Here is a 72089-nt window from a genome sequence, read left to right as displayed (position 1 = left end):
GTACATACCAAAATAGTTATGGACTTAGACACTAATCCAACAGTCTCCCACTTGGATAAGTCTAATAACTATTACGCGTATGACTTCAGATCCTGATCTGCAATCGTATCTTTCCAAAGCCGCTGTCAACTCTGATCCTATCAGATACGCATGTCCTTAGATAAGGGATCATATATTCCTCCATTCTAGATATCATATGAGATATGATTTCAAACCATTCTCTTTGTACTATTTCTCGATTTCTGATTTATGACGACTGACTAATTGAACAAATCAAATTAGCCCTAGCCCGGCCGAGCATTTACGTTTGTCATCACTAAACCATCGAGGGGCCCAAAGATATCGCTTTTATCCTAATTTGGATAAAAGGAACGGATAAACTTTGATACAATGCTCGCTTGCACTTACTCACCAAATTAAACACAACAATATGTTTTATAACACCAAGTTACTAGTGCGTTTACATATGATCAATGTGCAACCGATTAGCAAGATACAACTCACACATCTCGGTTTCAAGAATATAAGATATTATCGTCTCACTAATCACTTGTAATACAATTCATGGAGTGATCCAAGTGAGCGTGGGTTTAATCCAATGCTCAAATTCATATTCATAAGCACTCATGAACGTTGCAACAAACATTTGCTTATGTCTAATACTCTTTTAGACAATCCACACACCAATTCACGACAGTCTTCATTCATATCTACTTCCAACATATGAACGACTGTGGCCCGTTTGAATAATTCGATTATTCTTAATAAACTCAATTATTCTGGAAGTCAAAACATGCAAGGTGAAACACAAGAATAATACTAATCCCATATGGCCTCAAACCTTTGAGTATAAATAAAACTCCTTTTATTTATCACCATACCGATTACTCATTATTTGTCGTTTCGAGTAATCAACTTCTTACTTGAATTATTACACTTATCCCATGCTCTTAGCATGCACACAATGTTTACCTATGGTTCTTACTTTTGTGAAATAGACAAATTGAACACATTTCCAATCATTCTCATTTTACAACTCCAAATCCTTTTTCATAAGTGTAAGAATATCAAATTCTTGCTACTTATAGAATATGCTAGATTCTAACATTTTATGCAATGATTCTTTCGTAATGTCACTGCACCAAAGTCACAAAGACTATTGCCAATGATATTACAAAGTCCTCTAACGGAAATTGTTACAAGACAATTCCTTAGATATGATGTCTCTCACTCAAAGTACATTCCTTTGAACATCCTTTTGCATAAAAGTTTCTAATCTAGTCATAATTTTTCAATATTTACTTCCCAGTTATGGACATGCTTCCATATGTTCCATATGTGTAACAACCCGAAATTTGTTCGTCGCCAAAACCCGTTCTACCCGGAAAAAGTCGCCGTTATCGAATTCGTTCCGATTTCTCTTTGGAAATTATTTGTATAAATTCTATGTTTATTTTATCCTAATGAGTGTCTAAATCACTCAAGAACTTGTGTTAGTTGCCCAAAAACAATTAATTCACAAGTTTTAAAAATGTTCCCGTCGGGTGACGAAAACTCAATCGGGTGCGACCAAAAGTCGCGGTTAGCGTCGGTATCGGGTAGAATTCCACCGCGTGCAAATTTTGGAAACTATATAAACAAGTTTCAGCTTTCATTTGAAGCTTTTTCCCTCTCTCACTACTCTCTCTCTAACCTCTCTCCAAAATCCAAAGATTAAGTGTCCAAAACTCAATTTTAAGGCCTCAAATCCTTAAGGTACCTTCCTAGCCTTAATCTATAGCATGTTTAGCTTCCAAATTAGACACTTAAACATGAAATTGGGCAAAACATTAGAGTTTACGGCCTAAGGAGGTGCTTAGGCTGTGAACACCCAAAATGATGGGTTTTGAGCCTTTAAACCCTTCCTTGACTAGTTTGGACCTTGGATATGGCTATGAGACTTTAAAATATGGATTCTAAACATGTAAAACTTGCATTTTGTGATGTTTGGAGGAGTTTACGGCCAAGGAATATTCTTGGGCCGTAAACTCATATAATGAGGGTTTTTAAGCCCTTAAACCCTTCCAAATCACCCCTATAGCTTAGATATGAATTATGGGACTTTGATTCTTGCATTTGGACACTTGAAACATTAACTTTGGGGGACTTAGATGAGTTTACGGCCAAGGAGAGTTCTTGGGCCGTAAACTCCCCAAAACTTGGCATAAATCCCATTCTAAGGTGTTAGAAAGCCATCCAACACCACCAAAAGCCTTGGAATAAATCAAGGGACCAACCAAAAATACTTTGAGGGCCAAAAACACAACATTTATGGGGTTTCTAAGGGTTTACGGCCAAGACATGTTCTTGGGCCGTAAACTCCAATATTTTTGGTGTTAAAATGCAAACTACACACCCCTAAGGCCCTTAGATGAATTTTAGAAGTCCATTCATGCATGTTCTAGACCTTGAAACACCTTGGAACATCACACACTAGAGTTTACGGCCATGAAGGGGGTTTCATGGGCCGTAAACTCCATAAATCATTCATATGTCACATGCAAACTCATGTTAGGCCTTGGATTAATTTTACCAATCACATGTGATTTGTTCTAGCATCATTAAACATCATTTTCTTGGACAAATAAGGGTTTACGGCCTTGGAGCCATGCTAGGCCATAAACTCCCTTAAAGGGGGTCAAATTGATGTTGTGAATCATTCCAAGTCCTTAAACCAAGTCTAGAAATCATTCCCTAAGTGTTGGAAGTCCAAAAGGCACCATAAAACACCCATCATGAGTTTACGGCCGTAAACTCATGGGGAAGGGTGTTTTGGCCGTAAACTCCCTTAAAGGGAGTGTTCCTTTGATGTCCCAACTCATTTCCCAAGTCCCTTGTGCCATTCATGTCCCTAAACGCCACCCGGGTCCCACCAAACACTTGTATCGGAGTGTTATCGCAACCTGAAGCAATTGTCCCTATCCGACAATCAATCTAAGTCCTAATTAGATACAAATGTGTATCTTTACTTCATAATTAGGAACCTCGTGCGTTTACAAGTCCCGGCTCAACTCTTAGCATCCAAACCGTCTCGTACCTCGTTCGGTGAGTTCATACCCCTACGGCTTTTCCACTGTTTTCAATGTTTTCAGGGGGGGAATACAAGTAAACCATAATTGTTTTCCAAACATAACATTGATGTGTTTCAAACAATCTTTGATAAACCTATAAACTCTTTTACTCCTTATGTACTATGCTGAGCATAAGGAATGACTACTCGATTTCAACTAAATGGATTTTAGTTAAGAAACAATCAAACTAATCAAATTATTATGGGAATAATTTGGGGGTCTTTACTGTTCTTTCTATCGTATACTAAATTATTAGATAAACTATGTCTGTTCAGTTTATCTCCGTATCATTTGAATATGTTATTCGATGATTTCATGTATGCATCTATACTTTACGTACTATGTTTCATAACTTTCTGTATGTCAATATCTTACAAGAACCCTGTGAATAGTTTAGTACTAGCTTGTGAGATAGTCACTACCCTTTATGGATGATCAGTAAATCCTCTCCGAAAGTGTAACCAGAGTCTCCTGGAGGGAGAGCGCGGAATTTGTGAATAGATCTATTCGGGACTGACAATCCCACACCTTAACTGCTAGCTACAGTTAGGCGGGCACGCCTAGGGTGACAAATTTCAGGATATCGTTCGACGTCTGACAAACGTCAAGGAGGTCACGTTGTCGTATCAGTATGGTTACCTGACTCACAAGATGTATTAATACAGCTTATTCACAGTTTGGGTTCAGGATCTTTATTTCGTTCGGGATAGTGATCCCATGGTTTTGAATCTATATTCTATGTCTCTTTCGGGATTGTGATCCCATGGTATTGTTTCTATGTCTCTTTCGGGATAGTGATCCCATGGTATTATCAAACTATTCTATATCTATGTCCTATACGGGATGATGATCCCATGGTTTACTCTTATATCTCTTTCGGGATAGTGATCCCATGGTATTAACTAAACTATTTGGTATCTAGTTCGGGATAGTAATCCCATGGTTTTCTGTCTACTATCTGTACGGGATGTCTTTCCTCATGATCTTTAACTATATCTTATACGGGATAGTGGTCCCATGGTTTTCTAAATCTATATACGGGATAGTGATCCCATGGTTTCTAAATCTATGAACTATTCGGGAAAGTGATCCCAAGGCTTTTCTAAATTTGTATCTTATACGGGATAGTGATCCCATGGTTTCTAAATCTGTATCTTATTCGGGATAGTGATCCCATGGTTTCAAATCTATATTTACATACATACATTAACTTATCTCATGTTAGTTCGGGATGATAGTCCCATGATCTTGAACAGTACTTTCGAATATCTCAACCTAACTTATATGTCTTTCGGGATAGTGATCCCAAGATTTTCATCATATAGTTTTGTATGCTAAACTATACCTTGTGATATACTATCGATCTTATAATTAGGAAAATATGGGATTTTCCTGGGGTAAATACAATACATAATCGAATTGGTAACAAACGATAACTTAACCAACTTCACATAAGAAAATATGGGATTTTCTTGGATAACAATTCTTTTCGGAAACTAAAGGAAACCGATACATTTTCACAAAACAAAACCGCCTATGAACTCACCAGCTTTATGCTGATTTTCAAACCGCTTGTATTCTCAGGTCCAAGTTAGACAGGTACCCGGTGATCTCTTTTGGTGAAGACGGAGTGCGTAGAAGACTCGTCTCAACTTTTGTTAATATGATGCATATGTATAATTGTATAACTTTACTTTTGAAACACATGTAAACTTTCATATATATGTAATGTAATGTTTGTTTACTGTGAATACTATGTACATTGGATTTGATACACAACGTGGTAGTCAACCCCGGAGACGTTTCCGCCTCTGGTTTTCGGGGTGTGACAGATTGGTATCAGAGCCCTTGTTTATAGTGAACAGAGTATACCAAACCTTACATGGTATAAAACTATAAACACTAAAAGGCCTCAGTGCTCTGAATTTAAAAGTATCTTCAAAACTACAAGTATTTTCAAAAGTATACAAGTATACCGAACCGTCAAAATCCGTAACTACAAGTAGAACAAAGCATAAGTATATGGGTGTTGTACACTGCGGTTAAACCTGGGCAGTTATGTAGTTGTGTCTAGGGTCAATATAGCCTGGCCAACTATATTCATTCGAGACACGACCAACATGTGCTTAGGAGTGACTGTGGTACGCAGCATGCCTAAAACTTACCTAATATCTCAAACAACGAATAGCCGCTGCAGCGAACCATGAAATACTATGGGAGTATTTCTCGAGCCAATCCTTCGTAGAAAACCCTCGTATACGCGATGATTACCTGATCATTCCGCTAGCGATAAAATGCTCTGTCTTGATAACTCCTTCCTGCTTTATCGTTTAGTATGATGCTATATCTGTCTTGATGAGATATCCCCTGTTCAATATCTCTTGATTCAATTCAGAGGGCTTATAATCCTCTCTTTCCTGATCTTTTTAGATCAAGATGCCTCCGAGAAAGAGACCCAGCTCGAAGAACAACGATAATCCTCCTCCGCCACCACCTTCTCCTCAATTTGATCTCGCATCACTTCAAACAGTTCTGACTGTTGCAATGGTGGCAGCTATGTCTCAAATGAATTCCGGTGGCTCCGGAGGTAGTCCCCAACCTCAAAACCCAGAAGGCAGCCAGGAACACCGAAGAGGGGGTTCCTACAAAGACTTCATGAATGCGAAACCCACAACCTTTGATGGCACTGGAGGTGTCATTTCTCTGACTCGATGGTTTGAGAAAATCGAGTCAATCTTCGAAATATGCGCCTGTTCGGAGTCTGATAAAGTCAAGTTTGCTGCCTGTACTTTCCTCGATAAAGCCTTGACTTGGTGGAACGGCCGAGTCAAATCCTTAACCTTACCTGTAGCGAATGCCATGGGTTGGGAAGCTATGAAGGAGCTTCTTCTCGCAGAATATTGCCCTCGGGGCGAAATTCAGAAACTAGAACACGAACTCTGGAACCTTAAGATGAAGGGTTCCAACATAGCTGCTTATACTTCAAGATTCGATGACCTGGATTTACTCTGTCCGGGAATGGTTACCCCGGAGAGTAAAAAGATCGAAAGATTCATCTGGGGATTGACCCAGCCAACCAAGGGGAATGTCTTGGCTGCAAAGCCAGACATGTACGACAGTGCTAAATGCCTTGCGAAAATCTTGATCGATCACGAAGACAATTATGATGAAGAAACTACCACTCCTGAGTTAGACACAAGTGGAGGGGAAAGTAGAAAGAAATCTCGGAGCAAGCGAAAGGCCCAGAGTACGAGAGGGTCTTCGAAGAAACAGCAAACGGTAGCAGTCCATGCTGCTACTACTCCTATTGCTGTCTCAGCTGTTGGTTCTACAGCCCAAACTCCCACCAGTGGATACACTGGCAATCTTCCTTGGTGTGGTAAGTGCAACTACCATCACCGCATCCCTGGTCCGTGTCGCGAAAAGAGCTGCGACAACTGTGGCAGGAAGGGCCATCTGTCTCGAACCTGCAGGAAACCGGCCAAGTCAACGAACCAATCAGCGGGAGCAGGAATCAGTCCAGCCTGCTACAATTGTGGTGAAGCAGGGCACTTCAAGAGGAATTTCCCCGAGACAACTACCACCACTGATCCCTCTGTCGCCGCAGGTATACTTCTCTTTGATAACTCTTATACCTGCAACTCTTTTCGATTCCCATGATTGGAGGGAAACCTGTTATCCATCTATTCGAATGTTTTCTAAGCCCGATTCCTCGTGTGTGATCGAGATGTGCATCATCGAGACGACTAACCAATGAGATGGAGAACGCTAACTTCGTACCTATAGATTGAATCCTCGGTCCGGAGGACTATTCTATTCCGTTTGGTTAATTGAGAAACCTTTTGCAATAATACCTTGATGCTACGTTTAACATGGAATGACGGAGTTCCATTCATGTTGTTATCTTGGTTTCGAGAGGGTCGCCTGTCTATATCTTTTCCTCGACCTAACTCTCATGATCTTCGGCATCAAGCTTTCGTATTGTGTCATGCTTTACAACTCCAGAGTTTTCCTGGTACGAATTACCGCATTCCTCGTTTCTGTGGTCATTTAGAAACGAGAAGTTAGTAGCTCTTTCTACTAAATGTCTGTCCCGAAGTGTTTCCGGGAATTTCATTCGAACATCTAAAGTTTAATTCCATATCGTATGGTTCGAAACCTTCGTAGAGACCCGATTCCACTTGAAGAAAGTGATGATCCAAAATATTGAATCCATTCGAGTTTCATTACAAACTCATGATCTATATCCTATTCCTTGAATTTCGGGACGAAATTCCCTCTAACGGGGGGATAATGTAACAACCCGAAATTTGTTCGTCGCCAAAACCCGTTCTACCCGGAAAAAGTCGCCGTTATCGGATTCGTTCCGATTTCTCTTTGGAAATTATTTGTATAAATTATATGTTTATTTTATCCTAATGAGTGTCTAAATCACTCAGGAACTTGTGTTAGTTGCCCAAAAACAATTAATTCACAAGTTTTAAAAATGTTCCCGTCGGGTGACGAAAACTCAATCGGGTGCGACCAAAAGCCGCGGTTAGCATCGGTATCGGGTAGAATTCCACCGCGTGCAAATTTTGGGAACTATATAAACAAGTTTCAGCTTTAATTTGAAGCTTTTTCCCTCTCTCACTACTCTCTCTCTCTAACCTCTCTCCAAAATCCAAAGATTAAGTGTCCAAAACTCAATTTTAAGGCCTCAAATCCTTAAGGTACCTTCCTAGCCTTAATCTATAGCATGTTTAGCTTCCAAATTAGACACTTAAACATGAAATTGGGCAAAACATTAGAGTTTACGGCCTAAGGAGGTGCTTAGGCCGTGAACACCCAAAATGATGGGTTTTGAGCCTTTAAACCCTTCCTTGACTAGTTTGGACCTTGGATATGGCTATGAGACTTTAAAATATGGATTCTAAACATGTAAAACTTGCATTTTGTGATGTTTGGAGGAGTTTACGGCCAAGGAATATTCTTGGGCCGTAAACTCATATAATGAGGGTTTTTAAGCCCTTAAACCCTTCCAAATCACCCCTATAGCTTAGATATGAATTATGGGACTTTGATTCTTGCATTTGGACACTTGAAACATTAACTTTGGGGGACTTAGATGAGTTTACGGCCAAGGAGAGTTCTTGGGCCGTAAACTCCCCAAAACTTGGCATAAATCCCATTCTAAGGTGTTAGAAAGCCATCCAACACCACCAAAAGCCTTGGAATAAATCAAGGGACCAACCAAAAATACTTTGAGGGCCAAAAACACAACATTTATGGGGTTTCTAAGGGTTTACAGCCAAGACATGTTCTTGGGCCGTAAACTCCAATATTTTTGGTGTTAAAATGCAAACTACACACCCCTAAGGCCCTTAGATGAATTTTAGAAGTCCATTCATGCATGTTCTAGACCTTGAAACACCTTGGAACATCACACACTAGAGTTTACGGCCATGAAGGGGGTTTCATGGGCCGTAAACTCCATAAATCATTCATATGTCACATGCAAACTCATGTTAGGCCTTGGATTAATTTTACCAATCACATGTGATTTGTTCTAGCATCATTAAACATCATTTTCTTGGACAAATAAGGGTTTACGGCCTTGGAGCCATGCTAGGCCGTAAACTCCCTTAAAGGGGGTCAAATTGATGTTTTGAATCATTCCAAGTCCTTAAACCAAGTCTAGAAATCATTCCCTAAGTGTTGGAAGTCCAAAAGGCACCATAAAACACCCATCATGAGTTTACGGCCGTAAACTCATGGGGAAGGGTGTTTTGGCCATAAACTCCCTTAAGGGGAGTGTTCCTTTGATTTCCCAACTCATTTCCTAAGTCCCTTGTGCCATTCATGTCCCTAAACGCCACCCGGGTCCCACCAAACACTTGTATCGGAGTGTTATCGCGACCTGAAGCAATTGTCCCTATCAAACAATCAATCTAAGTCCTAATTAGATACAAATGTGTATCTTTACTTCATAATTAGGAACCTCGTGCGTTTACAAGTCCCGGCTCAACTCTTAGCATCCAAACCGTCTCGTACCTCGTTCGGTGAGTTCATACCCCTACGGCTTTTCCACTGTTTTCAATGTTTTCAGGGGGGGAATACAAGCAAACCATAACTGTTTTCCAAACATAACATTGATGTGTTTCAAACAATCTTTGATAAACCTATAAACTCTTTTACTTCTTATGTACTATGCTGAGCATAAGGAATGACTACTCGATTTCAACTAAATGGATTTTAGTTAAGAAACAATCAAACTAATCAAATTATTATGGGAATAATTTGGGGGTCTTTACTATTCTTTCTATCGTATACTAAATTATTAGATAAACTATGTCTGTTCAGTTTATCTCCGTATCATTTGAATATGTTATTCGATGATTTCATGTATGCATCTATACTTTACGTACTATGTTTCATAACTTTCTGTATGTCAATATCTTACAAGAACCCTGTGAATAGTTTAGTACTAGCTTGTGAGATAGTCACTACCCTTTATGGATGATCAGTAAATCCTCTCCGGAAGTGTAACCAGAGTCTCCTGGAGGGAGAGTGCGGAATTTGTGAATAGATCTATTCGGGACTGACAATCCCACACCTTAACTGCTAGCTACAGTTAGGCGGGCACGCCTAGGGTGACAAATTTCAGGATATCGTTCGACGTCTGACAAACGTCAAGGAGGTCACATTGTCGTATCAGTATGGTTACCCGACTCACAATATGTATTAATACAGCTTATTCACAGTTTGGGTTCAGGATCTTTATTTCGTTCGGGATAGTGATCCCATGGTATTGTTTCTATGTCTCTTTCGGGATAGTGATCCCATGGTATTATCAAACTATTCTATATCTATGTCCTATATGGGATGATGATCCCATGGTTTACTCTTATATCTCTTTCGGGATAGTGATCCCATGGTATTAACTAAACTATTTGTTATCTAGTTCGGGATAGTAATCCCATGGTTTTCTGTCTACTATCTGTACGGGATGTCTTTCCCCATGATCTTTAACTATATCTTATACGGGATAGTGATCCCATGGTTTTCTAAATCTATATACGGGATAGTGATCCCATGGTTTCTAAATCTATGAACTATTCGGGAAAGTGATCCCAAGGCTTTTCTAAATCTGTATCTTATACGGGATAGTGATCCCATGGTTTCTAAATCTGTATCTTATTCGGGATAGTGATCCCTTGGTTTCAAATCTATATTTACATACATACATTAACTTATCTCGTGTTAGTTCGGGATGATAGTCCCATGATCTTGAACAGTACTTTCGAATATCTCAACCTAACTTATATGTCTTTCGGGATAGTGATCCCAAGATTTTCATCATATAGTTTTGTATGCTAAACTATACCTTGTGATATACTATCGATCTTATAATTAGGAAAATATGGGATTTTCCTGGGGTAAATACAATACATAATCGAATTGGTAATAAACGATAACTTAACCAACTTCACATAAGAAAATATGGGATTTTCTTGGATAACAATTCTTTTCGGAAACTAAATACATTTTCACAAAACAAAACCGCCTATGAACTCACCAGCTTTATGCTGATTTTCAAACCGCTTGTATTCTCAGGTCCAAGTTAGACAGGTACCCGGTGATCTCTTTTGGCGAAGACGGAGTGCGTAGAAGACTCGTCTCAACTTTTGTTAATATGATGCATATGTATAATTGTATAACTTTACTTTTGAAACACATGTAAACTTTCATATATATATATATATATATATATATATATATATATATATATATATATATATATATATATATATATATATATATATATATGTAATGTAATGTTTGTTTACTGTGAATACTATGTACATTGGATTTGATACACAACGTGGTAGTGAACCCCGGAGACGTTTCCGCCTCTGGTTTTCGGGGTGTGACAATATGACAACTCATTTCTTAATAGAATCTTTTCTATTCATCATAATGTCAATATGGTCCATTAATACCATGCTTCCAACTACTCACAAGCAACCAATCCTCGTCGAAGATTGGATTGTCCTTTGATAGTTGTTTAATTATTTTAGTCAAAACCGATTCTAGTCCCTTTTTCTCTAAATGCGCTAGACATTTGGAAAATTTTAGAATGGTCAAACATTAAAGCATTTGCAATCGATCCTATACCCGAAGCGTATGGGACACGATGCACAATGTTTTGTTTGCTATGTTCTCAAAATTCGAATTGTGAAAAGGAATTCCGTAATCAGAATCGAAATTTTAAGAACACACTATATACCTTCGACTAAATTTATTAACATTTCTCAACCTAAGCCTTTAGATTTGAAATGAAGCATAATATTCTCTCCCTTAATTATAGCAAAACAACTTTACAACCCTTACGACTTTGCAAGGTATAACTCTTGTTTTCTATAATTAATATTGCCAACTTGCAATACGTGCCTTAATAATCATACAATCATAACATTTATGATCCCACTATCATGATGATTATTATAAAACATACCACTTATGCTCCCACTAGCTTTGACATGTACTCATAAACATCTTAACTTTCAGAAAGACAATACCTATTGAATTTCTTAAGTCCATGTTTCTAATACTTAGTGCTTTGATAATCTTTTATCAAGGCTTCTTGAACTTATACACTTTTGCCTTAGATAGTGCATATGTGTGTCTTAAACAATTAAGACTAATTGCCAAACCTCACAATTCAAATCATGGAAAGGGATACCATAACCATAATTGAATTCGAGAATGCAACTTTACAATCACTATCTTCTTAAAATCTTTCTTAGTGAAAGCATTTCCTCACAATCATTTTCATGAAGGAGGAAATCTTATGACACTTAGATTTTAAACGGTGTATGTGTTTCTATCCATGTGAATTTGTTAAAACCAAAGTTTATGACAAATTCAAATTCATATGGACCAAACTTTCTTAATCTTGATTTTTTTTGCCTTATGGTAGTACAGCTGCCCACCACGTCTTCCAAGTAGTTAAGCATCTCACCTTTTTCCTATCAATGTACCTTTCATTGATCAAGGTGCCTTGCCTTTTATGCATTCAAAATGAGAACTCAAAGAACTCACATGCATAATTAACTTAATTGGAATAACACAGAAACAAAATAATGTCAACACGATAGGTTGTAAACCTCAACTCGTGTGCTAGTGATGATCAATAAGGTTTATTTGATTTGTTCTTGAAACCTTTCAAGACTATTAAGACTCCCACTGACTCCTTGACATATAAGATTCCCTTGTCAATAAACATTTGTTGACAACCAAATATTCAAGAGTTAGTGTATCTTTTATCAAAACACTTCATAAATTGGTCCTAGTTGGTCTTTGTCTTATCCAAGACATCACAAATTTCCACATTTGATGAATGTTATAAACCTTTAATAATTTTTACTCATTGTCACAATCTTAACTTTAAGACTTGTTATTGGAACGAAGTATGATAGACTTCTTGATTTAACCATTTCTTCAATCCTTGATTCCTCTTCTTAAACATACAATTGTACTAAGACTTACTTAGAGGATCAATTGAGACATGGTTCTTAATCATTAAGACCTATCATAAAGCATAAAAGCTACTCTCCATTCTTCTTAGAATGGAGAAACTTTTATCTTTCTGCCTACTTGATTCTTCTTATTCGTTTTACTATTGATCTAAACCCTTTAATCAATTTACTTAATCTTGTAAGTATAATCATATTTACTAAGCCTTTAGTAAATCATGACGAATATCTTTGTTACTCTTATGGTGAACTTGATCAACACACAACTTTGTGTACTCAATCTCCTAGTCCTTCACTTGACACTTTGTCAACGAATTTGTCTAATTTCCAAATATGAAATTTCTCATTCATTATGCAACCAAGTTGCGTGATTCCAAATTTCAATCCAATTGAAATTTGGGCGATGAGAAACTCTCCCTATTTGGTAAATTCTCGACATTTCCATAAATAACATAACTAAGAATCATATCCATTCGTTGTAGAAATATGCAAACATCAATTTTCATAACGATTTCATTGCAAGGAAATAAATAAATAAATAAGTCAAACAAAATTTATTTTATTTATAAAAGCAGCGGAAAAACATTTGTCCTTACAATGCAAAATCTATCGAAAACTATGTAAAAGGAAAATTTCTAACAACTCTATCATAACTATCTAAGCTCAAAATCCAATCTTCAAGTCCATGCGATCAAGATCCATCTCTTGTGATTAGATTTATCTTGCTCTCTTATCAAGCTTCCTTTCTTTTCACCGATCCTTCAAAACATTCAAATGCAATCTTATCACATCATGTATTAAGAATCAATGAATAGGAACTTAACGGAGTGGATTTTACCTGAAGCGTAGTCATACTTTTGACTCTCCCATCTCTTAGATCTCTTAGGTAAATAGGGCAACTTCGTCTCCAATGCCCCTTCTCTTGGCAATAAAAGCAAATTGACTCTTTTTGGAACAGGACATGGAACTACTCCAGACATCGCCTTTCTCTTATGATGAATCTTTTCAATCATTGCATGTCTTTCATTGCCATTGTCTATATCCATAGAGGTCTCGAAGGCAGATTCACCAATCAACTTTGCTTTTCTATTGCGCCTAACCATTGTTAATTCAGCAGCAATAAGCATATAGGTGAGATCTATAAGGGTCACGTCGCGGTTCATCATATAGTACTCTCTTACGAAATCACTATATGAGTTAGGAAGTGACTGAAGAACCCAATCAACAGCCATTTCCTCACAGACAACGGATCCCAACATTCTTAACCTATCAATGTGTGACTTCATCCCTAAGACATGTGCACACACTGACTTTCCTTCTTTATGTTTACTTGCCAAAAGGGCTTGAGTGATATTGAACCTTTCAATTTTACAATCTTGTGGGTTATGGAGGATAATTGGACGAGGAGGAGGAAGTGAAGCATGATTTCTTGTTCCTCGATCGAATCGTGGAATATCATCTTCATGTGGAATGCTTGTTCCACGGGATTCAGGGAGACCATAGTTGTCGAACTTTGACATCTACAAAACGGGAGAATAACGAATTCAAGTTAGTTGATAGATTGAGTCCTTAGTAAATCAACCAAATGAAATACTAAGGCTAGGACCCAACACAATATTCTACAACTCGGGAGAGGGATGTCGTAACCCGAATTGCAGAATATTTGAAGGTAAGTGAATGACGATTCACTAATTTCCACCACGAAAAACGGAAAAGAAATTTAAGTTTTAAATCTATGAAAACTCCTAGATCCTTTGAGATTTATTGAACTTTCAATGACATGTTTAAATCTCGATATGCCCCTCTTGTTTGTGACTGGGATGCCGAGGATCACAAAGCGGGTGTGAATAACCATGCAAACTTACATGGTGCCCTCACATGTTACAGTCACCTATTCGATGTGCTGGTAAACCACACACGCTCCACCGAACTATGACAAACATTGAGTCTCCCTTTGCTACCTTTGCTTAGAACCATTTAGTGTGCCGGTAAACCACACACGCTCCACTAACGTCTTCGCAAGGGCACAAAGTGTAATTTCATGGAATTGCATCAATTCACTTTTGCCTAAGTAACTAAGATTGGGAATTTGAAAAACATTTAGTTACTTTGTATTTCATTATACTTATAATGGAAGGTTTCGTCCTATCCTACCCGTTCGGCTAACGACCCTCCACTAGTCAAGAGTGCGGTGGGTAAGAGTGGATACCCATTCAATCGCCATATTATAGGCAATTTCCTTAAACACCCCTTATAGACCAACTTCGTGAATGAGGCCTACTAACGGTAAGACTGACTTTTACTCACATATATATATATATATATATATATATATATATATATATATATATATATATATATATATATATATATAATGTTAGACTTTTAATGTTATATATAGTATAGGGTGCATTTTACACTTTTAAAATATTAGGTGATCAAATTTAACAATTATACTTTTAATTAAATTGTAAACCTAAACTTTTATGGATTTATTAAACTTCTTTTAATTATACACCTTAATTGATTAATCAAACCATAAGGGTGTGATTTGAACTTTTCAAAACATTACTAGGGTTTTAGAATTTAACATTCCTAATTAAACTTTTAATCAACTTTTAAATTCCAAAACTTGAGGGCAAATTTTGAAACATTTCAAAACAATTTAGTTTTAATCTATCTTAAAATTTCGAATTTATGACATTTAAATTAAAATTTTAAATATTAAAACTCTTGATTTAATAATTATCTTGAATTAGACTATTAATTTAATTATTAAATCATAAGGGATTATCTAAATAATGAGGATAATTACCATTTAGTCATTTAAGTTATCCTAATCCCTTAAATATCTATATAGATTTCGAAAATATGGATGGATAATGCAAGATCTTGAATTACCATATATAACAATTAAAGGATAATTACAAGATATGGGATAATCCAAATCCCTAAAAATTAGGACCTTATCTTGGGGAGGAGGCAAATTTCGAAAATCAAGGGATTATAACAAACCCTAGATTTCGAAATTTAAGGGTTTAAGGAAAGGATTTGAAGATCTTATTCAAACTCTTGCAAATTAGGGTTTGCAAACCCTAATCTCGAAAAACCCTAGCCTCTTAGGGTTTATTGGAAATAAACCCTAATATATCAAGTTCATACAATTGAAACCAAACCAATGGCTCCGATACCACTGATGGGTTTTGGTCATAAGATATCCTATGTGCTCATACAAACCCTAATGCTTGGATCTAGGTTTCTCTATTGTACATGCTTTGAAGCCAAGACTATAAAACCTAATTCTAGCATATGGAAATCAATATTAACATATAATTAGGTTTAAGATATTACCTTGATTGTTATGTAGTAATAACAATCCCAATTCCTCCTTGAATTGACTTTAGAATGCTTAGAGTCACAAGTGTCACTCCTCTAATGGCTTACAAACGCCAAGAGAAAATGGAGAAGGTATAAGGAGAGAGGGGAGGTATCAAATTCGTCCCTAGAACCCTTAAGGAAGGTCTTACACGAAATCATGTGCCAAGGGGGTTTATATAGGTGTACATATAGGGTTTCAGTCATTATCCTTATCTAGTTGCTTATCCACAAAGCAACCCATAAGATAATCCTTGAATCCTTATCATAGTCGAATTCTAAGGCCTTACCACCTCAAATTCGTTCACCATATATTTAAGATAATCCTTACCTTATTTTGTAACTATCACATAATTACAAATCAGCCCCTCTAGTTTAATTAATTACACTTGATCACAAAATTAATTCCTAATTAATTATTGACCAATATTAATTAAACAAATATGATTTCTCCTTTAATATATTATTCTTATAACATATTCATAAATCATAATATCCTCTCTCTCTGTATTTATTTCTCCAATCAAGTTGCTTTGGTGAAGGCAACCCAAAAGGACCATGCTCCATCGGGTCAAGTACATACCAAAATAGTTATGGACTTAGACACTAATCCAACAAGTTAGTCCATGTGTCATTCTCACCTTACTTACAAATTGATTCTTACCACTTTTCTCATCTTTATAAACTTATAGCTGAAAGATGCCTCCTCGCAAATCTCCCCGGAATAACCCTACACCTACACCGCCTCCTCCACCTCCGGTCATCGATACAGCAGCCCTAAATGTTGTCGTAGCTGCAGCAGTGGTAACTGCCATGGCACAGTATCACTCAACTGATGCCAGCAGAGGTGGAACCCCTGTAAACTCTATTTCTGTTGAAACTCCTGTGCGCTCGAGAGAGTGCTCTTACAAGGATTTCACCAATTGCAAGCCGAAGTCCTTTCATGGGACCGGCGGAGTCATTGCTCTCTTGAAATGGTTCGAGAAGACTGAATCAGTCTTCGAAATTTGTTCATGCCCTGCTACGAGCAAAGTCAAATATGCCGCATGCACCTTTGAAGGAAAGGCACTGACGTGGTGGAATGGCCACGTTAAAGCTCTAACTCTCGTCGTGGCCAACGACATAGGTTGGGAAACAATGAAAGACCTCATGATTGAGGAATACTACCCGAGGGGCGAGATCCAGAAACTAGAGCAAGAGCTTTGGAGCCTGACCATGAAGGGCACCAACATTGTTGCTTATACCGCCAGATTCAGCGAACTGGTGGCCCTCTGCCCTAATATGGTTCCCACTGAAGGGAAAAAGATCGAAAGGTACATATGGGGGCTAGTGCCTCCCTATCAGGGGAATGTCCTATCATCAAACCCCGCTACCTTCGACAGTGCCAAGCGACTGGCACAATGACTCATTGACCATGGTGTCAAAACCCCTGCAACCACAACAACCCTAGCCATACTGGAACCCTCCAAACCCGCTGACACCAAGCGGAAGTTCTGGGATGACAAGAAGAAGCAGCGAGCTGCCAAAAAGCAGCAAATTGTGGCAGTGCATGCCGCAGTAACCCCTGCTGCTGCTACTGCTCCGATGAAGCAGCATGCTGGAAGTTTTCCGAAGTGCAACAAATGCAACTTCCACCACAACGACCCCTGCCGTGAAATGCAGTGCTCTAACTGCAACAGGAAAGGACACACCGTCCATTTCTGTAAATTCCCGGCACAACCGATCTCCCAAGTCCCTGGCTCCGGCGCGAGCCCAACTTGCTATGGATGTGGTGCAACAGGCCACTATAAGAGGGACTGCCCCAAAGCGAAAAATGATGGAGGAGCAGGGAGGGTACTAGCTATAGGCCATGGGGAAGTAGTTGCTGACCTGACAGTGGTGACTGGTACGTTCCTCCTTAATAACTCCTATGCATGCATTCTGTTCGATAGTGGAGCGGAGCGAAGCTTCGTGAACCATAAATTTGCTCGCATGCTTAAACAACAACCACACACACTTAAAGAACAATTCACAATAGAAATGGCTAATGGAAAAACAGAAAACACCAGTAGCATATACTTAGGATGTACCCTAACTCTAGATAACCATTCATTCCCAATCAACCTCATGCCGGTCTCAATAAAAAGCTTCGACGTTATCATCGGCATGGATTGGTTGAGTCTTCATCGCGCCGACATCATGTGCTTCGAGAAAGCAGTCCATTTAAACCTCCCATCTAACGAAACTCTTATAGTCTACGGCGACAAACCTGGTGCGAGTCTTCGCATTATATCAAGTATTCAAGCACAGAAATATATGCTTAAAGAATACGACGCATTCCTTGCTCACGTTGTCAACACGAGCCTCGAAACGAAAGAACTAAAGAACAATCCAGTAGTGAGCGACTTCCCCGACATTTTCCCAGAAGAACTACCTGGATTACCTCCGCAACGACAGGTCGAGTTCAGAATTGACTTAGTCCCAGGAGCTACCCCAATAGCCAAGTCGCCCTACCGCTTAGCACCAGCAGAGATGCAGGAATTATCTGGTCAACTTAACGAACTGCTCAGCAAGGGCTTCATAAGACCAAGCTTCTCACCTTGGGGAGCACCGGTCTTGTTCGTTAAGAAGAAAGACGGATCATTCCGTATGTGTATCGACTACAGAGAACTCAACAAACTGACAGTCAAAAATCGTTACCCTCTGCCTCGCATAGACGATCTATTTGACCAACTGCAAGGGCAGAACTATTTTTCCAAAATTGATCTGAGATCTGGATATCACCAGTTACGAGTGCTCGAGGAGGATGTGCTGAAGACAGCCTTCCAAACTCGTTACGGACACTACGAGTTCGTGGTGATGCCATTCGGATTGACCAACGCGCCCGCAGTTTTCATGGACCTGATGAACAGATTATGTCGACCTTACTTGGATCGGTTCGTCATCGTTTTCATTGACGACATCCTGATCTACTCCCGAAGTAAGGAAGAGCATGGCGATCACCTGCGACAAGTTTTAGGAACTTTACGAACGGAGAAACTTTATGCGAAATTCTCGAAATGTGAATTTTGGATCCGAAGAGTCGAATTCTTAGGACACGTGGTAAGCGAAGAGGGAATCCACGTGGACCCATCCAAAATTAAAGCCATTGAGAACTGGTCAGCACCCAAGACACCGACAGAAATTTGTCAATTTCGAGGTCTTGCTAGCTACTACCGCAGATTTATTCAGAACTTCTCCCGAATAGCAAAACCTCTTACAACCCTGACCCAGAAAGGCGTTGCCTTTGACTGGGAAGAGAAACAAGAGAGAGCGTTCCAAACGCTCAAGAGAGCCTTGTGCACCGCGCAAATACTATCCCTTCTCGAAGGAATAGAAGACTTCGTAGTCTATTGCGATGCATCGAACCAAGGGCTCGGGTGTGTTCTGATGCAGCGAGGTAAGGTCATCGCCTACGCCTCGAGACAGTTGAAGACACACGAAGTTAACTACACGACCCACGATCTTGAACTGGGAGCAGTGGTGTTTGCTCTGAAGATCTGGAGACATTACTTGTATGGAACGAAAAGCACTATCTTTATCGACCACAAAAGTTTACAACACATATTCGATCAGAAGGAGCTCAACATGAGACAATGACGGTGGGTCGAGCTACTCAGTGATTACGAATGCGATATTCGTTATCATCCGGGTAAAGCCAACGTAGTAGCAGACACCCTAAGTCGGAAGGAATATTCTGGTCGCAGGGTCAAGTCATTGTCGATAACCATCCATTCACACTTGTCTAAACAAATTCAGGCGGACCAACTTGAAGCCATGAAACCTGAAAATGTGACGAGTGAATCCCTCAGAGGAATGGACAAGAATTTAGAAGCCAAGGGTGACGGAGCCTTATATTTCATGGACCGGATCTGGACACCGAAACACGGTGGTTTCCGAGACTTGGTCATGGCTGAGGCGCACAACACTCGGTATTCTGTCCACCCAGGTTCAGATAAGATGTATCTGGATCTTAAAAAACTATACTGGTGGCCTAATATGAAAGCAAAGATTGCTACCTTCGTAAGTAAATGCCTTACTTGCGCAAAGGTTAAGGTCGAGTACCAGAAGCCCTCCGGCTTACTGCAACAACCAGAGATTCCAGAATGGAAGTGGGAGCGGATCACTATGGATTTCATAACCAAGTTGCCCAAGACAACGGGTGGACTTGATACCATATGGGTCATCGTCGATAGATTGACCAAGTCTGCACACTTCCTGCCAATCAAAGAAACCGACAAGATGGAGAAACTTACGAGAACATACATTAGGGAAATCGTACGGATACATGGTGTACCTATATCCATTATCTCCGATAGAGATAGTAGGTTCACCTCAAGATTATGGAAATCACTATAACATTCCCTGGGAACAAGAATGGACATGAGCACAGCCTACCATCCACAGACCGACGGACAGAGTGAGAGGACCATCCAAACACTGGAAGATATGTTGCGAGCCTGTGTGATTGATTTCGGGAAAGCATGGGATACTCTTTTACCCCTTGTCGAGTTTTCCTATAATAACAGTTATCACACGAGCATCAAGGCTGCTCCATTTGAAGCTCTCTACGGCCGAAAGTGCAGATCCCCTCTGTGTTGGGTTGAGGTGGGTGATACCCAGTTAGCTAGGGGGAAAGCTTCCGACAGTACTCTCACCGGTCCGGAAATCATTCGGGAAACGACAGAGAAGATCGTTCAGATCCGTGAACGATTGAAAGCCTCTAGAGACCGACAGAAGAGCTACGCGGATAAACGAAGAAAACCTTTGGAATTCCAGGTGGGAGACCGAGTCCTTCTCAAAGTCTCACCCTGGAAAGGCTTGATACGCTTCGGCAAGCGTGGGAAGCTTAACCCGAGGTACATAGGGCCTTTCGAGATTCTCGCAAGAGTTGGCCCCGTAGCTTACAAACTCGATCTACCTGACACACTTCGTAACGTACATTCTACATTCCACGTATCTAACTTGAAAAAGTGTCTGTCCGACGAGACTCTCGTAATCCCACTCGACGAGATCGAGATCAACGAGAGCCTCAAATTCATAGAAGAACCTATAGAGATCATGGACCGTAAGGTCAAGCAGACGAAACAAAGCCGTATCCCTATCGTGAGGTTCGCTGGAACGCCAAGCGAGGACCGGAATTCACTTGGCAACGCGAGGATCAGATGAAACTAAAATACCCTCATCTTTTCACTTAGTTATTTGTAACTTCTTATTTGCTTAAATTCTAATTTCGGGACGAAATTCCTTCTAATGGGGGATGATGAGACAACCCGAAATTTCCATTCTATACAAACAGTATCACTTCAATAGAAGTTATAACAGTCATAGTCAATTTTCAGACTTTTCGTATAAGTTTGCGTACATTAGGGTTTACGTTTAAGGAGATATCAGGAGAGTGGATACTCCTGGGTTTGTGAAATTCGAACATTCCAAGTTTCATAATATTATAGTCCAACTTCCGGAATAAAAATATTTTCTGTCAAAATATTTCAGGACTATAAATAGATTTCTGAATTTAATTAATTCATTATTCACAATTCCAACTAGAGAAAAGCCATTTTCTCTCTCACGGATCTTCGGGTTTTCATCCCAGATTGTGAGTCTACTTTCCTAGATGTGTTTTATTACTTGTTTTATGCTTTATAACATAGATTACATGTCTAAAGTACAAGATCCGGGAGCTTACGGCCCAAGAACGTTCTTGGGGTGTAAACTCCAAAACAAGGCCTAAAAGCTACCTAGTCTCATTTCCATGTTAGGTATCTAATTAAGGACAATATGTATGAACATTAAAGACTAGAAATCAATTAAGAACCACAAGTTATAGGAGTTTACAGCCAAGGATATGCTCTTGGGCCGTAAACCCCTTTTTCAAGGGCTAAGAGTGCCCTAAACACCCCGAAGGCTTTAAGATAATTACTCTTTGATACTTGTAACTTGAATGGGGAGTAAATTACATCAAAATCATCCCTAAAAGGGAGTTTACGGCCAAGGAACATCTCTTGGGCCGTAAACTCCAAGTAAAGGCACAAATGTGTGCCTAATGTCCCCTTTAGCCTTAAACAAAAACATAGAAGCTATCCTACATATGCAAGTGACTTAAAAGAATTAAAAGCAACACCCCATAGGAGTTTACGGCCATAAACTCTAGGGGATATGGTCTTTAGGCCGTAAACTCCTCTATGGAGCATTCTAGGGCCTTAAACTACTTCAAGAATTATTCCACAAGTACTAGGCTTATTCTAGGATTTAGATAGCACCTTAAAACACCCAAAACCACCAAGTGTGGAGTTCACGGCCGTAAAATCAAGGAGTTTATGACCGTAAACTCCAAGGGTGGGGTTTGTTGGGTGCTAAACTCTTATACAAGGTTCTTGGAAGCTTTAAACCCCTTTAGCTTGTCCCATAACAACTTAGATGCAACCATTAGGACCTATAACACTTATACAAAGTGTTTACATGTTCCTAAATGTCCCAACTTATTTCATTAAGTCATTAATTGACTAATTAGTTATATATATGCTCATTATATGATAACTAGGCTCGTGCGTGTGAACAAGTCTCCGTTTGCCACCTAGCACGGTACCCGATACATCAATCCAATCTACTCACCACAAGTGAGTTCATACCCCTTTAATTAACCTTTGAAATGCTTTTAAATGTTTTAAATACTTTATGGGGGGATACAAGTTAAATACTTATAGTTATTACATCAATCACATGTGATTACATTAATCACATGCGATTAATAACTAGAAAACCAATGATTTTATCACTGTTCAAACTGTTGATCAAACTGTTTTACTTCAAAATGTTTTACAAACTCTTTTACGTATCAAATGCTTTTATTAAACTTTGTTTTACTTATTATAAATTGCATGCCCATATATGTATAGATATATAAGTAATGTTTAAAGGGCTTAGGAAGGCCATCCGCCCTATTTCCTTTTCCTCGATTTGGATGTGGTCTGGTGGGATTTCGGGTGACCATCCGAGGGTCGTTTCAATATTAGTTATATATCCTATATACATGTATAGACATAAAAGTACTTCCATATTCATACTTATCAGTACATCAATAGTTAGTTACCATCGGGGTAACACAGAACATATACAACTATACTAGAAACAGAACATATACAACTATACTAGAAACAGAACATATACAACTATACTAGAACGAGAAACATTACATATACATGAACACGTTAACAATTGTGATCCCTGTGTCGGAGCATGCCTTAAATGTCATGGCCCGAGTTGTAGCCAGAATTCTCTTGGAGGGAGAGCGTGAGTTTGTGTATAGATATATACTGGATTGACTATCCTACACCTTGCTACTAGCTACAGCCGGACCTGCAGGTCTGCGGGTGCCAAACGTCATTCCGTTATTACGACCATTCGTATGTCGTTGTTACCAGTCGATAGTATGGTGCAATTTATCACATGATACCTTAATATAAATCTGGTTTAAGGTAGTTAGTACAGCAGTAGTTCCTATAATACAAAACTACAGTACTACAATGATTTACCCATTACATATTTTAGTGACAACCTTACTTAAACATTAATGTACAAACTATATTTTGTTAAATGATAGTTACACTTGGGAAATTACACACTTTTACAACAAACGAGCATACAAAACAGTTAAGCCTTGGTAGAAGGCTACTTTAATAGAAAATATAGGTTTTTCTGAGAGATTCAAACTTTTACAAACACTTACAAACCTTTACATACATGTTACAAACTTATACTTGATACATGTTCAAACATTTATGGATGACAAATACCGACACTAAAATACTTATGAACTCACCAGCTTAATGCTGATAAACTCTTTCAAAATAACTTGTATTCTTAGGTCATTAGTAGACAGGTACCGAGGCCAGCTTTTGAGAAGATGGAGCACATCCAAGACTCATCTTATTATTTTGATATACATTATTTTTGGTGTCTATACTGTACAGAACACGCTTGTATTAAAATTATATATTTAATTCAATGGATGATGTTGTTTGCTTATTTACATTTACTATGTTGTGATACTTTACATGACGTCCTCCGCCCCAGAACGTTTCCGCCGTTCTTGGTTTTGGGGTGTGACAATTTCCTTCAACTTCTCATCGAGGACATACTCTTGTTCCTCGTGATGAGTGACCATTCGGAATTTGCGGATCCAGTCATTGAAATTGGACATATCAAAGATCACTTTCCCATACAAGTTCATGAGTGAGAATGGGCTGGAGGAATTCGAGCCATAAGCATTGTTGTTGATGTTCGACATCTGAAAAGGAAAAAGAACAAAGGTTGATTAGAAATGAATCCCAAATTAAATACCAAAATGAGAAATTAGGGCTAGGATCCAACAACATTATTTACAAATTAGAAGAGGGATGTTGTAATCTAACAAGTAAATAATTTGAAGGTAAGTGAATGATGATTCACTAATTCTCCACCATGAAAAATGAAAAAGATATTAAGTTTTAAATGTATTGAAAACTACTAGATCATTTGAGATTCATTGAACTTTTCAACGACATGTTTAAAAGATATTAAGACATCATGACACTTTCATGGAAGGTATAGAAGGATCAAGATCACGTTTTTATGGATCCTAAAAGCTCCATAATGGATAAAGTTTCCAACTTTATCCATAACAAGGTCACAAACTTTCAAGATCTAAACTTTATGCACTAAAATGACCAAAAGCTCATAACACCCAAAAACAGCTAGATCTAACAAATACATCATCAAGATTCAAAATTTATACCTCTAGAAGATAGATCAAGGTGAACAAAGTCCAGATCTACAAGCTCCAATGCAACCAAGACTTCTCTAAGAAGTTCCTTCTTCTCCAAGGTGCACCATGCATACTCCAAAGCACTGAAAAACACATTCTTTTAGCTCACAAGGCTCAACTAGGGTTAGGGTTTCATGGAAGGGTTGTTGGAGGGGTGGAGGCTATGAATAAGATGGTTTGGAGGAGTTAAGGAGCTTAAATAGGGCTCAAACAATGAAAATAGGGTTTTGGCACTAATTGCGTACGCCCAGCATACTCAAGATTCCCTTAGTACGCCCAATGTACACCTCCTTGTACGCCCAGTGTACTCAGCTTAACCCAAAACCACCTAAACTTCAAACGATCATAACATCTTCATTCTAACTCCGATTTTGACGTTCTTTATATCAACGGAAAGGTAACAAGAATCCCTACACTTTTATCAACTTTATTTTTCCTGAAACCCACTCGAACTCAGATCCAAAATTCATGAAAGGTCCAAACCAACGCCTTTACTGATACCCATGGGCTCTAAAGCACAAACCAAACTCTTTTATCACACAACCGGCCTTACCCACATCCAAAAGGGTCTAAACATTTCTTCTTAAAAGCCTCAAAACCTTCTCATACCCGAATTACAGCTCACAAGCCTTAAATCACAGAATGACTTGAAATGGATGTTCCATAAAAAAAATTTAGTAATCGTATGAAATTGTGGTATAAGTTGTTTGTTTTTGTGTTTAGATGTTTGAAACTGAAATTTGGTATATTGCTTGATTTTGAGTGCTTCTATATTTTGATGTTGATGTGCTTGCTTGAAGTATAACTTTAATATGATATTGGAGTGATTCTATGCTTGAAATCTTATTATTTCTTGGAATATGAAAGTGGCATTGTATGTCTAAAATGAAATGGAAATTAGAATTAAATGTATTATATACGTGTATGATTATGTGATATTTAGGTTTACTAGTTTGAGTAAATTATATGTATTGGAATTGTAGTATAATTGTCTGAAATTGGAATTGTTGTATACTTGTATGGAATTGAAATTGATGTATAAAATTGGAAGTGATTGTGTTAGATAAATTGATAAATTTCTTAATTGATAAGTTAAATTGCTTGTATTTAGAAAAGTAAAGAACTAAAGAACTATGTTTTTTATACACTTGTGAATATAATATAATATAAAAAGTACTATGCTATAATAGAAAATAAATAAAAGTATGATGTTATAAATTACAAAAATATGACCAGCGGATCCTACTATAAGTGATGACGGTTTCATTAATGATGACGATAACAGTGGTGATGCATACTCTTTAGATAATGATGACGATTTCATACATGATGACGAATTCATTAATGATGGTGTTGTACATGTATATTTTTCTAGTGATGCTTATATTGATGGTATGTTACAATTATTATATATTTTGATTGCTTAAAATTTTTTATTAGTTTTTTTAAAGTATGTTTAGTATATTTTCTAATATTTGTTAAACAGATGGCTACAAAAGTTGCGAGGGGGCATGGAGCAGACGACAGGGACCGACCTCCACACGAGGGTGCAGGAAAGATACCGGCGGGTTGTCAATCTTGTAAGTTAGATGAAATTATTAAATATATTGGATATATTTTTGAAGTTTTAAATTTCTAAATTTTCAATTCTATGTGTCAATGTAGCAAACCCGACGCGTCAGTGTGGAAAGGGAAGATGCTTAAATATGCAAAAACAGCTCAAAGGCGGTGGTAATAAACCTTTACCTGTGGAAGTTGATAGAGATGGGGGACCTATAAATTCATAAATGAAAATGGAAAAATGTTAACAAGGTTTATCTCAAATTATGTGGCATATCATGTACTACTCCATTATAGGACTTGGAGGCGTGTTCCTTTCCATTGCTATGAAACTATGTATCATGAGATTGAAGTAAGTACAAAATATTTTTTATATGTGAAAATTTTTATACTTTTTAAATGTTTTTTACTAATAAATTTGTTTTTTTTATTGCAATCATTTTTTAGTCTTGATATGTATCGGGGTACATATATGTGAGAAGCCGTTCGAGCGGCTATACAGAGCGACTGCCAAAGAACTTATAAAGAACACAACCATGAAGTGAAAAAAAAAAATACTTTGATAGGGTTGACGGATATGATGATGTGGGAGGTGCAAGACAATGTCCACCAGATGATATGGACGACCAAGCTTGGGATGACATGATAGATCTTCTTTCTTTGGACGAAGGTTATAGGAATCAATGTGATAAAGGTAAAGAAAGTAGGGCCAAACTTCCATATAAGAGTTCTCATGGAAGTATATCATATACAAAGAGACGTTGCGAGGAGGTAATTAACTTTATTTGTATTATATAAAAAATTTATTAACACTTATATAAATATATTAATTATTTTAGGCTTATTATAGAGAGAAAAAGGACAAGTCCGACAACATATCGATGGTTGGAGACAAATACGATTTAAAGAAAGTCGGGGTTGGTGTTCACCACAAGCGGAAGTAACTTAAGTAAGTAATAAACAAAGGTAATACGTTATTTGATAAATATGTTATTATTATTATTATTATTATTATTATTATTATTATTATTATTATTATTATTATTATTGTTGTTGTTGTTGTTGTTATTTTAAGGTATATTATTATTAGTATTATATTAGTGTATAAAGTTAGTTATTTGTTTTAATTAATGTATGTTTATTGTTTTCTTTATTTTAGAAAAGTATTCAACGAGAGAAAATGTTGATGCAAGAAGGGTTCAGGGAAACCAAATGTTTGTTGAAAACAATGAGAACGAGAATATTGAAGATTTTGATTTATCTTTTATGTTATTTTTTTTAACAATGTTTGTTGAAGACTTGTTCCTTTTTTTTGTTATTTTGCTATGTAGTAGATTTTTTTTTTTTAAATTTTAATGGTGTTATAGTTATTAAGTGTTTGATATTATTCTGCATATATATTTTTGGATTTGTTTTAAAAAACAGGTTTAGTATGTATAACAAACCTATGAAAATGTTTAAAAAAAAAAAAGGCTATACAGATGACATGTCGTCGGTATAGCTTTGTAACTATAATTACCGTTTCACATTTGCCGACCACATGTTGTCTCTAGTACTAAAATGGAAGTTGTATGCCACCCGCTTTTCCAGATTATATGTCATTTGGATTGCTTAACCCTGTCCCGACGACATATCTTCAGAAAGGTGACCTTTATAGTGACGATAGGTCATCGGAATAGGTTAATAATAAAACTTTTTTTCCCTCAAAAATCAGTCCCAATAACCCTTTGAGGAGGACATGTCGTTTGCATTGGTGGCTCTATACCAATAATATCGATCCCGATGACATTTTCCACTTTTACTGGCGCGGCTATACATATGACAAGTCGTCTGTATAGGCTTTTCTGATGACATTTCAGTGGTATAATTGCTGAAAGTATTGTCGATATAGGCCTCGTTCCTTGTGGTGACTAAATTAATGCCTTCAATTAGTAGTCTAATGACGTCATCATAAATCGGAAAACATAATATTGGACAATGAGATTGATTAGATTTCATGTCTCGTGTCCATACGATATCATGAAGAACAAAGGGATAAATAATCACTTATCTTCGAGCCAATGTTTGATTTGAGTCAAAGTTTGGCAATTGCTTTGGAAAGCACATTTTGTTGTTTGGTTCAAGGTTATACTTGCAATTGTAGGTATAGACTTATCTAGATAGGAGACTGTTGGATTAAGGTGTCTAAGCTCATAACTAAATTGGTATATACTTGAATCGGAAACAAAGTCCTTTTTGGGTTGTCCTCATAACTAGTAACTGAATATAATGACATTTGGATAGAGAGATTGATTTATTGATTTATTATATGATTAATAAATTGTAATAAATGATTTGTTAATATATTATATTATTAATATATTAGAAATAATAATAATTAATTAAGAATTAATTAGAACTAATTTAGATTTAATTATAGGTTAATTAGAATTAATTCAAAGTGTAGATGTTGAATTGTGATTGTTCAATAGTTGAACAAGAGAGAATTCCAAAACCTCCAATAGGTTGGACGGTTTTGAAAGGGATCCAAAATGGATGTGAAATATACCTTTTAGATAATTAAGGGACTGAATAATAACTTAATTTGAGATATTATTATTATATTTAAATTAGGGTTTTCAATGATTCATTGAGCATCTATAAATAGGACCATCGGGGCTCCCATTTCCGTCCACTTGATTCCTCATAATGATAGTCGTAAATCATCCTCTCTCTCATCTTATCTTCTCTTATCTTCTAGTTGCTAGGATTTTGGTGCAAACCATTATAGACAATAAACATTTGGTGCTAAGCTTTCTGAAGTGTAAAGGAAGGATTCAAGAGATCTATTTGCTACAATAGATTTAAAGGTATGTAAATCCTAGCTTCTTATATTCGAAATTGCTATGGTTCATGTTAGATTTTATTATTTAAAGTATGTTGCCTTCAAAATGTAAGACATAGATTTTTTTTAGGTTGTATGTGTCCTTTTTAATTGTTAAGTTATTTTCCACATCCTTCCTAATAAATGAAAATAATTTTGCCACATATCGTTCTCTCATTAACTTGGACACATATCATTTTTTGTATTTTTGAATAAATGTTTTTTCTATTTGTCATTTTCTTATTTTTTTTAAATCTTTTTTTAATTAACACATCATATTTACACCTCAATTAATAATTGATTTAATTAAAAATAACAAATAAATTACAATATTACTACTCATATAATATCTAATATATTGCCATTTAAATTCAACTTTTAAATTTTAAATTTCAAATTTAAACAAATTTTTGTTTAACCCTTCATATATAATTTTTTTGTTTTGTCAAACTCATATAACATACAGATCTTACAACTAGTTATGCATATTATTATAACCTAATAAACCCATTAAATTTAACTTATCATGCGATATAGTCACAAAAGTTAAAAGTAAAAATTTAAAGGCGGTGACACGAAAATAGGTCACATTTTTAATGAAAATACAAAATTGTGGCTAAAGGTCTATGTTCATGGTTTTTTTTCGGGGTGACTAATAACGTTTAGTCTACTAGTAATTGGTGCATGTATTTAGTAACATTTCATTTTATACCTTAGGTTTATAAAAGATTATAACCAAATAATATTTTATCGTTTTTATTTTTAAAATTATATATATGAAAATTTAATATTATTTACATTTTCCCAAAACAAAAACGACATAGTTATTAAAACAAGACCCGATAAGGTTATTATAGAAGATAACTTTATAAAACATTTAGGACATGATAACTATTAAAGAATATTTTGCAAAAGAAATAGTTTTTATCAAATAAAAGTTAGCAGAAAGAACAATTGAAAAACTAATAAGTCTTTTAAAGTTTAACCATCATAAATGTCTTAAAAACATCTCCAGTTATCTACTTCATTAATAACTTTTTTTTGTTCCCCATATTGTCAATTTACTAGTTTTATTAAACAAAATATTATTAAGTTAAACATTCTCTAATTATTAAACATATTTAAAAGTATTAACTTTATATCTTCATATTTTGTATTTTTTAATCACCTTTAATCTAGATTATTATTTATTATTCTTTAAGCATATGCAATGTTTAATAATAAAAAAAAAATTAAATAACATTATATTACAATACACGGAATTAAAATACATATGTTAAACATAGAGTTTATGGTGATTTTATCTCGTCGCACAAATTTACGCATATAATTATTGAAAATAAAAACGATAAGAGTATCATATGCATATTACAATTATAATGTATAATATTTAAATGTAAAGTTAAAAGAATAAATAGTTTAAACAATAGTAATATACTTTTAAAGATTAAATATAATAAAAAATGTAATTATACAAATGTAAAACTACAAAACCAAATTTTTAATAAAAATTAATATGTTCATCATTAATGAACTACAAAACAAGTAACTTCATTAATAATAAAACAAATTTTTAGATTGATTATTAATATCTCTTAAACAACATGTCTCGGAGATGAGATAAGAGACGTGGACGTACATCCACCTCTAAAACTTTCCTTATTGAGAAGTCTAACTCTATCAGTCCTTTGAAATAGAATTTTATAAACGTCTTATCGGTGGACCTTATTTTAGCAAAGGTTAGGAACCTAAGGGGTTTGACAAACTCGAGTTCCAAAAATGGATGAAGAGTGGAACCCAAATTTTCGCCGGAGTGTGGCGAGAAGCATAGACAGGAGTTTTAGCAGTGCTGCCGGGAGTTGGCGGATGGAAGATGCATTTTCCGGCGTTGGAGGTGGTAGTCACGACGGACGGAGCAGTCGTCACTCCATGGAAGACGAAGAGGCCTTGCGATGGGCTGCTTTGGAGAAACTTCCCACTTACAGTCGACTACGAACCACCATCTTCAAGTCTTATATTCCGGCGGATCAACAGGAAATGCATTCTGATCAGATGTTGATGGATGTACGAGAGCTCGATCCAGTTGCTCGACAGAATTTCATCGACAAGGTTTTTATGCTCCCTGAAGAAGATAACGAAAGGTTCTTGAGGAAGTTCAGAGATCGCGTTCACAAGTAATTCTCCTTCTTCTCTTCGGTCTTTAATTTATCTAAGATCTTGTATTCAAATTAATGTCTACGACTACAAGTATTAATGCAGAACTTCAATTCTTCAAATAGTTCACTCACATTATAAGGCTGCAAGGTATGTTTAGGGTTGAATGTTCTAACATCAAACCTTACTCTTCACATTCCAAACATGTTATAACATGATAAGAGGAAAGAAACTATATACAGCCAATAATTTTTCCAGTTAAATGTGTTCTAACACGACATTCCTTAAAATAACATGAAGCTGGGTACCCCTTAATGGGCCCACACTTACTGGTCTAAGTCGATTTGAAATAATAAGTCTAAGACAAGTATGTAAAAAATCTAAGAATTCCGATTTTATAATATGAGAAATTAAATATCTAAATGAAAATTCCTGCTGTCCGTCGGTGGGAAAAAAAATTTATTGAAAACCCGTGGATATTTATTTATGCAGTTATTCATAAAGATATTAAATGAACTCTGCAATCTCTATTTTCATCAAGTGGATCAAAAGTTTTAAGGCTTTTTTTCGAAGGGGGCCAAAATATAACAATAATAATAATAATAATAACAAATAAATAAATAAATAAATAAAATTATGAAAATTGTTTTAGGTATGTCTACGAAAATAATCACCACTGTATTTTTTTTTACACACCAATCTAAAAAACACAAATCTATATCTAATATAGTTAGCATATGCTTTTAATTTAGACATCCTTTTTTTAGAGCATACGGTGTGGGTCATGTTGCTTCTTATTGTAGCTGAGTTGGCAGCCTATAACGCAGTTATAACATCAAAAACACCACCCCCTTTTCTTGTTGCATCTTGTTGTGGCAAGAAAAAACGTGATCACTTATTGGCTGCTAATTTATCTCTCTCTATTTTTCTCCTCTTAACATGATGTTATAACACAATGAATATCACCCCCTTATCTTGTTGCTTCTTATTATAATACCACTTCAAATTGCTCATACCATATGCTCTTAGGTAGCATATACCAACTAGATGCGTTCATCTGCCGCTTTTTTTTTTTCTTTCTTTATACTTTTTATTTTCTTTCTTGTTTCTTTTTATTTTTTTGTACATTGCCGTTTTTTTCTTTTCTTTTTATTTTTCTATATACTGCAGTTTTTTTTTCTCTTTTCTTTTTATTTTTTTTACACCCATTTACTCAATTTTTTAACAACATAACTCTCTCTCTCTCTCTCAACTTTTATAACTATTCACGTTTTATATATATATATATATATATATATATATATATATATTACTTTTTTGAGGTAATTTGATATGGAAAAAAGCTTATGGCTATATATTTTTTAGACAGTAATACATTTTTTTATAATTAATGATATTAACTTTATGAAAATAAAATAAAAAAATATAAAAAATACATTTGTAGCTACAAATAAAGATAAAAAAAAATTGATGAGAATTTATTTTAAATAAGGATAGAAAAATAGATGAGAATTTATTTTTTGAGTTTACGGCTACAAACAAGGATAGAAAAATTGATTTTACTAAAAGATAAATTTAAAATAAATATTAACAAAGTTAGTAATAAAAATATAATTAATAAATAATAAAGTAAATAATAACGATGTTATAATGAAGTAAGAGAATAAAAGTAATGGGTGATGGATCTGTGGTTTTCGATCGGTAGCCGTTTGTCTCGAGTATGATGAAAATGAGTGGTTTTTCATTCATTAGCAGTTAGCAATTATATGACGAGTTATTGACTTCATATGAAGATTATTCTAGAGTTTTCATTGGATGCGATGGAGTACTTGATTCATTGTCTTTCTTCATGACAGATAGGACAGCACCACCAAAACACTATATGCTTATGCCTGAGACAGATATCCTGATAGCTAACTGGTTTGGTATGATCATCCAATTTTTTTATCACAATGGGCCCTGTAACCTTATACTATCAATGAAATTACATTGATGAAAATTTATTTAGAATTTTTTTTATAATATTATTTATATTATTATATTCTAAAAATAATATTATTATTGTTATTTATCTTAATAAAAAACAAATTTAAAATTAATAATATTCATTAGGTTAATAACAAAATTGTAATTATTAAATAATAATAATTTTTTATTAGATTATATATAAAAGTTAAATAATAATTATATGGTAATGATACTTAAAAAGTAAAATCAATGATGATTATATGATTATAATAAATTAAAAAGTAAACCTAAGTGTATGATCATAGGTTGCTAATTGATGGTCAGTTTCGCTTTTTGTCTAAAAATGGAAAATCTAATAAAGTAATGAGAGTTTGACTTTTTGTTTAAAAATAGTAAAAAAAAATTGAAATCCAATTAAGAAATGGAGGCTGATTCTTCTACTGTAACTATTAATCCATCCACTTAAATTCATATATAGTTTAATAGGGGTTGATTCTTACTTACCATTTTTAATTAACATTAAAACTTGTAAACTATTTTTTCCCTATATTTGCGACTCATTTAAACGACGTGAACTAACTTTTTTTTTTTTTTTTTTTTTTTTTATTATTATTATTTTTTTTTATTTCTATACGTTACATCGCAGAGTCATTTTATATTTTATTTTTCTAATACCTAATTCCTTTTAAGAAGTAAAAAGATCCACCCTATTTTAATAAAAAGATTTTCTAATCATTTTTTGATAAATATATTAATTAGATAAACTATTACATGTCCAATCACTTAACAAAATAAATACAACTTCAAATTAATATATATCAAATCACAAATAAAATATTGTCTAATAAAATATTTAAATTACTAGTCCGATATATAATTGATTTCTTACGGTTGGAGAGTATGTTGAAGTTGAATGATTGACGAATAAAAATTGATATACAATGAGTCTGAATATTTTTATTGGACAGTATTATATTTGCAATTTTATATACATTAGTTTGAAGTTGTAATTTTTTGTTAAAGAGATAATGACTTAAAAAGATAATATATTTTTTAATTTGTAAAAAATAAATAATGTTAGTGTAACTAACTACAATGATTAAAAAAATATATATTTCGATTTTATATACATTTGTTTGAAGTTGTAATATGTTGATTCTTCTTCTTTTTTTCTTCTTGTAGAATGCTCGTTAGAAAAATAATATTTTTTGGTTTTATAACCCCTCTTAAAAAATAAAGATGATAGTATAAAAATAATCGGAAAAATAAGAGAATGTATTAAAATAAATATAGATCTTTTAATATTGGTGTAAATAATGACAAAGATGAACAAATAAATTAGTCTATATCATTTAAGGGGCGCGCTACGTGTTGAAGAAAAAAAAGACAATTTACCAGATATTAACTTAATTCTGTGTAGAAACATATTTTTTATCTTTTAATATCAATGGGCAAAATTGACAATTAACGTAAATTTTAATGGAAGAAGCAAAAATTAACGTTGAAAAAATCAACACCCTAAACAAATACGAGTTTGGCTTTTTGTGTCATAATGTGAAATCTAATTAAGAAATGTGAGTTCGGCTTTTCGTCTAAATATGTTAGCGTGAAACTAATTAACAAATGTAGCTTTATATTTTATCCTTGTTTTTAAACTACTGGATTTCAAATGTAGGGACCCACATTAACCCATGTAAGGCCACCCTATTTTGGTCACAAGTATTGTTAGAGCGAGTCAATTTTTTTAGTGTCTAATTAGCCGACAAGTGATTACTAATAAATTAACATATCATTCATTTTATTGGTTAATCTCAGGGTTGGAATCTCCCTTCCAACAGTAGAAGTTCGGTTTCAAAATTTGTCAATAGAAGCTGATTGCCATGTCGGAGATAGAGCACTTCCAACTCTCACAAATTCTGCTAGAAATATCGTTGAAACCCTTCTCGCTACAATTGGGATCAACTTCTCTGAGAAAGCAAAACTACGCATTCTTAAAAATGTCTCCGGAATTATCAAACCATCAAGGTATAACAACACACTCCTATTATAAATGAATGAATGTTCGCTTAAAAACTCAGAATCCTTATACTTTATCGAATAGCTATGACTTTGTGCTATAATATAAATTCAGTTATCTACGACCTTCAAATATTCATATATTCTATCGAATAGCATCTCAACTTATGATTCACAAGTATCAAAACGTAATTCAAGAAATAAAAGTATAAAACACACTTAGTGATCACTTCGCAAAGGGAATTTATGCAAGTTTTGTGTATGTTACAGGATGGCACTTGTGTTGGGTCCACCATCATCGGGTAAGACAACACTTTTGTTAGCTCTAGCAGGAAGACTAGATAAAAACTTAAAAGTTGATGGAGAGATAACTTACAATGGACATAAGCTCAATGAATTTGAACCACGGAGAACAGCAGGCTACATTAGCCAGAATGATATTCATGCTGGAGAAATGACTGTGAAAGAAACATTAGATTTCTCAGCAAGATGCCAAGGTGTTGGAACTCGTTTAGGTACGTAACTTAACTTTCTTTTAGTTAGATATTTACTCATATTTTATTTTCAAAAGAGCCTTTAAATAGATAATTTTAGTGTAAAAAACAACATATCATAACCCAACATGAACAATTCTTATAGTAGAATCAGTACGTTTTCAAGTTACAACTCGATCCTCACTACACAAACTCTAACCTCTATATTGATTACACACACTCAATGTTTAACCAAAACAAAATGTTTACAGAACAAAGAAATAAAGAATGTGCAAACCCTAATTTAGGTGTAAAAGAGAAGAACAAGAGAAAAAAAATAAGGGAGAGAGTTCCTGACTCCTGAGTGAAATATGTGTAATGGTGTAAACACCAAGACAACCCCAGCTTATATACTCCATATAACACCTGTACAACTGAAACTAAACAACACACTAGTCTACAAGTTTTAAGGAATTAACAGTTATACTGACGGATGGCAGATTCTGTAGGATTACCTATGAAATCTTCCATCCGTCGGTAATTACCTATGAATTTTGCTTATTTTCGATATTTCGAACACCGAATATTGTTTTTTTCGCTTCGTTTTTTTGCACGTCTACTATACATGATTATCTACACCTTCACCAACTTATAGTCGTGTGCATTTTTTCAATCCGTTACTCATTTCATGTTTTAACATTACAATCAATACTTTTACCCACATATATACAAACACATATATACACATACACATACACATACACACATACATACATGCACATACATACACATACACACATACATACACGCACATACACATACATACACACAAATACATATACACATACACACAAACACATTAAGACACATACACACATAAAAACACATCCACACATATATATACACACACATACATATACACACACATACACATACGCATACACACATAAATATACATAAACACATACACAAAGACACACTAAGACATACATACACATATAAACACTAAGACACATACACACATACACATATATAGACACACATACACGCATGCATATACACAAACACATACACATATACATATACTCCTAGACACACATACACAAATACATAGATACATACACATACACACATATGTATATGTATGTGTGTGTGTGTGTGTGTATATATATATATATATATATATGTATGTGTGTATGTGTATGTATATGTAATACAATAATGTATGTATATACACATGAGAAATATGTAAAAAAACAAACGAACAAAAAAAAAACTACGTTTTAATACTCTAATAATAATAATAATAATAATAATAATAATAATAATAATAATAATTATTATTATTATTATTATTATTATTATTATTATTATTATTATTATTATAATGGAAATTATAATAGTCCGTCCATATTTCATAGCTATTTATTCCATCGATATTCTGTAGCTATTCTGTCCATAATTACCTACGGATTTCTTACGACCTACCTTTCGTAGCTATTCCATTGTAATTTCATTACTAAATTAGAGCATTCAAATCTGTAGATATTTCGTCGGTAATTACCTAAACAATTATTATGTAGGTATTTTTAAGGTAAATCAATGTTTTTCTAGTAGTGTAATAAAAAAAATTGCATTAATGAGAAGTTTAAAGTTGACTATAGATATTTTAATATTCCCTCAAATTTATCATTTAAATCAATCTATTAAAAAAGGATAAAATACTAAGATAATAATGTTGATAACCTATAAGAGACTTTGTTAAAATATCAACATTTGCAGATGTGATTTAATTTTATTAATTTTGATAACACCATCATATACCTTTTCACGAATAAAGTGATCATCAATTTCAAAATGCTTGGGTTTTCTCATGAAAAACAGAACTAAGTGTTCCACTCAGCATAATACATGAATGAGTCCGATCTCCGACTCACTGGTTCCATCTCCGACTCACTGGTTCCACTCAGCATAATACATAAAAGGGGGAAAACTCAAGGACTCACAACCTGACTCGCCGAGTCGGTTGCATGCAACTTCTATACAATCGATTCTGCTCAAAACCACTACATACAATTTATAGATCTGGGTTCCTAAGGCTTGTTTACCACGTAAACTTTCCAACTTTACATGTACATATGTATGAAAATGGATTTAAAGGCTCAAAAGACACTTAAAAGAGTAGATCTAGGGCTTTCATGCAAAATGGCTCCATAAAGGTGTTAGATCTACATTTTTAGAACTGAAACATGGCTAGATTCGAAGGCTAATCACCCCAATGCGATCTCTCTACTATAAACAAGCTAAGAAATGGATAAAATGGCCTAAATGTGCTTATAATGGAGAATCAATCATAGAAACAGAAGGAATCCGATTATTACCTCAATATACTCTTTAGTGGGTTCATGATCTTGGATCTTCTTCTACTCCTTTGAATCTAGCCTTCTTCTTCTCTTCAAAACTTCAAGATTCACACAAGAAATGCTCAAATGCTCAAGGAATGGTTAGGGTTTGCTAAATGATGCTCTGAGGGTGAAGGAGACGAGTTTGGGGCTCATAACATGGTTTAAATAGGATGCAAAACCCGTGGATCTAGGGTTTCTTACAGACTGGCGGACTCGCCGAGTTGTCAACTTAAACGTGCTCAATATCTCATCTCTACTCGGTGATTTGGGCCTACAACTCGCCGAGTCCCAACTAAAATGCCAAAATACATAGATTAAATACATACCAGGAACCATGTGTTACATAAACACTCATTTTCATAACGATATTCTTAAGGTAAAAACATTTGTTCATAGATCATAATTTAAAATTAGAATTATAAAGAAAAGCAACGCGAAATCTCAAATCATAAAAACTTTTGATGTGTGTACAGTCACGCCTTCATCTTCCCACAAACTAATAAAGTACCTAAAAATTTTATTATACAAAACGAAAAAAAAAATATAATTTCAAAATGCTTGGTTTTCTCATGAAAAACAGGACTAACAGTTTACTTAATTGGGAAATCATTATCACAAAAAAACATTAAGATGAGTTAAGTCTTTAATTTCAAAATCAAACAAAAGTTTTAAAATCCACGAAAATCGCATAGGTTATTGTAGCGTCCTGGTTTTCAGATTTTTTTTTTTTCATTTTTAAAATTGAATAAACACTCATTTTCATAACGATATTCTTAAGGTAAAAACATTTGTTCATAAATCATAATTTAAAATTAGAATTATAAAGAAAAGCAACACGAAATCTCAAATCATAAAAACTTTTGATGTGTGTACAGTCACGCATTCGTCTTCTCACAAACTAATAAAGTACCTAAGAAAAATTTAATATACAACTATAAGCCAAAGCTCAGCAAGTTCCCTAAAATTATCACATAACTATACATAACAGCAACAGGTCCATACAACCCGGGCCTGCATCAACCCACATCAATGAGTCTGTATCAATACCGGGTCCACATCAACCCACAACAACGAGTTTGAATCAACCCTTGTATCCTTACCAACCCACAACAAAGCATGCCAACATACAATCAGCAAGAAAGACCCTACTAGTCTAGCATACAACCATGACATAACAACTATGTTATAAGTAATACAGTGAGAAAACTCACCTAAACACAAGCTAAAAAATCAACACTCATCGACTCATCAACATAGCTACATAAACCTCCTAACATGCCAGAGGTCAACTTCACCTGACTACTCGAAACCCTAAGTTTAACTAAAAATCAACGGCTGACCTACTGTATCGTGGCAACAAGTCGAAAATTTAGACATGTCATCGCGTCGCGACCCACCACTCACTACGTCGTGGTGATCGTTTTGAAATAGCTTAGTGTATTAAACACTTGACCCTTAACCTTCAGAGCTAAAGAGCTCATATTTGATTCTCCTAAGGTTCTTAATGGATAAAGTTTCCAATTTTATCCATTAGGACATCATAATAAGCCAAAATCTAAAACCCTAAGTCCAAAATCACAGAAGGTCATAACTTGTGCACATACTCAAAGTAAACCCCATTTCTTTATTGACAAAGGTCTATAAGTTAAATATATCACTTAGAAGTTTTGGAGTTCATCAAACTGCAAGAACACAACGGTTGTGGGAGCGAAACATCATAAAGTGGACCTAAAACACAAGATACTCATAGATCCAAAGATAAAATTCAATAAATCATGGAAATTTGTGACTTACAAAGGTAGGGTAGGTGTGGCTGGTGGGGTGGATAGGTGTGGGGTATAGGTGGGGTGGGTTTGGGTGTGCATATGGTTGGGTATGGAGGGTGGATGGGTGTGAGTGTTCAAATACGTTAAATATTGAATTATTTGAAATAACAAAAATTGGAAAATGAAACTGATAAATAATTTACATCCAAACACATCGTTTAATTTTCTAATGAAAAAAGGTTTACTCAAATAGTTTTAGCGAAACACGTTTTTTCAAAATTTTCTACTTACAACTTAAAATATAAACTCATTTCATTTTTAAAAAAATTGAAAACCGAAAACAGTTTTTCATAACTAAACGGAGCCTTGCGTTTTCTCTCAAAATGAGCCCTTTAATCATCTATATTAGGAATTTTTTTAAGTAAACTTTTTTTATAATGTCATCAACATAACATCAAACCAAAAACCTTAATAGACATCCATAATGTGGTAGGGGTGTTGATCGGATAATTTTTTCGGGTTTTGGGTAATTCGGGTTTTCCATGTTAAAAAAAAATACCTGTTACCCGACCCAAATTAAATTTGGGTAATTCAGGTATCGGGTCGGGTTTGGGTAATTCGGGTATTACCCGAAATATATAATTTTTTTTTTAATTTCACCTGAAAATAAATTTAATGAAATAAATACGTCGTGCTTTATTAGTATTGTTTATAGAAACAAACGAGACATAAACGAAGGTATTCAAGCTTTAACAATTGAGATTTTTTAGTCAATAATATCTGAGATATCAAGTAATTTTTTTTAACAAATTAATCTAATCTAATAAGATGTTAAAAAAACAAATACTTACAAATCATAATTTAAAAGTTTAAAATGTTTAAGATAATTGTAGCCATAAGTTTTGTCATGTTCTGATGTTTCATCAAGATAATGAGCTTGTTAGTTACAATAAAAACTATAATCTAGAAAACAGTTAAATTTTATAGAACATGATGATATATAAAAAATTAATTTTAATATTGTTAGTGTCATATTGTCATAATAAAAGAAATTCATGTTTTACAATAATGATAGTTAGTTTAAGCGTGATTAAATACCTGCTACATAGTACAAACTCTACAAAAAAAAATTAAAATAATTCGAGTAATTCGGAAATACCCGAAACCCAAAAAACACCCTTTACCCGACATAAAAAAAACCGGGTTACCCGATTACCCGAAAATTTTTATCCGATACCCGAAAAAATCGGAACCAACACAACGCTTCATAAACCATTACAATGTTTATATATAACTATCAATCTAGTTACAGTAACTAATCATAAATAACATAATTTAACATAACTAATAGTAACTACCATCAACTAAGATTTAACAATCCGGGTCAATCCTAACATATCCCCTTAAGCTAAATTGTTTCCAGAAAACATTCATCATCTTGAATCTTTAATCTTGAAGCATCATAATCATCATCATCATCATCACCTTATTTCTTGTCACAAGGTCATCATCATCATTATTACACCATGCATCATCCGTTAAAGTTTCAAGTTCTTCAATTGTCATGAGCATTGTATCCCCTTATTTGGCTTCATTCCCATGCATAAAATTAGCCTCCTCTCTTTCATCTTCTTTTCGTTTCTTGCAATACTTTGTAATGTGTCTGTATTTGTGGCAATAAAAGCACTGCGTTTCTGATAAAGGTAATACATATTCCTTGCATTTTTTTTTATTGTAGAAACTTGAAAATCTTTTTCTGTAGAGTCATCATCGAATTTTTTTATACGAAATTCATGAGGTTGAAGTATCTCCAAGAGATTTTCTAATGATAAAGTAAATAAATCCTTTGATGATTCTTCCACAACTACAACTATATATATTCGCGTGAGTCTCCTTAGATAAAGTTTCAAACAAAGGATAAGATAATATACATCAAACTAATCTTCTTATCGATATATATATACTAGCCGTCTACCCGCGGAGAGCGGCGGACGACCTATAATTTGATTTCTTTAGAGTTAAAACCATTTTGCGTTCACTTCGAGAAATGAATATTAAATGACATCTATTTTTCAAGAGCATTACCATAGTATATTAAGGGGGTGTTTGACTAAGATTTTTAAAACAACTTATTAGGTTCCACATCATTATAAGTTAAAAAAGTGTTTGGATTAAAATAACTTATTCCGGTGGGGAACCTCTAATACGTCATTTTTTCATAAGTTACCTTACACTTACTTATTAACTTATAAGCTAATAAACTAATAAGCAATAAGTTTTTTTGCCAAACACCCCCTAAATGGTTATTACTTCCATTTATACATACCCAAACCACTTGTACTGTTTATCATCCTTTTTTTTTCGTTTTCCTTAATTTTTTTATTAATTTAATCTCCTACTAAGTAAAATGCTAAAATATATAAATAATAGTTTATAAAAATAAACCTTTAGAATATCAGGTGTTGTGATTCAAAAGTCGATAAATAGGCTTTTAACAAGGCCAAAATACTTAGGTGTCAACCTGTTCATCGTGATTTTAAACCAAATGTGGTCACAAATTAAAACATTTTCAACGATGGTATGTAATTCAAGGATTCATATTGATTTAGGTTCTCGAAACCTTAAAATATTGAACAAAATCTATATAGAACCTTATAATAAGGACAATAATCACCGTAATCAGGAAGTCTATGTGATGAAACTTGATATTATAAGGACCAATGATGAAAAATGTTTCATTTTTAGACTAAACAAGATGAAAAATATACAAACTACCTTAATCATATCAAATCTTGTGTTTAACCGTTCTTTATTGCAAAAGTAAGATGCCAAAATATACAAACTAATGATAATACAATGTTCTAACTGACCCTCTTGGTTGAGTTCTTTGAACGTGCAAAGCCAACACATTAAAGAAACATAGTAAAAACCTTTTTAGGAACAAACCTGATATAATAAAGTCTTCATCCAATATATTTATAAGATAAAAATACAAAAAATTAAAAATGATGTAATCAATTACAAGTAAATATTAAAATAAAAACGTGTTAAGAAAGAGCCATCTGCAGTAGGGATATTTGAATCAACATCTATTTTCTGATGTGTTCAAATTTTGAATTATTCGAAATTCAGGGAAGGAGATAGAATTTGTTGAGAAATATAAGAATTCAAAACATAGGTTAAAATTTAATATTATTTTATTGATGACTACTTGTACTATTAGCTTAATGATTTGAACGTCTTAAAAAATAATATTATTATATTCAATCTATTTTTAGAAATAGTGAGATTTCTTTTATAAGATATTAAAGATATATATATATATATATATATATATATATATATATATATATATATATATATATATATATATATATTATGTATATATATATTATGTATATACAGCCTAACTAATACATAATTTTATATACATACTGATCAGACGACATATTGCAACCAACACAATGCTTCACGACATATTGCAACCAACACAATGCTTCACAAACCATTACAATATATGGTTCATATATAAATGTCGATCTAATTACAATAACAAGTCATAAATATCAGAAATTAACATAACTAACGGTGACTACCATTAACTAACAATCTCGGTTAATTCCTAGAATAGCAATATCAATTTGTAAAGTAAATGAATCAAGTAGTATCAAAATATGAAAAATCTTTATCCGTTGAGGTTGTAAATTTACAAGCAATGTGAAAAAACTTTCACAATAGCTTTTTTGACTTTCATAGCTTATTGAACCCAATAAGCTCTTGAAAAAGCGCATACTATGTATGCTCTTAGAGAAAGTTATAATATCAATTTCAATTCTTGAAACAATAAGATATGATTTATAACTAAACAATGAAATACAGAACTGCTAACGGAGCTCGCAAGAAGAGAAAAGGAAGCAGGTATCACCCCAGAAGCTGAAGTAGATCTTTACATGAAGGCAACTGCCATTGAAGCAGATGAGAGTAGTTTGATTACTTACTACACTCTAAGAGTAAGCATGACTCTTTATTATCTAAACCTTTCCACCCCCAAATCAAAAATATTTGTTCATTAGACACGTGTGAGTCCCAAATTGTATCTCTAAAAGAGCCCTTAAGGTGAAACACTAGACTGTGCTAATTTATATAAAAACTGAATCAAGTCGACACGAACAATATTTATATCTTTTTAAAATCAAAACAGATATTGGGTCTAGATATATGTCGTGACACGTTTGTTGGAGATCAAATGAGACGAGGTATCTCCGGAGGACAAAAGAAGCGTGTAACCACAGGTTAATTTTTTATTTTTAATTTTTACATTAAGTGCTGTATGGATAAAGTGTTGAATGGATAAATAAATCTCGGGTTCAGGTGAGATACTTGTGGGACCCGCAAAAACTTTGTTTATGGACGAGATATCAACAGGTCTAGACAGTTCCACTACATTTCAGATAGTCAAGTGCTTGCAACAAATTGTACACCTCACCGACTCAACAATCTTCATGTCCCTACTACAACCAGCTCCAGAGACATTCGATCTATTCGATGACATCATCCTTCTATCCGAGGGCCAGATCGTGTATCAGGGCCCACGGGAAAATGTACTTGAGTTCTTTGAGAGTTGTGGATTCATATGTCCAGAGAGAAAGGGCATTGCAGACTTCTTGCAAGAAGTAAACATTCCTACTGAAATTTCAGCAAGACCTCCACATAAATTTAACATTATCCAAAACGTACAAGTAAAACCTTGTACCCATTTAGGATTGGGATCTATTTTTTTTTAACATTTTGTATCTCTGTGCTAGGTTACATCTAAGAAGGACCAACAACAATATTGGGAAGATAAAAGAAAACCATATGGATATATATCAGTTAGTGAATTTAATGAAAAATTCAAGTGTTTCCATGTGGGGGAGAAGCTGAAAAGAGACTTATCAATTCCATATGACAAAAGCGAAAGCCATAACGCTGCTCTAGTTTTTGAAAAATACTTAGTCCCCAAAATGGAGCTCCTTAAAGCCTCATGGGATAAAGAGTTGCTACTAATGAAGAGAAACGCTTTCATTTACATTTTCAAGTCTATACAAATCGTGTTTGTAGCATTTATTGCCACAACTTTGTATCTTAGGACCACAATGCACCACAGGAATGAACAAGATGGTGTGATTTACGTAGGGGCACTTTTGAACAGTCTCCTCATCAACATGTTTAATGGTTTTGCTGATTTGTCACTAATCATCATGAGACTTCCAGTAATTTACAAGCAAAGGGACCTCATGTTCCACCCTCCATGGGCTTTCACTCTTCCAGCTTTCTTGCTACGTATTCCTATATCTATAGTGGAGAGTATTATGTGGTGTGGGATTTTATACTTTGGTGTTGACCTCGCCCCTGATGCTGGCAGGTAATTAATTATAATTAACTAACTACGTTTGTTATTTTCATCAAGACCTTATCTATAAAAAAAGTTAAGAGACTAAATGAATACATGAAAAATAGGTGTAGGGTAAATTTCAATCTAAGCCTTTTTGATACTTATATATATAGTAAACTAATTTGGTTTACAGGTTCTTCAAGCATCTTTTGTTGGTTTTCTTGATCCAGAATGTGGCAGCGGGGCTGTTTAGGCTAATTGCTGGGGTTTGTAAGACAACGAATATTTCTAACACAGGAGGAGCTGTTGTACTTTTACTTATATTTCTGTTGGGTGGTTTTATACTTCCTAAAAACCGGATCCCAAATTGGTGGGAGTGGGCGTACTGGATTTCACCTTTGGCTTATGGCTTCAAAGCATTTGCTATAAACGAGTTTCTTGATCCTCGGTGGACAAGCAAGAGGGTAAGTCAAGTAATTCTTAACACAAAATGCAAATTCCAAAAAACCCTAGGTTGCGTTTAGTTGTGGAAAACTGTTTTCAGGGTTCTTGGGTTTGTGATGGTTGGCTGTGGGGTGGGTGTGGGGGTGTTGGTGGGGCTAGGGTGAGGGTGGAGTGTTCGCTTGTGGGGGTGGGTGGGGATGAGGGTGTTGTTTGTATTTTAGAAAAATATGGAATTGAAAAAGTATGGAAAACAAATTATACTTTGCTAAGTTCTTTGTAATTTTGGAAAATGGATTTTTTTCTTTTTTCGAAAACTTTTATAAAAAATTATCAAACCTAACATGTTTTCAAATTCACTTGTCTTGGAAAAAAACTAGAAAATACACAACCAAACACACCCTTATGTTTCCGGAAAAGCTTGACTTTTGGATGGTCGTTAGTTTACTTTTTTTTTTTGTACATTTAGGGTCTATGAACAAAAAAAAACTGTACGTTTCATATACCATCTTTTTGCACTTCTTACCGATATTTATTATTTTTTAGTTAATAATTATAAAAAATGTTGATTATTTGTTATTAGTACTTATATTTACCATTAATATTTTGTATACCTAGGTGTACAAGTAAATATTTTTCTTTTGTTCAGGGACAGGATCCTAGGTGTACAAAAACAATTAGTGTCCATTTTGGAATACCATATATGCATTAAAAACGGTTAACATGTAATAGCAAGTCATATTTATAATCATAATTATATAAATACAAAAATTATATGTACCAGAAAAAACTTCCAATGCCATAACCAAAATTCAACTTTTTCTCTTTATATATATTTCACTTTCTGGCAGAGCTCAGACAATTCAACCAACATGGGGTACGCCGTGCTAAATAACCTTGACATCCCAACAAAAGAAAGCCATTACTGGATTGGTGCTGCTGCTCTTCTTGGTTTCATGTTTCTGTTCAATATTCTTTTTACCATTGCTCTCATGTATTTAGAAGGTAAGTTTCCATGGATACCCCTAAAGATGACTGATATTTGCACTAACTAGCCTTCATGATTCTTCTATTGACTAACTAGCCCCTGGAAAACCACAAGCAATAATCTCCAAGGAAGAAGCTGCAGCCATGGAAGGTCAGCATACCAACCTAGAACCAATATCACATCCTAGAGGCACTTCTGATGCTAAGAAGGGCATGGTTCTTCAGTTTACTCCATACGCCATGTCATTTGACAATATCAACTATTTTGTTGATATGCCTCATGTAAGTTCATTTCTACTTTAATTTGTGTTGCTACTAACATTTATAGCATAGATACTAAATGAGTTTCAGATAGGATGGAGTGGTGACTTAAAATTAGGGTCGTGTGGTAGCATAGATGAGTGATAGCTTAATTAGAATTAAAGTAGTGGAGTAGTGCAGAACAATATCTTATTTTTCTAGTACAAAATTCCAAGTAATGTCTATATTTATCCCTCTTTTTTACTTTCTGCTCCATTATTAATATTTGCATATGTACACTCTTCTTACTTCTTACTTCTGGCTCTGTTGATTTTATCTACTTGTTACTTTATGCCATATTCCCACTATTGTTTATAACTACATATGTACATGCATGAGCAGGGGCGAACACAAGATTTCATAGTAGGGGTGTCACAGGAAAATTAGGAGTTGCATGATAGTAGCAAAAATTCAAAAACTTTCGAAAAAATTTACACTGTGTTCGAAAAAGTCAAAGGTTGCACGGGTCACTTGTATCCTATACTAAAACTGCACAGAGTCCAATTTTTTTGGGACCCATTTTTTTATTATTATTATATATATATATTTAAAAATATATTTTTTTTAATAGTGATAAGGGTCATTTTCTGGTTTGTCGAGGGGATTTTAAAATCTTTAAATTTTATTACATGTTTCTTTATGCTCTATTGCTTTATTGTTTTATTGCTTGTATTTGCATATTACATGTTTGTGTAGTAAACAAGGAGGGTAAGATACACTAAAACGAAAACACCCTAATGCATCAAACAACCCAGAAATCTAAATCACGAGAACAATATTAGTTCAAGTGGAATAGGACTAAGATATCAAACCACAATCAATCACATGCAACGAAAAATACCAAGAAAAAAGTAAATCAAAAGAGTCACAGATATTTACATGGAAACCCCAAATCTAGAAAATCACAAGCAGAGGAAGCTGAGAACCAATCTACTAAAATATTGTAGTGTTTACAGAGCTTGATCAAAGAGATTACGATGGGCTATAACGATTTGGTGATAAAGGGGGAAAAACCCTAGAAAATGTTGCTCAAAAAAAGAAGTCTTCAAAACTCTCTCTCTCTTTATTTTCCCGCGTTCAATGAGACAAAAATTTTTTTTTGACGATTTTAGCTAATTTGGTCCTTCAAGAATAGAATATTTGCATTCAAGGAACAAACCATTTTTAGAACTGATATCCTTTTTAGACCCAAAAAAACCAAACTAGACTTGGATTGTTGAAAAGACAATATAGCCCTTGAACTAAACGAACTTGTCAAATATGGAAGGCATATTTCCACAGTTTGCATCTGCTTGGTACTTTCTGTTCTATTGCTTGTATCTTCATATTTATACGTCCTTGTTTGGCATGCATTTTATGGTAGCGGACTCTATCTTCGGGTGGAGACAACCCTGTCTACATTTAACCTCCCCTTTACCCTATTTCTGTTATGGATTTGTTGTTATTGTTGATTAAATCTTTATCTAGGAACTAAGAAGTTAACGATCATTTGTTGGCTATACAGGAAATGAGAGAAGATGGGGTGACAGAAAATAGATTGCAATTACTTTCTGATGTAACTGGTGCCTTTAGGCCGGGAGTTCTGACTGCATTAATGGGAGTAAGTGGGGCTGGTAAAACTACATTGATGGACGTTTTAGCAGGAAGAAAAACAGGTGGTTATATCGAAGGAGACATAAGAATAACAGGATTCCCTAAAAAACAAGAAACATTTGCAAGAATCTCTGGATATTGTGAACAAACTGACATCCATTCTCCCACAATCACTGTTCATGAATCCTTAACCTACTCTGCTTTCCTCCGTCTCCCAAAACAAATCAGCAAAGAAGACAAAACGGTAACAACATAAAGATGAAATAAGCATGATATTAAAGAGAAATAAAGCCTCTGACCTTTTTTTTTGCATTCAGATTTTTGTGCGTGAAGTGATGGAGCTAGTTGAACTAGACAACATCAAGGATGCAATAGTGGGACTTCCAGGAGTTAGTGGATTATCAACTGAACAAAGAAAGAGGCTTACAATTGCAGTTGAGCTTGTTGCAAATCCTTCAATTATTTTCATGGATGAACCAACTTCTGGACTTGATGCAAGAGCAGCTGCCATTGTTATGAGGGCTGTAAGAAACACAGTGGATACAGGGAGAACTGTTGTTTGCACGATTCATCAGCCTAGTATTGATATCTTTGAATCCTTTGATGAGTTGCTGTTATTGAAAAGAGGTGGAAAAATTATCTATGCGGGACCACTAGGAAGGCGTTCTCAAAACGTCATTGACCACTTTGAGGTATTCTGCATGCATAATATACAAACTATAATATCACAAAATGTTAATTCTACTTAAAATAAACTGTTTTACAGGAAGTTGATGGGGTTCAAAAGATCCCTAACAAATACAATCCAGCAACGTGGATGTTGGAAGTCAGCTCTGGTGTTGCAGAAATACGACTGGGCGTTGACTTTGCTGACCACTACAGTGCATCGCCTTTACAACAGTAAGACTAAGGGGTATTCTCAAAATGTCATTCACCACACCTCTCACTTTTTCTCTGAAGGGATGTTTTTTTTCCCCTTAATGTTTTCTGGAAGTTTCTTGTCTCAAAGAACATAAAACAAATTATTTTGTGTTTTTTCTTTATCTCTGATTTGGCCTTAAATCGGGATATCGATTTCTTGGATTATTCCAAATTTGATTTCATGGAAGCCTAGGAAATAGAGTCAGAGAGTTGAAATTAAATATTTTGGAAAATAGTATGTATAAGATTTTACAAGTTTGTTTTGATATTCACTAACCCTTTTCTAATGTTAATGAGATTAATTAATGGGTCAAACATTTAATCCAGACAACTATACATGTTTGTTTTCTTTTTTACTTAATCTTGACTGAAAGACTTAATGGGTTAAGCCAAAAAACACATCTGGCTTAATGAATTACGACACTAAACCTTTACGGCTTTACCTACCTGCCCTTCTTTCTCCTCCAACCCCTCTCCCATTAAAAATGATGAATATTGTTAAAATTAATGTATAATGTGTAGTTTTTTTAGTGCAAAGATAAAATGTTTGTATAGACCTTATCTATACAAACATCATTACTCGATCACTCACTTTACCCATACATGACTTAATAAAAATAAAAATAAAAAACGTCCCCCATGTCCTGTTACCTTTTGGTGATCAAAAGTAGTGATTTAATATAATAATCATATAAAATCATCAACAGGAGGAACAAGGCTATGGTGAAGGAATTGAGTGTACCTCCACTAGGTGTTGAAGATCTTCACTTTGAAACACAATATGCTCAATCTATGTGGGGACAATTCACTTCATGTTTATGGAAAATGTGGTGGAGTTACTGGCGAAATCCCGATTATAACCTTGTTCGTTTCTTCTTCACTTTGCTTTGTGCACTCATGGTTGGAACCGTATTCTGGAAAGTCGGCAGCAAAAAGTGAGTATTTGCTTCTTCTTCTTCTTCTTTTTTTACTTTTTCTTTGTGAAATGACCATTTCTCCCTCCATTATATATATCTTTATAAATTTCAGGTCGAGCAGCAATGATCTCAGCACAACCATTGGAGCGATGTATTCTGCTGTATTTTTTATTGGTGTAAGCAATTGCCAAACAGTGCAGCCGGTTGTTGCCACAGAAAGAATAGTTTTTTATCGCGAAAGAGCTGCTGGGATGTACTCTTCCTTACCATACGCCATGGCACAGGTAACAGAATTTTTACGAAATTTACTTAATTACAAACTTACCCTTTCTTGTCTTTAAACAGGTGTTTGTGGAGATACCATATGTATTCCTTCAAACGACATACTACACTCTCATAGTGTACGCCATGGTGTCATTCGAATGGACAGCACCCAAATTCTTCTGGTTTTTTTTCATCAACTTCTTTTCGTTCCTTTACTTCACTTACTATGGAATGATGACTGTTTCCATCACGCCAAACGAGCAAATAGCAGCCATATTCGCAGCTGGTTTCTACCTCCTTTTTAATATCTTTTCAGGGTTTTATATCCCACAACCCGTAAGTCATCTTCCCTTTAAATCAACTCATGTGTTGTTTTTCTTACTTAGTGTGCTAAAAGGGTTCAGCACTTAATCTGGATAGCTATATATGGCTTTTTTTTTCCTTAATCTGGACAGAATGATTTAATGGGTTCAGCCAAAAAAAAAGAATTGGCTTAATGTATTAAGAGACCAACCCTCTACCTATTTGTCAATTTTTCCTCTCACCTCCTATAATGTTACCATTGATGAATATTACAACTTTTTTAGTTAGAATGTAACCGTAAAATGTCATTTACTCTCATTTTCACTAATTTTTCAATCAAGAAAAGAAAAGGACCTTATGTGTACAACACTTTATCCAGACAAACATGATTATCCATACAATGCAATGAAAAAAAAAAAAAACTCTCATTCTAGTATTCTTTTGTTTCATGTTTGCTAGTGACCCATTGTTGAATTCTTGAAATTATAGAAAATCCCTAGATGGTGGGTGTGGTACTACTGGATTTGCCCCATGGCATGGACTGTGTACGGATGCATTGTTTCTCAGTATCATGATTCAACTAACACAATCATGGTTCCTGGGATGGAACAGGGCCCACTCCTCACATCGTATATAAAAGACTACTATGGTTTTGAATTGGATTTCATGGGTCCCGTTGCTGCAGTTTTAATTGGTTTTTGCGTGTTCTTCGCGTTCCTATATGCCACCTTCCTCAGGAATTTGAACTTCCAAATGAGATAGGAAGTACAATAGATTCTACTATCGGGTGTGTAAATTATTCTGTAATTTACAAGTTTGAATTGTAGCAAACCTACAACAGATTCTTTGTGACACCTTGAATGCGGGTTAATGTCAATGATGGGTGACCAACTATTAGATTTGTTAAAAATAGATTATGAACATTATTATACATCATGTCAGGGTCCTTATGCGAGTTTTCATGCTGCCAATCCAACCGACTTTCTCACCCTTACATGGCAGAATATGCTTGTCTCATCACCTTCACCAGAAATTTGATCTTACGGATATCATAATTTTGAATACTCTTTCATTACATGAAAATTTAAAATAAAAGAAGTGATTCTATTACATTACCTCTTTCTTTATTTTTTCCACAATAGCAGAAACCGCCAACCAAAAGTACAAGCCCAATTCAAACTCTTTGAAGACTTCTAAGCCCTATCGGATGCCCGATTATTAACCATCTAAGATTGATTTTTCAGTCTTTGATACCCCTTTTTCTTATAGTGATCATGTGCTTCAAATTGTTTATTAGTTTTGGCATGCCTAAATTAATGTTATGAGCTTTTACATGTATGCTTTTGTTTGCTATGCTCATTGCATAATATGCATAGGGGATATTTGGTAAGCCTTTAAATGGTTCAATTAAGAGGTAGCCTCTTAACCGTTCAACATTTAACATGTTTGGTTACATTAAAGTTAACCTGTGAATGATTAAGTAGCCTCTTGATCACTCCGCGGAAAACAACACCATTCTATTTTAGGAAAGTTCCATATTTGCCTATATAACCCTAAAAGAAAAAAGCATATATTTTCTCTTTCATGTGAACATTGTGTATACTAGGGATGAGCTATAAAACCGAAAAACCGGATCGTAATTGGACCGGAACGGGAAAATGCTTAAACGGTCCGAGTATTGGGTCTAAAAATTACTCTTATTCGGGTTCCAGATATTTCAATCCAGGTCCAACGGGTCCGAGTATTCCCGGTTTTAGAACCGGATTTGTAAGAAAACAGGAACAGGGTTTGATGGACCGCAACCGATTTAGTGGGCCAAGGAACCGGAAATTGAAGGGTTATCAAAAATTATGCCTGCTTATTTAGTTCTAAAAAGTTTCTTATTCTATTCCATAATTAACTTTTTATTTTTCGCATTGTTGCTAAGTTTTTATTTAGCTTTAAATGGTCATATTTGTTTCGTTATAAGTCCGTTCCGAATGATTTTTCTTTAATTGTAGTTCACTGTTTGGAAATAGTTATAGACTCCAGAAACACCTTATTTGAATTGAGTTACTTACATCCCTCCAAAAATTAGATATCAGTTCTGTTTTGTTTATGTTATAACATTGTTGCTGAATTTTTAATTAGCTTTAAACTGTCATATCTCCTTTATTATAAGTCCGTTCAGGCTTATTTAAAAAATATATATAGTTCACTGTTTGACAATAGTTATAGACTCTAGAAACACCTTATTTACATGTGTATTGAGTCACTTACAACCCTCCAAAAATAATTATCAAAAAAAAATTATAACATTTTTTATAGATCGTTCCTTTGCACTAGATGTGGTAACCCCTGTGAGTAAAGATTTTGTAACTTGTCGAGTAACGCTCTATTTTCTTGTTATTAACAAGATTCCGGGTTACAATATTGTTTTTTCTTTTGTTCCCAAAATTCGGGTTTCCAGTTCCATTTCCAGGTTTACGGTTATTTCCGAGTCTAATACACGAATCGGGTACCAATAATCAATTTCACGTTCCAACCGGTTCCATACCCACAATACTCGGTTTGATACCCGAAACCAAACCGGAAGTGGTTACCGTATACCAGTTGGTTCTTGGTTCTTATAATCCGTCAATTTCGGGTTTCAAGTTTTCCGAGTCAGGGTAGACAGGTGCGGTTTTAGACTCACTCTCTTCCCTAGCGTATGACCCTACTGAGACCAAGCCTCCGACGAGTTCCTCCCATCTGCAGCAATCAGAAACCTTCTCCTATCGGCAACAATCCAAGCCTCCGATGACATTCTCTATCTCCCGATATCTCTTTTTTGTTGAATCTTTTATCTGCTCTTTCAAACAAATATCTTTCGATAACTCTCTTTTTCTATTGAACTTGGTTTATAGCATATTCCTTGGGTGATTGGATTCACACTTAGGATTTTGACTTTTACACATTGGGATTTTGGGATCAAGTATAACAATAAGTTGTTCGTGATATGATTGTAAACTAAAGGGAAACCGCAACGCAATAATATTATTGTAAATTAGAGGAAACCCGCACTTCATTGTGGATCGAATGAAGGTAGATTTTATAGATAATGAATACAGATAATATATAAGTGGTTGTTTAGTCATATAAAAGATAGAAGCAAAAGATTACAACAATTTAGTAAGTTGATTAAGTAAGACGATAATAGAAGCAGGAGAATGATTTCCATAATATGTGAAAAGCAAAATCAAAGTAGTCTGTATATTTTTCAAGCAAATTAAAAATCATTAATAAATAACCTCCTGTAACGACCCGTTATTTCAAATCAATGTAATAGACTAGATCAATTTGTAATTCATTTTAAAATAATAAAGAAATAAAATGTTAAATAAACATGATATCTATGAGGAAAGTAGTAGTGATCATGACAAGGATTCTAGAAATATAAAAAACACCGAAATCTGAGCTATAATGAAAAAGTTATGGCCTATCAAAGTTTCACGACAGAATCGGCACGATGCAGTGTGTCATAAAAAGTGAATTTACACTAGAGTACTTTTTAGCTTTAACGATCAAAATAAAAGTCGTAGTATACGTAAAACCAAAAACATGCATAGAAAGAACGTCCAAATCTGACTTCGTGTGACAAAGTTATGAAATTTCTACGATTTAGCATAGCAGTATGCAGCCCGAAACTCGAATTTTAGATCAAGCAATTTTTAGCCAACACAACCTAAACGAGAATCGGAGATCTTGTCAATATAAATTCAAAAGTAAAAAGACAGACGAAAACGGACGTCGGATAAAGAAGTTATGAATTTTTAATGGACTTTTCCTGTCCCGGCCTGTTAAAAATATAACTTTAAAAATAAAGTCAGAATTAGCCAACGAAGTCTAAACGAAAGTTGTAGAGCACGGTCTCACCTATGCGTGGATATAAAGAACATCAAAAACGGAGTTCGTATGCAAAAGTTATGAATTTTTGAAGTTTGAAAAATCAATTTTCGAAGGAGTGCGCCCCGCGTACTCGGACTAGCTTCAACGAGTATTAGTAGCCTTGACACATCCAAAGCTCGGAAATTAAACCAGTGCCACATTTCACGATACGCCCAACGTACGGGAGTACGCCCAGCATACCAAGGGACGCTAAGCATACAAGAATTTACACCCAGCGTAATTCGAGGCTTCGGCCACCTATAAATAGGATGCAAGACCTTCGCGTTTATGTTACAATTTTGATCACTCTTTCACCCTAAACACCCTTTTAAGCCATTCTAATAACCCCGAAGCCTAGGGAACTCCCTAACACCCAAAGAAAGCCTGAAGCAATCGAAGTCCTCGAGAAAATTATTTTTTTCAGTCGAAACTTTGCCCTAAGCACTTTTGGTCACTCTTTCACCCTAAACACCCTTTTAAGCCATTCTAATAACCCCGAAGCCTAGGGAACTCCCTAACACCCAAAGAAAGCCTGAAGCAATCGAAGTCCTCGAGAAAATTATTTTTTTCAGTCGAAACTTTACCCGCGCAGAACTCGATTTTCACCAGAAACTCGTAATTTCAAGTAGCAAAGCGCTGCCAAATCACCACTTATTAAGTGAGTTCATACTCCTACGTTTTCATGATTTTTCACTGTCTTTAGGGGGAAATACAAGTATAACACAAGAAATTTGTGTTTATATATATATATATATATATATATATATATATATATATATATATATATATATATATATGTTTTCAATATTTACTAATTGTTACCATCAATAAATTATATATTTATGTATATATAAATTATATAATTAGGATTCAACGGGCTTAGAATTGATAATTTGACTCCATTTCCTGTTCTTTGTTTGGTTGTAGAGTTTGGGTAAAATTATTTATTCGACTGTCTATTTAATCAAAAGTATATAAATATTATATTTATATAAATATAAATTCATTTTAAACTTAAGAGGGGGTGGGGTAGAATACAAGTAAAACACAAGGAAATCTTTTGTTAACAATCAATATTATTAAAATAGTTTTCAGCTGACGTTTTCATATAAATACAACATATAAACTATAATAGATATAGTTTATGAAATAAACATACTATTTTACAAGTTCAAGTTACAATACATAAACAAATATATAAACTATGATAAGTATAGTTTATGAGACATATATACAATTTATTCATTTCAAAATGAGTTTTCATTATTCTACACATAACCGTTTATAGAGCTTTATGAGACATACTTCAATCACAGTCCTGAAATTATAACCAGAGTCTCCTGGAGAGAGAGAGAGAGAGAGAGAGAGATAGAGAGAGAGAGAGTGTGTGTGTGTGTGTGACACTTGTGTATAGATCTATAAGGGACTGACAATCCCGCACCAAAGTTGTTTGCAACAGCTAGGCCGACAGGCCTGAGGTGACAAATGCCTTACCAATTACGACGTCTGAAGAACGTCGTGTTCAGGCATTTCGATGTCATCAAGTATGGTTATCATAACTCATAATTTGGTATTGAATAATACGATTAGTGTATGAATAAGTAAACAACTTCACTTTGTTTTATTTTTAAATGGAACTATAATACAGTATTTCACAGTAAAGTTGGTGAATCCAGGCACTTACAATTACAGAGTTTTCATATAAGTACCATTACAGAATATTATGCTAGTACAAAGAAAACATACATTTCAGAGTTTTATGCGAATTAAAACTACATTATATTTCCAGAGCACAATCTCAACTATACATTTCAGTCTTAGGGTATTAAGACTACAAACATTTACAACATAAAATATAGGATTTTCTGAGAAAAACATACTTACGTTTTCAAGGAACAAATGACAAATTATCAATTACAAACATGCTTATGAACTCACCAACTTAACTGTTGACACTCTTTTCAAAACCACTTGTATTCTCATGAAAACAATAAGTAGGTACCCCACAAGTTTTGATCAAGATGGCACTTTATAGACTCATGTCTTTTAAACTTTTGAAATACATTTATTTATCATGTATACAATAATTTTGAACACAAATTTAAAACTTATATTTCATCAATACATGGTTGTTGTACTTTGATTTCTATTATGCAATTATTGTGATACTTAACATGAAGTCATCCGCCCCGAACATTTCCGATGTTCCATTTTGGGGGTGCGACACCTCCTATTCATATCTTTAAGAATGTCCTCTGCACCTACCCTTTGTGCACACAATGTTTCTAATTGCCTCTGCAAAATCACCACAATATATGTAAAAAAATCAAACAAATAACTAACCACTTTATGCCATAAATATAAATGTTTTTTCATATAAAGTGTCTTTATTAGGTGAATGATTTCTATTTGATAGTATCTTGAAACAATTAATTGTTCATCATAAACTATATATAAAAGTAATAAGGTAAATTGCGATAAATAGCAACCTGTTTCAATCTTGCTACCATTTAGCAATATAATCATATACATTATTTCTTAGCCATAATGGCAACATACTAACATTTCTTTACTAATAATACTAATGTAGTTTTTCTATACCCATAATAGCAACATACTTATATTCTACAATAAATGTGGATCATGGAAACTGTACCTTATTCTTACACGTTTCTATTAATTGTAAAATAATGTAATTTGGTTTCTATTATGGGAGAGATGGTGGAGTTACTGGCTAAATCCCAATTATAACCTTGTTCATTTCTTCTTCACTTTGCTTTGTGCACTCATGGTTAGGACTGTTGTTTTGGTAAAAAATTAGACAAGTATAAATCAGCCAAATTGAATGAGAGGATGTGATGTTCGAATTGTGCAATAGAGAAAAGTAAAGAGAATGACACGATTATTTATAAGGAAAGCCCTTGATCCTTGCTAGGATCTCCGATACAAAACATTGGGAGGTGATAATGATCACCTGCCTTAATGATTTTATTAATATGAAATGATGATTACAGAGAGTATTTTCGTAAGAACAAGTGAAAACGTTTGTAGAGCATGCTAAGAGTAGGTAGAGTGTCGTGTACGAGATACATGTGTCAATTTATAGTCTAAACTAGCTAACAAGATGTCTGATATTTATGGGTTCCTCTATGACCAGCTTTGTGAATGTTGTTCGACTTGGTATTCTGGGTCTTTAGCATAGTTGAGACGAATCTATATTGAGAATAAGTCTTCTCTTAACTATTTCTGCACATGTGTTAATTAAGAACGAAATATAACTGTTATAAATGTTAGTAAATAATAATAACGATAATAGTCAGGATCCTTAGATAGTTGTGGATCTTGAATATCTGATAAGTTTGAGGCACCTGAATGTTTTGAGGATCCTAGCCCTAACAACTGTATTCTAGAAAATCGACGAAAAAACGTGAGTCTTTTCTTCTTTTTAAATCAATAATATAATTACAAAGGTGTTATAACAACATCCATTATTATAAGGTTTTTATTTGTGTCAAATAGGTTGAAGAAATTTAAATAAGTTATTTCAAAGTATGCTTGTGCTTTTACAAGTCTAACCAAATGAGCTTTTCAATAAAAAAAATTATCTTTTTTTTCTTTTGGTTTATTAGTTACAAATAAAAAAATGTTAATATATCTAATATAATGTAAATTTTTTTATAAAATATTCTAAAACTTATAAAACCTATTCTTGATTTTATAATTTTCAGGTCGAACAAAACTGATCTGAATAGAACAACTGGAGCCATGTATGTTCTTGTAATTTTTATACGTATAAACAATTCCCAAAGAGTGTAGTTGGTTGTTGCCACAAAAATAACAATCTTTTATTGTGAAAGAGCAGCTAGGATATACTCCTCATTACCATATGCCATGGTGCAAGTAAGGTAACTTTTGAATATATATATATATATATATATATATATATATATATATATATATATATATATAGGAAAAATGAATATACCCTTAAGAGTATATAAGCTTAGTTACCCAAACTCACCATAATATGTTGTTTTGTATGATATTTTACATTATAATGTTCTTAAACTTCAACCCTTAACTTGATTTACTTTCAAGATTTTTGAAATTTCATTATTATCTTTTTCTCACATCATATCCTTTTGCCGAACACCGACTAGGCTATATATATTATAGTTGAAAATGAAAATTATGTCGGATGATGATAAATGTGAAATTTATAAAAATATTGGAAATAAATTAAGTTAGAAGTTGAATTATAAGAATATTAGACAATTACAATGTATATATATGATACAAAACGATGTAGTATGATGACTTTGGGTACCTAAGTTTATATACCCTTAAGGGTATATTCACTTTTCCCTATGTGTATATATATATATATATATATATATATATATATATATACACACACACACTTCATTACAAACTTACCCCTTATTTTTTAAAACATATATTTGTAGAAATACCATATGTATTCCTTCAACCAACATATTACACTCTCATAGAATACGTCGTGGTGTCATTCGAATGGACAACACCCCAATTCTTCTGGCTCTTTTTCATCAACTTCTTTTCGTTTCTCTGCTTCACATACTATGGAATGATGATTGTTTCCATTACACCAAATGAGCAAATTGCAGCCATGTGCGGAGCTTCCATTACACCAAATGAGCAAATTGCAACCATATTCACAGCTAGTTTCTACCTACTTTTTAAAATATTTTCAAGGTTTTATATCCCACAACTCGTAAGTCTGCACCCCTTTCATTCAACTCAAGTGTTTTTTTTAACTTAATGTGCTTAATGGGTTAAGTACTTAATTTGGAAAAAAGATATATGGTTGCTTCGTTTTTATTTAAGACTTAATGGGTTAAGCATAAAAAAGACCTTTAATGTATTAAGCCACCAACCCTCCACCTATATATGAAATTGTTTGTTAGAATGTAAGGGTAAAATGGTCCGATTTTTCCCCAAGAACCAAATACTTTTATCTGTAAATATTGCATCCCAAAACGCTCTTTGAATTTTTTTTTATTGACTTCATACTTTTATTCATTGAACTCACAGTCACAAATGAGATAGAGGGACTTATATAGAATCCACATCTACATTCACATTCGATTAGTAGGGCAAATTATATGTCTATAAACAAGGAAGCTATAAGTAATGAAATTATGAATCTCATGGAGAGTTCGATCCTGTCTATAAACATCATTACCCATAGTCCCATATAATATATAATATAGAAAAAATGAAAAAAAAAAAGAATCAACCCCTCATGTTTGTGTTCCTTTATTTCATGTTTGCTAGTGACCATTTGTTTGAATTCTTGAAATTTTAGAAAATTCATGGATGGTAGGTATGGTACCACTGGATCCGCCCCACAGCATGGACTATGTACGGGTGCATTGTTTCACAGTATTGTAACACTTGGTTCGTTGTTCATCTCAGTTTAGACCCTTGGGGGTGGAAGGTTTGCGCATTTGGTCCCTAAGCGGAAAAATTGTCAACTTCAGGAAGTTAGAGTATGTTGGCGTACTTCTTGTAAGGTGGGCGTACTTATGTAGGTTGACCGCGGAGCTCATCCATGTATGTTGGGCGTGCGTGGAGTACGCTTAGCGTACATGAGTATTCTTGAAACCCTATTTTAGGGGCTTGTACCCTATATAAACCATAAGATAGCCTCTTTTTGCCTTGTTTAACTAGCCTCCATACCCTTGAAAACCCTAATCCATTCCTTAGCCTTTGTGTGGTTCTTTTGAGCTCTTGTGGGGGATTTTGTGCATCTTGAGGGGAAAGAAGAAGCTTGAAGACTAATTCTTTGGAGGAGGGCCTTAAGATCCAACTTTAGCACCTCTTTTGGTGGCTTTTAAGGTATAAAGTTCATATCTTGTCATCTCATTTCGTAGATCTACTCTTTGGCTTGTTTTTGGTCATTTTTGTCCCTTTGGTTAGTGATTGTGAGTTAAGGTCGTTTTGGAGCTTATCCTTGTAGATCTGGACACATTAAAGGTTTCTTGAGTATAAGGTGAAAAAATTATGGTGGTTGTGGTCTTATGCATGTGTTAAGTCATTTATTAAGCTATTTTGAGCTCTTAAGTCCCATTAATTCATGCATTCATATAAAGTTGGCAACTTTACGTGATAAACCACCTTAAGGAAGTCAGATATGGGTTTGGGTTGAAGTCTTAATCGATTAAGAGCTGAAAATAGGAAGTGGGTCAAGATGGTGTAGTATATTGGGCTTACAAACGTGTACGCTACGCTTACAAGCCCTCGAGTGTGTACGTTGAGTGCACAAGCTGAGTACGCCCCGTGTACTCAGCAGGTTGGGCTTCGGTCATTTTAGGCTCTCGGTTTTGGGCCATGTTGGTCTTTGGTTGTCTTGGGCCTTTTTAGGACATCTAAATTCTATTATTGGGTTGTTGAGATTTTATTGGACTTTCTTGGGTGAAGGCTCATGAAAGGGATTGGGCCCTATTTGGAAAATTGGGCCATATTTGGGCTTTCGGTGGTTATTTTAGATTTTGGGCATTTTGGACAATTAGAATGGGCCTTGGCCTTGGGCCAAGTTTGGGAAAGGATAAAAAGGTCTTTTACCCTAATTTGGACTCTTAGTGCGATTTAGGATCCAAATATTGATTGGATGTTATTTTGTGATTGATAGGTCGGAGATTTTAGCAGATCTGCAGTCATAGATTTATATGTAGGTTTTAGCTGTCTGAGGTGAGTCTCCTCACTATACTATGGTTCAAAGGCACCAATGTCGTCCCATTGGCTTATGTATTATTGAAAGACCAAGGGGGACCCTTGGCACTATATGAAAGACCCAGAGGTGGCTCCTGTCAAATCTGTATGCAAGACTAGGGTTTGGACCCTGACAGTTAAGTACTTTGTTAGTTGTAGATTGTATGCTTGTTTTCTTTGTGATGCTTGCATGGAAGACCAGGAGATGGCTCTTGGCACTTGTCTGTAAGACCCAGGATATTGGCCTCTAGCCTAGCTAGGAAAGACCATGATACGACTCATGGTATAATGGCAAGACTATGGCTGGCACAAAGCATTCTCTATTGCATGTATGGTATACGGTATTTTAGAGAACTCACTAAGCTTTGTGCTTACGACTTATTCTTTATGATTTTAGGTACTTTCGGCTCGAATCGGAATCATCCTTAGTAAAATGGATTCCATTGGCACAGTAGGTACATGAAAGTTGGCATTGTCCTTGAGCTCATCAATGTGCTTGAAAGAATCTTCATGCTCTTTCCCGGTGAAAGGTAAGTCTTTGAGCATGGGTACAATGTGTCCTTTGAGCTCAAAACTTCTCTCAGCTAGTATCTTGGGTGGAACTAGACCTGGTCCATATTCTTCACGTATCCTATTCTTGTAGTCTCCCATCGTCATTCTTGTTATGTCTTCCATCTCTTTAACCTCGACCTTTATCTCTTCCTCGTTTGAACTTCCTTCAGTAGATGATTCTGGCTCGTATCGAATTCCCTTTTTACTAGGCATCCTCTCAAAGCTTTCAAATCCTTTATTCGATTGAGAAGTGCTTGTTGAATCATTGATGTTCTTGTCTTTCTTCTTATTGAAAGTGGATTCTGGGTCTTGAAGTGGAGGAACAATATGAGGTTTAGATCCACGGGTTATAAATGACCGAAACAAAACAAAAACGCGTAAAAGGAATAAAAATCACTAAACTAAAACTTAACTGAAGCGAGACCACGACGTGGTGAATATAACCACAACGTGGTTGTGTCTCAAAGAAAATTTAAAATAAACAAACGCAACCAAAGTAACTTTTGTGGTTTTTACCCCATAAAAAATATCGAATAACCAAAATCAATATAAATATAAATCAAATAAGTCGTTCCCCGGCTATAGCACCAAAAAACTTTGATGTGCACTTTTATACCTATCTAGCTTTCAATTTATAAACCTAACTACTTAACTAATTATGCACTTATAGACAGTGAACATAGTCAAATTATAGAATAGCTTGGGTAAGTCGGATTTCGATCACATGGAACGGAATTCAATTAATAAAATTAACTACTTCTAATTAAACTATTAAACAAACTAGGATTAGGGGGGTTACTGATTTTTCAAGATTAGAATAACTTACTATCAACTAGCAAACACACGAGCAACAAAAACAACTAAACTTCAAGAAATAAAAGAATACTTCTACTTAGATCCAATTTCACGTTCTCTTGTGGTTGATTTCTTATAAATAGATTATATTAATTACCAATTATCTAGCTATTATGATCAAATATCTAAGCCTATCAATTTATGAATAACAAAGCAATGATCATGCACAAGTTAAACACTAAATTGATAATAGCACAATTGGACTATGAATGATATACATTACTCTCCTATGATCAATTCAAGCAACCAAGCACAAATTAATACTAATTATGCTCTCTAACATAGTTAAAGTTACTAGCTTTAATTACTTAAACTAAGATGTGATTAATCCTAGCTCTAATTATCTAATGATCATAAACAATTAGGAGATAGATTCATGCAATTAATATGATCAATTAACAAACAAAATCTGATTTGTAAGCAATATAAACTAGAACTAAAAAATGTTAAGGTTTATTTATATCAAACACAAGTAAATCCCTTAATAATCATCCAATATCGAAATAAACACATAGGTATCAAGCTCATTTTCACCAAACATAAGTAAAAGGTGAATAGCCTCTCATTATAACAAAAAAACACATTGGATCTAAGTAAAATAAGCTAGACATAAGTTCAATAAGCAAACCAACTAGATCAACGTTGAATATCTTCTAAATCTTCTTTAATCGTTGAGCTTCTCTTGAATTTCAACTTCCTCCGAGTTTAAGTGTTTATTAGTTGTAATTAAACTCATAGAACCGATTTCATGCCTCCCTTTTCGACCTAATGACTGGGATTTTATATTTTTGGAAATCTAACCACCACGTCATGGTTGATGGCCACCACAACATGGTCTTTGAGAAAATCCCGTAATTTCCACATCAGCATTAGGGTTGCGATTCTTCCAATCACCACGTCACGGTTAAGGCGCCACGATGTGGTCTTTAGACCTTTTCTTCTCTTCTTTTGTTTTTGCTCACGTTTCATGCTTCCAGCTTCTTATATGCTTCCTTTTTGTCCCGAGCAAGTCTTTACAGCTAGAAAACATAATTAAATCGCATTAAGTATATTTTGTTCCATATAAAGGATAATTGTAGCTAAAAGTATTAGAAATATGTAATTAATTATGCACATATCATTATGCTAAGCCATTTCTCTAGGGTAACATAGAACCTAGTGCTAGCAAAAGAAATATCATTGTATCTAATCATTATGTTAGGAAAATCCTCTAGAGTAACGTAGTACCTAATGTTGGCCAAAGGAATATCATTGTATCTAATCGTTATGTTGGGCCAATCCTCTAGAGTAACATAGTACCTAGTGTTGGCCAAATGAATATCTTTGTATCTAATTGTTATGTTAGGCCAATCCTCTAAGGTAAGATAGTACCTAGTTGTTTGATGCTCAATTCCTCTCGAATAAGCATCATACCCTATTGTTACTCTACTCGCTTCAAACGAATAAATGTAGAATGTTATGTCGTCATCCAACTCAGTAATTGTTTAATCACCACTCTGCTAGTTTGGCTTTAATTAAAATATCCATTTAAATATAATTACGTATTAATTATAATTATAAAGCATTAATATTCTAATTACTTTGTAAGTACACCGTTATATAGATTAAGATTGGACGGTATCCGGCTAACCTATATTGAGTATGAAAGTGCTCACTCGGTCATCCTACCATGTAGATAAGAATACCCTCATTTCCATAAAATAGACTCCTAAGATATGAATATACGAATAATAGCTAGGATAAATAGGAATTTAGAAAGACATAGTTACCCATAAATAGTACTATACTATTTTCAACTCAAAAAATCAAAATACTTATACAACTTAATGAAGTTACGTATAAAAAGATGTTTTCAAAGTATGATAATCAAACCTATGAACTTGTCAACATTACGTTGATGTTTTGAAAACCATGTGTATTCCTAGGAAACCAAGAGATGAAAGATTTCACTCCATGAAGCAGTTGTGGATAGATAAAGTTGCTAGAAGTCGACCATCATTTATAATTATGCCTACATATTAAGGCATCTTTGTGTTAGAAACTCAATAATTTCAAAACATTTTATGATGTAATGTTTTACCCATAAATCGAAGTGATATTTATGTCATATATCGTTTTGTACTGTTCAATATATGTTCAATGACTGTGATCCAACATTCTAACGCCGTGCAGCCCGATGTTTCTGCCATGGACTGAGGGTGTGACATGGGTAAAATTTTCACCTTATTAATTTTTTATCATGAACTCGTACTAACATCCCGATCAAGCCAAAGATCCTGGATTTAATCAATATCTTGGATTGCCATCGTGTTATTGTAATATCTTATGCAGGGACTATGCACTTGACTAGAAAAGAGTAGATCGGGTCAAAAGTACATGGTCAAGACCTTGTGAAGGTTGAAGACTATCGAGAAAACCGGGTGAAGCATGGAAGATCCCTAGAATGTCGATATATTTGTTATCATCATTATGTATAAAAGCCTTGTTTATCACCATTCATACACACACGTTCTCACTTCCACTTTCACTCTGATTCTCTCGTCACTTGAGCACTTTTACACCAACTAAAAGATCAGTTTGCACTTGTAATTTTATTTTAATTAATAAAAGTTCTAAGGAAGGTGATTTAATCACTTCCCGAGGTTTCATGTCGGAGATCCAAAAGGATTAAGGGCTTTACTTATACATCACTGTGTTCTTGCATTTACTTTCATTTATTTATTATTATCTGATCGAATACAACCTATTCTCTTATTCATTTGATTGTTGATTTGTTTTCATTGTCTAAACTCCTAAGATATTTTATGGTATCTTGGTATCTTTTTGGGTATCTTGAGATTCATTATACGAATTCATTTGTCAGCTTACTTTAACTGTAACATCCCAAAAATCAAGTATTTTTTTTCAAAATCAATTCAGAACCCATAAGTTTCAAAAAACATAGTTTCTAAAATTCATAAACATGAATTAGAGTATCCTAAAATCATAATCTCATAAAAGTCTAAAATGATGTGCACGATCAAGCCTTCGAGTTGCCCATGTCCTTTAAAGTACATGCAACCATAAAATCAAATTGTAAGCTAAAGCTTAGTGAGTTCCCCCAAAATACCCCACACAACACATCATATACAAACATGCATGATGGGTCCATAGTTATCTAATTGGATTGCCCTGCACATTGGGTCTACAGTTATCGGATTGGATTATCCTCGGGTCCACAGTCATCAGAATGAATTACCCTTGTCCCATAGTCACTAGACTAGATTTCCTCGACCCAATCAATCATCAAACTGGAATGCCCCGGTTTTTTGGCTCACACACATAGTGGTAAATCCTCAACCCAAACTGCACTATGTCGACATATGTAACAGATAAAAAACATAACAACAAACAAATAATCATGCAGATCTAATAGATCACAATAGCATAACAGCATCCTATATATTAGGATACATAACCTAGTGGGCTGACATTGGTGCATGCGACCCATAAGTATAGTGAGGAAAACTCACCTTACAGTCTGAAAATAGTTGGACAGATCACTGCTCCAAATAATACCTCTACAGATCACCTATACAATTAAAAGGGACCCAAACTCAAACTACTATTCAAATTACCCAAAATGACCTTAAGTAATACTTGGTAAAACTCAATGATCAACAGATAAATGTTAAAGGTCAAAGGTTAAGACTAGACCGAGTACGTTGTCCGTACTCCAACTCTACGCCCAGTGTAGAGGGTGGCTCAACTTATTACAAAACTTATCACAGCTATGTGTTGCATGCCCTAAGGTACGCCCAGTGTACTTAGGCCAGAAGCAAACCTCTTTATTAAGCACTTAACTATTTAAGACCTTACGACCATAACTCATATCTAATCCCAAATAACTTCCTAAATAATAAAGTTTCCAACTTTATGACCTTGCATGGCTAGAAGGTGCCTAAAACCAAAACCTTAACATATTTCAAGCTCTTAAACCCCATAACTAATGTATGGGTGAAAGAAAAGGTTCAAGATCACATTTTTATGACTACAAACACTCAAAAACATCTAAAAGGATAGCTCATTCGGTCTAGAGTAGGTCATACTCATATATACCAAGATTATGGGACCAAAAGGAACAAAAACTCAAGAACTTTCAAGAACTAATGAAGCATTCATCAAGTTCATAACTTTATACCTTCTGTTGGGGTGCAAAGTTATTCATGTTTGAATTTGTAATGTGTTGACTCTTGTAAAACCCACTTGCATGTGGTGTATTAGCCTTTTGACTCATGAGATAGAGAGTGAGAGAGAGTGATGTAAACACCTCTATATAAGGTGGGTTTAGTCCACTTGTAGAGGTGTGCTTGAGAGGTGTAAAAGTTTAGTGTGTGAGTGTGTGTTATTTATGTAGATGTAGATCTATGTCCCTTTTTGTAACACCATACATATTCAATACATTTCTTAAACACCGAAATCACCGTGTTCATTGTGCAATCTTTAATTCCGCATGTCAAACCATGTTCTTTATGTCACAACACACCTTGGACAAAGGATAACTTTTGAGAGAGTTTCTTGCACTAGAAATCGGATGATGAACTCTTAGAACATTAGAGCACCTGATTTTAGCTATGGGGTCCAATATATATATATATATATATATATATATATATATATATATATATATATATATGTTTGGAAACCAAGAGTCATGGGTATAACCTAATCCATACTCTTGGGCTTATTATCCATGATCCATGATTCAAGTGGTTTACCTCTTTATGGATCCTTCCATAAACTTAGTACATCATGTATCATAAGCCCAGACCATATATATAACTAATTTACACGATTAGTCCCCATTGATTTTATTAGTCTCTTTTGATCATAGAATTAATTCTTGATCAATACTAATTAAATCATATGATTTCATATTAATATATTAGAACTTATAATATATTAATAAATCATAAATAACCTCTTCTTAAAAGTCCATCCTATCAAATTGTCCTGGTGATATATAACCCAAATGGACCATGCTACTCTCGGGTCAAGTACATACCAATAATAGTTATGGGCTTAGACACCTAATCCAATTGTCTCCCACTTGGATAAGTTTAATAACTATTATTGTAAGTATGACTCCACAACCCAACTAGAAATCGTAGCTCTTAAAAGCCTCTTTCAGACTCTGACCCAGTCAATGACACATCCATTAGATAAGGAAAAATATATTCCTCATTCTAGATATCATATGGACCGAGACATGGATTATAATCATTCTCTCTATCCATCTATTGTTTCCCGATTTCCGATTTATAACAACTGACTAATTAAACAAATCAAATCAGTCCAGGCTTGGCCAAACACTTAGGGTTGTCATCACTAAGTCATCGAGGGGCCCATACATATTGCTTTTATCCCTCATTGGGTTAAAGGAATGGATAAACTTCGACTCAAATGCTTGCTTGTACTTACTCATCAAATCACACACAACAATATGTTTTATAACACCAAGGTACCGGTGCATTTACATATGTTAATGTGTAACCGACTTGTAAACTACAACTCACATATCTTGGTTTCAAGTATATAAGGTATTATCGTCTCACAATCACTCATGATAAAATACATGAAGTGATTCAAATAAGCGTGGGTTGAATCCAATACTCGAATCTTATTCTAGGAGTGCTCATGAACACTGCAACAAACTTGTGTTATGCCTAAAAGCCTTTAAACAAATCTACAGACCCATTCATGACAGTCTTGCCTTAATATATACTTCCAAAGTATGATCGACTATGGATGGTTTGAATGACCTAGTTATTCGGGAAGTCAAAACATGCTAAGTGAAATACAAGAATAATATTAATCCTATATGACCCCAAAACTTTTGAGTGCCATATTGATTACTCATTATTCATTGTATAATGTTTCAAATAATCAACTTAATACTTGAATTAAAACAATAGTTGTCCCATGTTCCAAGCATGCACACTATGTTTGCCTATGGTCCTTTCTTTGTGAAATAGATCAATTGAACACATCTTCAATGAAACTCATTTCACATCCAAATCCTTACCATAAATGTAAGAATATCAAATTCTTGACATTTACTGTAATATGTTAAATTCTAAACTTATATGCAATGATCGTCTTGTAATGACTATGCACAAAAGTCACAGAGACTTGGCAACAAACATTACAAAGCATTCCAATGGAGAGCAATGCCATGGAAACGAAGACTCACATTCAAAGTACATTCCTTTGAACATCCTTCTTGCATTAAGTTTTGTAATGTTGACAGATTTAAAGAATAGCTTCCACTTCTTGAAACATTTCCATGTTCCCATTTTGACTATGACTTCTGAACAAGAGTTACCTCTTCTCAAAGTGTGTCAATATGGTCCATCCATTTTTATACTTCCAACTACAAGCGACCAATCCTTGGGGAACCTTGGATTTTCCTTAACAGTTGTTAACCACTTTAGTCATATCTGGTTCTAGTCCTTTTTCCCTCTTAATTCCCTAGGCATTTGGAAAATTTAGAATAGATGAATAGGATAGCACATGTAATCGATCCTATACCCGAAGCATATTGGACACGATTCATAAAGACATGATACTTGACCAGTCTTTTGCTACAATATTTCTATTTTCTATGTTCTCATAATTCGAATTATGAAGAGGGATGTCGTAATCATAATAAAATTTTGAGAATGCAATTAATATTTCCATATATATATAATTTCCTTATTTTGAACCATTCCAACATAACATTCATATATATTTGACTTAATTTGATTAAAAACTCAATCTAAGCTTTAGATTTTGAAATGAAGTATAATTTCCTCTCCCTTAATTATAGAAAAACAACTTTTCAAACCCTGCACTTTGCGATTTGAAACCTTTTCATTTTTCTATAATTAACATTGCTAACTTGCAACACTTTCCATAATAATTATGCTCCCACTAGCATAATAATTATTATCTTACTAGCATAACACTTATGCTCCCACTAGCTTTGATATGTACCCAGAAATCAGCTCGACTTCTAGAAATCAATACTTATTGACTTCCTTACCAAAGTTTAGATTTCTGATATGAGATGCTTCGATAAGACTTTATCTAGGCTTCTCAAACTCATACACCTTTCCTTAGATAGCTCACATGTGTGTCTAAACATTTTTAGAACTTACTACAATAAGTCTCAAATGTTTAGACCTTTGCCATTTCTCACAATTTGAGCTATGAAGAGGGATGCCATAATCATAATCGAATTTGATAATGCAAATATCACAATCATGAATTTGAGAGAAACCTTATGACACTTAGATTTTATGGTGTACGTGTTCCTATCCATGTGAATTTGTCAAACCATAATCATAAGACATGGTTGGTGACAAATCCAAACTCATATGGACTGAATTTGCTCAATCTTAATTTGTTGCCACTTGGTAGCACAAGGGCATACCATGTCTTCCAATTTGTTAAGCAGCTTACCCATACTGATCAATGAAACTTTCATTGATCCAGGTGCTTTGATTATTCAAACAACTGAGAACTTATAGAACTCACTTGTATAGTCAACTTTTAACTGGAATGAGCACATAAATAAGAATATATCAGCACGATAGGTTACAACATCAAGTCGTGTGCTAGTGATTACCAATAGGTTTATTCTTGATTAGTTCTTGAAAGTTGTCAAGATCTTTAAGACTCCCACTGACCTCTTGACATATAAGATTCTCTTGTCATGAACCATTCCTTGACAAACAAATATTCAAGAGTCAGTGCGGATTCTTATCAATATAAACACTTCACACAATTGGTCTTAGTCGGTCTTTGTCCTTACCAAGACATAACAACTTACCAATTTCAAATGTACAATAGTAGAAAACATTTTACTCTACATTTGATAAGTCTTATAAACCTTTCTTAAGATTATGTCACTCAAGACACAATCTTGGAGTATGACTCTAAGACTTGTTTTGGAACGAAGTATGCCTCATCTTCTTGATTTAACCATTTCAAGAATTCACGATTCCTCTTCTTAGCCATACAAATGCACTAAGATATCCTTAGAGGATCAATTGTGATATGGTTTTCCATAATCATTAAGATGATCATGAAACACAATATTAAACTACTCTCCCATCTTTTCAGATTGGAGAAACTTTTATCTTTCTACCTAATTTGATTCTTCTCGTTCGTTCTGGCATACATTGAAACTTTTTCAATGATTCATAATTATACTTAATCTTGTAAGCATAACCATATTTACTAAAATTTATTAAATCATGACGAATAGTTTTATCGTTCTTTGTGATGGACCTGACAGCACACAACCAAGTGTACCCGATCTCCTAGTCCTTCACTTGACTCACATATACATGTGACCAAGGAATTAGTCTTAATTTCCCAAAGATGAAGGTTCTCATTCATCACACAATACAAGTTGCATGATTTTAAGTCTCTATCCAATTGAAACTTGGGTGATGAGAATCTTTCCTTATTTGGTAAATTTTGACACTACCACAAACGAAATAATCAAATTCATATTTCTAACATAGAAACATACAAACATCAATTTACACAAATACCATTCCAATGAGATATAATAAAATAAAAAAATTCTATTTATTTACAAAATGCGGAAAAAAATTTCCTTACAATCCAATTTTAAATGAAAACTATGTTATTACAAATTTCTAAGCAATCTATCATAACTCGTAACCAACAGCTCAAAAATCCGATCATCAAACCATGCGATTGAGATTGATCTTCGTGACTAGATTCAACATACTCTTCCTTTAAGTTTACTTCCTTTTGCATGATCCTACAAAACATCAAAACGCAACCTTGTCACATCATGTATTAAGAATCAACAATTAGAAACTTAATAGAGT

The 72089-nt window shown here is 34.5% G+C and overlaps 1 protein-coding gene across 2 annotated transcripts; it reads left to right on the top strand.

Annotated features, from left to right (window-relative positions):
- The first annotated feature begins 30942 nt into the window (after positions 1-30942).
- LOC145042906 (ABC transporter G family member 29-like) lies at positions 30943-52026 on the top strand. Of its 2 annotated transcripts, XM_078991427.1 has the most exons (17): positions 30948-31424; positions 35188-35397; positions 35659-35903; positions 43912-44042; positions 44234-44324; positions 44404-44705; positions 44838-45436; positions 45600-45870; positions 46699-46852; positions 46932-47116; positions 48639-48971; positions 49045-49419; positions 49494-49627; positions 50356-50583; positions 50678-50849; positions 50911-51165; positions 51622-52026. In XM_078991427.1, exons 1-17 carry the CDS (start codon positions 31030-31032, stop codon positions 51892-51894), a joined length of 4353 nt encoding a protein of 1450 aa, XP_078847553.1. In that variant the 5' UTR covers positions 30948-31029; the 3' UTR covers positions 51895-52026. The 2 variants fall into 2 exon arrangements, with proteins under 2 accessions (XP_078847554.1, XP_078847553.1); XM_078991428.1 differs by lacking the exons at positions 50678-50849; positions 50911-51165; positions 51622-52026 and having other exon boundaries at positions 30943-31424; positions 49494-49640; positions 50356-50489.
- Positions 52027-72089: the final 20063 nt, after the last annotated feature.

The sequence above is a fragment of the Lactuca saligna genome, chromosome 4 (assembly GCF_052625555.1).
Source record: "Lactuca saligna cultivar CGN05327 chromosome 4, ASM5262555v1, whole genome shotgun sequence".
Lineage (NCBI taxonomy): Eukaryota > Viridiplantae > Streptophyta > Magnoliopsida > Asterales > Asteraceae > Lactuca > Lactuca saligna.
The sequence above is the reverse complement of the archived record's forward strand: the minus strand, read 5'-3'. Positions and strand labels throughout refer to the sequence as shown.

Coding starts and splice junctions, on each gene's coding strand:
- LOC145042906 (XM_078991427.1), top strand. CDS start 31,030: ATGGATGAAGAGTGGAACCCAAATTTTCGCCGGAGTGTGGCGAGAAGC. Junction 47,117..48,638: donor ATTTTGTTGATATGCCTCAT/GTAAGTTCATTT, acceptor TTGGCTATACAG/GAAATGAGAGAAGATGGGGT. Junction 49,628..50,355: donor AGTGCATCGCCTTTACAACA/GTAAGACTAAGG, acceptor AATCATCAACAG/GAGGAACAAGGCTATGGTGA.